General features: G+C 36.6%; 2 protein-coding genes across 2 annotated transcripts; one reads left to right on the top strand and one right to left on the bottom strand.

The window, feature by feature from the left end:
• The first annotated feature begins 26,243 nt into the window (after window positions 1-26,243).
• On the top strand, window positions 26,244-30,830 carry LOC112711038 (uncharacterized). Its single transcript, XM_025763572.2, has 8 exons — window positions 26,244-26,408; window positions 26,554-26,577; window positions 27,158-27,263; window positions 27,349-27,417; window positions 28,115-28,608; window positions 29,332-29,593; window positions 30,184-30,392; window positions 30,520-30,830. The coding sequence occupies exons 1-8, from the start codon at window positions 26,404-26,406 to the stop codon at window positions 30,584-30,586; spliced, it is 1,236 nt and encodes a 411-aa protein (XP_025619357.1). The 5' UTR covers window positions 26,244-26,403; the 3' UTR covers window positions 30,587-30,830.
• Window positions 30,831-31,232: 402 nt separating this feature from the next.
• Window positions 31,233-53,180, bottom strand: LOC112711037 (serine carboxypeptidase-like 20). The gene is made up of 14 exons (XM_025763571.3): window positions 52,772-53,180; window positions 52,405-52,556; window positions 51,198-51,274; window positions 50,486-50,608; window positions 50,237-50,339; window positions 50,036-50,073; window positions 49,699-49,800; window positions 49,315-49,389; window positions 35,406-35,630; window positions 32,921-32,986; window positions 32,311-32,432; window positions 32,130-32,243; window positions 31,972-32,017; window positions 31,233-31,591 (listed from the first exon to the last, which is right to left on the bottom strand). The coding sequence occupies exons 1-14, from the start codon at window positions 52,936-52,938 to the stop codon at window positions 31,508-31,510; spliced, it is 1,494 nt and encodes a 497-aa protein (XP_025619356.1). The 5' UTR covers window positions 52,939-53,180; the 3' UTR covers window positions 31,233-31,507.
• Between the last annotated feature and the right edge of the window lie 18,909 nt (window positions 53,181-72,089).

Here is a 72,089-nt window from a genome sequence, read left to right on the forward strand (position 1 = left end):
TGGCACATATGGGTGCGCCTATTTTTCGAACTGCTCAGGGTATCCCGATTCATGCTACGAATTCCTTCATGGAAGAGGCTAAATCGGAGTTTGATCGGATCAAAGGTCTGAAGGAGGAGTTGGAGGTGAAGTTGGCGAAGGTGGAAAAGGAATTAAAGGGTGAGAAGGCTAGTTCTATCGCCTTGGAGGCTTCCTTGAAGTTGGCTGAGGACATGGCATTGAAGCACAAGGATAGCTATGTCTCAGCTTATAGGGAGTCGGTGCATCTTCGAGATGACTTGAAAACTGCTCGGGTTGATTATACCGAGCTCTAGGGTCACCTTGTAGGTAGCGTGACTGCCGTCTATGAGAACCTGAGGGAGCAAGTCTGGATTATTGCCCCTGATGCCGACGTGACTCTCTTTAGTCTTGATAATGTAGTAAAGGATGGCAAGATTGTCCCGGATGATCCTGATGACGACGTTGAGCCTCCTCCTGCGCCTTCTCTTAAAGCTTCTGCTATGCCGGTCTCTTCAGCCCCCTCGACCGTAGTTGAGCCAGATCCTGATTGTCAGATGTTGAGTCGAGGCGATGGGACGGTAGATGCGGTGCCTCTCCAGACTCGTCCTCCTTCACCTCATGTTGATGCCGCCAATGGGGAACTTCCGAATTCTCTTTAATTATCCTTGGTATATTTTGACGTAGCCCGGCCTGTGGGCTTTTGAACTTTTTGTTTTGTAAAGCATGCTTCTGACTTTGGTACTTCTTTAGTTGCTTTGTTTAGCAACTTTATTTTCGTTAAACAAAATAGTCTCCGAACTCTTGGGGCTAACTCTTGGACCTTGTTCAAGTCTCTTTCAGGGATTACTTTATAACTCTTTGTTGTTTGTGCCGATTTCGTCATGTCGGGCTCTTCTGGGTTATTTCTGTAGCTTTATCTTTCCGGGCCGACTTTGTCATGTCGAGCACTGTCGAGTTGCTTTGATAATCCTCTCTTTCGAACCCTGTTTTAGGTCTTTTTCAGGGATTACCTTTTTGTAGCTTTTTCTTTCCGGGCCGACTTTGTCACGTAGGGCCTTGTCGAGTTACTTGATAATCCTCTTTTTTTGGACCTTGTTTTAGGTCTCTTTCAGGGATTTACCTTTTTGTAGCTTTTTCTTTCCGGGCCGACTTTGTCACGTCGGGCCCTGTCGAGTTACTTGATAATCCTATTTTTTGGACCATGTTTTAGGTCTCTTTCAGGGATTTACCTTTTTGTAACTTTTTGTTTCTGGGCCGATTTTGTCACGTCGGGCCCTGTCGAGTTACTTGATAATCCTCTTTTTTGGACCTTGTTTTAGGTCTCTTTCAGGGATTTACCTTTTTATAACTTTTTGTTTCTGGACCGATTTTGTCATGTTGGGCCCTGTCGAGTTACTTGATAATCCTCTTTCTTGGACCTTGTTTTAGGTCTCTTTCAGGGATTATCTTTTGTAACTTTTTGTAGGAGTCCGACTTCATCATGTCGGGCTCTTTGAAGTTATAGTAATCCTCTTTTATAGGGTTGGCCAGACCTCTTTCCAGGGCTTTACTTATAACTTGGGTTGTTGTGACTGGTCCGACTTTTTGTGCCGGCCAGTCTTTAAGTTATTTTATAGCAATCCATTTTATTAGGACCTCGTCAGGTCCTTTCTATGGATCACTTTCTATAACTTCTTGCATTATTCTGTTTTCATCTTTGCCGATTTTATAGAATTTGGGTTTTTAGCCCTCGTTTTTATCATGATCGCGTAGTGAATTTGGTTTTCACTTTCTATCGATCCATAGCTTTACAATCGGGTGATGAATGTTTTCAGAATAATACGACTTGAGCGTTTGTAGAGAATCTGAACAAATTTTATTAAAAAAGAATGCAAATATACATGAAGAGTTAATTTCCTAAGTTGGGCGATTTGTAGGTCTTGGCGGGGCGCCTCGTTAAAAAACCTTTTTCAGGAAAAAGAGTGCGCCTTGTCCAAGATCTTTTTATCATCCCTAGCTATAGTACCTTCTTAGGTTGCAGGCGTGCCATGATCTAGGAAGCTCTCGCCTGTCGAGTTCGGAAAGCTTGTAGTAGCCCTTTTCCCAATACTTCTATGACTCGGAAGGGTCCTTTCCAGTTTGCTGCCAGCTTTCCTTCTCCAGGTCAAGTTGTTCCTATGTCGTTTCGGATTAGGATGAGGTCATTTTCAGCAAAGGCCCGTTGTATTACTTTTCGGTTGTATCTGGAGGCCATTCGTCTTTTCAGCGCCTCTTCCCTTATCCGATCTTTCTCTCGGATTTCTGGAACTAAGTCGAGCTCTTCCTTTGAAGTTGGGAATTGGCTTTTTCGCTAAAATGGATTACTCTGGGTGATCCTTCTTCGACCTCTACTGGGATCATTGCCTCCATTCCGTAGGCTAATCGGAAAGGTAACTCCTTTGTCGTGGAATGTGGAGTCGTTCGATATGCCCATAGGACTTGCGGGAGCTCTTCAGCCCAGGCTCCCTTTGCAGCCTGTAATCTCTGTTTTAACCCTGCTAGTATAACTTTATTAGCAGCTTCGGCTTGCCCATTGGCTTGGGGGTGCTCAACAGAGGTGAATTGTTGTTTTATATTCAGGTCGGCCGCTAGTTTTCTGAAGCCCGCGTCTATGAACTGGGTACCATTGTCTTTAGTGATGGAGTATGGAACTCCGAACCTTGTGACGATGTTTCTGTATAGAAACTTCCGACTTCTTTGAGCTGTGGCATTGGCTAGGGGTTCTGCCTCAATCCATTTTGTGAAGTATTCTATTCCTACTACGAGGAATTTGACTTGTCCCGATCCTTGAGGAAAAGGTCTGAGGAGATCGAGTCCCCATTTTGCGAATGGCCAAGGTGAGGTTATACTGATGAGTTCTTCTGGCGGAGCGGTATGGAAGTTGGCATGCTTTTGACATGGCGAACATGTCCTTACAAATTATGTGGCTTCTTTTTGTAGAGTTGGCCAATAGAATCCTACTCGAAGTACTTTTTTGGTGAGTACTTGCGCTCTGAGGTGATTGCCACAAGTGCCACTGTGTACTTCTTCTAGGATATCCTTAGTGTTGGAAGTCGGCACACATTTTAGCAATGGTGTTGAAATCCCTATTTTGTATAAAGTATTATTTATGATGGTGTAGTATTGTGCTTCCCATTTTAACCTCTTTGCCTCTTTCTCGTCTGTAGGGAGGGCTTCTATTGTAAGGTAATAAATTATGGGGGTCATCCATCCCTGATCGCGACCTGTTATGGCTAGGACCTTTTCTTCTTCTGAGATTGATGGCTTCTGTAGAATTTCTTGGATAAGGCTTCTATTGTTGCCTCCTGGTTTGGTGCTAGCTAGTTTTGAGAGTGCATCGGCCTGGGCATTCTGTTCTCGGGGTATGTGTTGAATCTCATGCTCTCCGAGTTGTCCGAGCTGTTCCCTGGTTTTGTCCAAGTATTTTTTCATAGTGGGATCTTTGGCTTGGTAGCTTCCTGTTATTTGTGAAGTGACTACTTGTGAGTCGCTGAAGATGATAAGTTTTTTAGCTCCAACCTCCCTAGCCAGCTTCAAACCAGCTAGTAGTGCCTCATATTCCGCTTGATTGTTTGAGGCAGGGAATCCAAATTTAAGGGAGAGTTCGATTTGGGTCCCCTGGTCGCTTTCAATTATTACGCCTACGCCACTTCCCGTTTTATTTGAGGAGCCATCCACATATAGGTTCCATTCTGCGCGGATTTCCGGTGTGTCCGTAAATTCCGCAATGAAGTCGGCCAGATATTGAGATTTGATGGACGTCCGGTCTTTGTATTGAAGGTCGAATTTGGACAACTCGACTGCCCATTGTAAGATTCTGCCTGCCAAGTCTATTTTCCGTAGGATTCCTTTTATGGGATGGTTGGTCCGAACTTTAATGGTGTGAGACTGGAAATATGAGCGAAGTCGTCGAGATGTTATTATGAGAGCGTAAGCGAACTTTTCTATTTTCTGGTAGTTTTGCTCGGATCCTTGTAATGCTTTGCTAATAAAGTATATGGGTTGTTCCCCACCGTTATCTTCTCAGACCAGTGCTGAGGCTATTGCCCGATTTCCCACTGCGAGGTAAAAGATGAGTGGTTCTCCTTCCCGTGGTTGACTTAATATAGGTGGCCATCCCAGAAATTTTTTGAAGTCTTAGAAGGCTTGCTCGCATTCAGCTGTCCATTCAAACTCCTTTCCCTTCCTTAGAGTGGCGTAGAAGGGGAGAGATCTTATTGCTGATCGCGCCAGGAATCTGGACAAGGCTGCCAACCGCCCGTTGAGTTGTTGTACCTCTTTGATATAAGTCAAACTTTTCATGTCGAGTACGGCCCTGCACTTGTCCAGGTTTGCCTCAATTCCTCTCTGTGTGATCATAAAACCCAAGAATTTACCAGCTTCTACTGCGAAGGTACATTTCGTGGGATTGAGTCGCATGCCGTGTCGTCGTATGGTGTTGAATACTTGTGTCAGGTCGGATAATAACATCTCTTCGTTTTGCGTCTTCACTAGCATGTCGTCTACGTAAACCCCCATGATATTTCCGATGTGATTCAAAAAAACTTTGTTCATTAATCTTTGGTAAGTGGCTCCCGCGTTTTTGAGACCGAAGGGCATAACAATATAGCAGTAATTTGCCTTTGGGGTTAAGAAAGAGGTTTTTTCTTGGTCGGGTGGGTACATTGGGATTTGGTTATATCCCGAGTATGCGTCCATAAAGGAGAGGTATTTGTATCCGGAGGAGGCATCTACCAGTGCGTCGATGTTTGGGAGCGGATAAGGATCCTTCGGGCAAGCTTTGTTGAGATCGGTATAGTCGGTGCACATTCTCCACTTCCCATTTGACTTTTTTACCAAAACGACATTAGCAAGCCATAGCGGGTATTTGACTTCTCTTATGAAGCCTGCCTCCAGTAGAGCTCGTACCTGTTCTTCCACTACTTGAGAGCGTTCTGGTTCTAGCTTTCTGCGCCTTTATTGTACCAGCCGAGATCCTGGATAGACTGCTAGCTTGTGGCACATTAGTTTGGGATCTATGCCTGGCATGTCTACGGCCTTCCACGCAAAGAGGTCGGTGTTGTCGCGTAGGAACTGTATGAGTGATTCTTTTATGTCCCCTTTTAGGAGTGTGCCGCTGTTGGTTGTTTGGACCGGGGTGTTCCCGATCTGGATTTTCTCTATTTCTCCTTCAGGTTCTGGTCGGAGCTCCTTCCGCCTCCAAACTCCACCGAGCTCGATTGTGTGGAATTCTTCTCCTCTGCCTCTGAGGTTTAGACTTTTGTTGTAACAGCGGCGCGCCATCTTCTAATCCGCCTTTACTATGGCTATTCCTCCTGCAGTTGGAAACTTCATGCATAAATGCGGAGTCGAGACTATTGCGCCGAGCTGATTTAACGTTGCCCGACCTATTAGGGCATTGTAGGCTGAGCTTACGTCGACAACGATATAATCTATTTTGAGCGTTCTTGACTGACTTCTTTTTCCAAAAGTTGTGTGGAGCGAGATGTATCCCATTGGTTGAACTGGGGTATCTCCTAGCCTAAACAGGCTGTCCGGATATGCTCTGAGTTCTTTTTCTTCCAAGCCGAGTTTGTCGAAAGCGATTTTGAATAAGATATCGGTAGAGCTCCCCTGGTCTATCAATGTGCGGTGAAGGTTTGCGTTTGCCAATATACTAGTGATGACCATGGGATCGTCATGCCCTGACACGACGCCGGATGCGTCTTCCTTGGTAAAAGTGATCGCTGGGATGTTGGGTGCTTCCTCCTTTTCTCCGACGTGGTATACGTCTTTGAGATGTCTTTTGCGGGATGATTTGGAGATTCCTCCCCCAGCGAATCCACCGTGTATCATGTGGACATGTCTTTCTAGCGTCCGGGATGATCGCGCGGTTGGTCCGACATCTTCTGATCTTTTTCTTTTCCTTTGTCCATCATCATGGGTGGCCAGGTATCGATCTAGCTTTCCTTCTCATACGAGTTTTTCTATCACATTTTTTTAAGTCAAAACACTCATTGGTGGAGTGCCCGCAGATCTGATGGTATTCACAATATTCAGCCCGATTTCCTCCTCCATTTTTGCCTTTGAATGGTCAAGCTGGTGGTATTTTTTCTGTGTTGCAAACCTCTCTGTAGACATCCACAAGAGACACCCGAAAAGGGGTGTAATTGTGGTATTTTTTGATTTTCTCTCCATGGCGATCTTCCTTCTTTCTGGAATCTTTGTCTTTATCCCGAGAGGTGAACCCGGCCTTTGAGGTCTCTCCTAATCGGGAGTTTTCTTCCATGTTGATGTACTTTTCTGCTTGTTCTTGCACCTCGTTCAGAGACGTGGGGTACTTCTTTGATATAGATTGACTAAAAGGCCCTTCTCGCAGGCCATTATTGAGGCCCATGATTACGGCTTCTGTTGGCAGGTTTTGTATATCCAGGCATGTCTTGTTGAATCTTTCCATGTAGTTGCGCAAAGGTTTCCCTTTCTCCTTGTCTGATTCCTAGTAAGCTCGGTGCATGTTTAGCTTTGTTCTTTTGGATGGAGAATCTGGCCAAGAATTTCTTGGCCATGTCATCGAAACTCGAGATGGATCTAGGAGGGAGGTTGTCGAACCATCTAATTGCTGTTTTTGTTAAAGTAGTTGGAAAGGCTTTGCAACGAACTGCATCTGAAGCGTCGGTGAGATACATTCTGCTCCTGAAGTTACTGAGATGATGGCTGAGATCCGTAGTGCCGTCATACAAGGTCATGTCTGGGAGTTTAAAGTCTTTTGGGATTCTTGTCTTCATGATCTCCTTGGTGAATGGATCTTGCTCCTTGCAGGTGCTATCTTCGGGAGTGGATCGGCTGGCTTTAGTCTTGACATCGGCTTCAAGTTTTAGGAGTTTGTTCTCTAATTCCTAGTGTCGCCTTATTTCTCTTTGCAGGTCCTTCTCAGCCTTTCGTTGACGTAGAGCTTCTTCCTCAAGTTGTTTTAACCGTTCTTGAAACGCATCCAGGGCTCCCTCGTTTGGGGAGTTCTTTTTGTTGATTTGGGGAGTATCTTTTGGTGTAGTGTCCACGTTTTTGTGCGGTGTTCTATCCTCTAGATCTGAGTCGTGGTTGTTGTCATGGTTGTCCGCCATGGTGCTGGGATGACTTCCAAGTCCTCGGCAACGGCACCAATGTTCTGGGGGTTACCTGAAACTGTGGGTCGATCTCAGACGAGATCTTCTGTACTGGTCGGGGCTATTGTGTCCGACTTGGTGATGGTGCTGATCCTTTATTCCCGGAGGGTGGGGGGTACCTGCAAGGGACTCCGATGCTTAAGTTAGCAAGGATATTAAGCAGGTATTGAGTAAAATCAGAGTATGAGTTATACCTGGGTGCTCCAGTGTATTTATAATGGTGTAGAGTGACCTTTGCAGATAAGATAAGTTGGTTATCTTATCTTTATCTTTTATCTTTATCTTTCATGGGAACCGCCCTTATCTCTATAGGCTCGGGCTGCCTTTGAATTGGGATCGTGTTCCTCTATTTGGGCCCTTTATTGGGCTTTCCTGTGACTTGGCCGAGCTCTTTGAGAAGAGGTCGGGTCATCCTGACCCAAAGAGGTCGGTCGCTTTGTCTGAAGAATATCCCGGGTCGAACAGCTCGACCCAGGGTATGAACAGGTGGTAATACTAGAAAACAAAGTGCTTAGGGCCACGGCCAAGACTCATAAAAGTAGCTGTGTTCAAGAATCAACGTACTTAACTAGGAGAATTAATAACACTATCTGAACTCTGAGTTCCTATGGATGCCAATCATTCTAAACTTCAAAGGATAAAGTGAGATGCCAAAACTGTTCAGAAGCAAAAACCTTCATTGATATTTTGGGATTTATAGTATATTCTATTCTTTTTATTCTATTTGATTTCCAGTTGCTTGGGAACAAGCAACAATTTAAGTTTGGTGTTGTGATGAGCGGATAATTTATACGCTTTTTGGCATTATTTTTAGGTAGTTTTTAGTAAGATCTAGCTACTTTTAGGGATGTTTTTATTAGTTTTTATGCAAAATTCACATTTTTAGACTTTACTCTGAGTTTGTGTATTTTTTTGTAATTTCAGATATTTTCTGGCTGAAATTGAGGGACCTGAGCAAAAATCGTATTCAGGTTGAAAAAGGACTGTTGATGCTGTTGGATTCTGACCTCCCTGCACACGAAATGGATTTTCTGGAGCTACAAAACTACAAATGGCACGCTTTTAATTGCGTTGGAAAGTAGACATCCAGGGCTTTCTAGCAATATATAATAGTCCAAACTTTATTCGAGTTTAGATGATGCAAACTGGCATTCAACGCCAGTTCCATGGTGCATTCTGGAGTAAAACGCCAGAAACACGTCACAAACCAGAGTTAAACGCCAAAAACACGTTACAACTTGGCGTTTAACCCCAAGAGAAGCCTCTACATGTGTAAAGCTCAAGTTCAGCCCAAGCACACACCAAAGTGGGTCCCGGAAGTGGATTTCTGCACTAAGACTTATTTCTGTAAACCCTAGTAACTAGTCTAGTATAAATAAGACTTTTTATTATTGTATTTTCATCTTTGGACGTCTAGTCCTTAGACCTACATCTTTGGATTATCTTTTAATCCTTTGATAACGTTTTGGGGGCTGGCCATTCGGCCATGCCTGGACCTTGTTCTTATGTATTTTCAATGGTGGAGTTTCTACACACCATAGATTAAGGTGTGGAGCTCTGCTGTACCTCGAGTATTAATGCAATTACTATTATTCTTCAATTCAATTCAGCTTATTCTTATTCTAAGATATTCGTTGCACTTCAACATGATGAATGTGATGATCCGTGACACTCATCATCATTCTCACCTATGAACGCGTGCCTGACAACCACTTCTGTTCTACCTTAGATCGAGCGCGTATCTCTTAGCCTTCATTCCAAAAGTTTGGAGTCTTCGTGGTATAAGCTAGAATTATTGGCGGCCATTCCTAAGATCCGGAAAGTCTAAACCTTGTCTGTGGTATTCCGAGTATGATCTGAGATGGGATGACTATGACGAGCTTCAAACTCGCGAGTGTTGGGCGTAGTGACAGACGCAAAAGAATCACTGGATTCTATTCCGGCATGATCGAGAACCGACAGATGATTAGCCGTGCTGTGACAAAGCATTTGGACCATTTTCACTGAGAGGACGGGAGGTAGCCATTGACGCCGGTGAAACCCGAACATACAGCTTGCCATGGAAAGGAGTAAGAATGATTGGATGAGAGCAGTAGGAAACCAGAGATTCAGAAGGAACACAGTATCTTCATCCGCTTATCTGAAATTCCCACCAATGAATTACATAAGTATATCTATCTTTATTTTATGCTTTATTTATCTTTATATTCGAAAATTATTATAACCATTAGAATCCGCCTGACTGAGATTTACAAGATGACCATAGCTTGCTTCATACCAACAATCTCCGTGGGATCGACCCTTACTCACGTAAGGTTTATTACTTGGACAACCCAGTGCACTTACTGGTTAGTTGTGCGAAGTTGTGAAAAAGAGTGATATTACAATTATGCGTACCAAGTTGTTGTTGCCATTGAGATCACAATTTCATGCACCACATGCATACACATATCAAGAGGTCTTTTCATTGGTTGTAATGGGACTAGGGTTAAGGTAGGATGCATATTTGGTCAAGTGAGCTTGAAATTTGAATCTTTGATAAGCTTAGTCTTCCTACCTAACCTATGACATCCTATACAATTAAGTTCTAACCTAACTACCCATTTTTCACTTTTTCACATACTCATGTATTACCTTTTCATGTCACAACACTTATGCATTGACCCTATTGAGCTTTGCTTGGGGCATTTTGTCCCTTTTTTATTTCTTTCTTTTTCTTCTTTTTCTTTCTTTTTCTATTTTTTCTTTTCTTTTCCATATTATTTTTTTCTTTTCATTTTCTTTTATTTTTCTCATTTTTTTTCTATATACAGGAGCATCAATGCATAAGGTCTACACATTTTAATTAAAACATGAGTAGATTTTTGACGGTTTAGAATTTCACCAATGAAGTCTCGTTGTAAAGTATAGTCTCTAAACTAACAATAATCCTTTCATACAAAAATTTGTTTGTCACAAGTACAAACCCCTAAAATCTATAAACCAAATTATTTAAACCTCGGGTCGTTCTCCCTAGGAATTACAATAAAGTGTCTCATTATTGGTTATGAGTTATTTTGGGGTTTTTGAGATTTTAGGCAAGAAATATAAATGGCAAAGAAAATAAACTAAGAACTAACAAAGCTCTTGGCAAGATATGAGAACTAGAAATCCTATCCTAGTTATCCTCCTCAATTATGACCACAAATTGTTCATTGCTCCTACTTAGTTAACCTCTAACCATGGAGGAAAGTCAAGTGGATGAATCAATTTGATTCCTCAAGTCCTAATCAACTCCTAAAGGAAAGACTAGCTTTAGAGGCATTCAAATTAATTAGCAACTTCTAATTATCAATCAACAAAGAAATTAGATAACTCAAGAGTCACTAATTACTCAACCAAAGCCAAGAGGAACAAAACCTACACTAAAACCCAACCAAGCATTTCATCAAACACTTGGAATGTACAAAAGAAAAGCAAAGCAAATTGACAACAAGAATAGAATCTAACAACAATTATTGAAAGGAATTAACAACAACAATCAAAAGGAACACAATTATTATGAATTACCTTGAATTGAATGGGAAGAAAATGGAAGGAACAATAGTAGATCTACAACAAAATATAGAAGCAACATAAAAGAGATTACAATAAAAGAATAGAAGAAGAATGAATGTAACAATAAGGAATTGAGAATCAAAAGTAGAAGAAAGCATGAATCTAAATCTAGATCTAAGAACTAAACCTAATCCTAATCCTAATCCTAGAGAGAAGTGAGAGCTTCTCTCTCTAAAACTAACTCTAAACTAATCCTAATGAGTGTGAATGATTCGAATCTCCTTGCTCTTCAATCCTTGGCTTTAAATAGCATTTTTGGCACCAAAGTTGGTTGGGATTGGGCCCCACAACCCTTTTAAATTCGATGGCCTCGTTTTCATTAAAAAAAATCATATTCCAGCATCGACGCATACGCGCACAGCACGCGTACGCGTCCATGGGGTAATTCGCAAGGTGCACGTAAGCGCCAGATGCGTGCGTGCGTCCATGGGCGAGTTCAATTCTTTGACTTTTCATGATTTCTCCACTTTACATGCTCTCCTCTTCACTCCTTTGATCCATTCCTAGCCTTTTCAATCTGAAATCACTAACAAACACATCAAGGCATCTAGTGGAATCAAAAGGAGATTAAAATCATCAAGTTAAAGGCCTAAAAAGCATGTTTTCACATCTAAGCACAAATAAGGAGACAATCACAAAACCATGCTATTTCATTGAATAAATGTGGGTAAAAGGTATTAAAATCTCCTAAAATTAATACAAGATAAACCCTACAAATGGTGTTTACCAACCTCCCCACACTTAAACCAAGTATGTCCTCATGCTTAAACTAAGAATGAAGCAAGGGTATGGCATTTATTAAATGGAAACTAACTAAATGGAATCTACCTATATGCACTATCTAAATGAATGCAATTGCTTGGTCAAAATAAATCAATTACCAAGATGCATATATACACAAGGGTTAAGGACTAGCAAGTCTAATCCACAATTGATTGAGTTATTAAATATTTTTACAAACTTGCATGAAAAGTGATACTTATAGATGGAAACATGTAATTGAGCAATCGAACCCTCACTGGATGTGTTTGCACTCTATTCGCTCAAGTGTTTAGCATCGATTCACTCAATTCTCTCCTAATCATGCTTTCCAAGATTTGTTTTCCATCGAACAATCAACATACATTTCATGCATGCATACATATATCATGAGGTCATTTCATTGGTTGTAATGGGGCTAGGGTTAAGGTAGGATGCATATTTGGTCAAATGAGCTTGAAATTTGAATCTTTGCTAAGCTTAGACTTCCCACCTAGCTTATGACATCCTATACAATTAAGTTCTAACCTAACTACCAATTTTTCACTTTTTCACATACTCATGTATTTCCTTTTCATTTCACAACACTTATGCATTGACCCTTATTGAGCTTTGCTTGGGGCATTTTGTCCCCTTTTTATTTCTTTCTTTTTCTTCTTTTTCTTCTTTTTCTTTCTTTTTCTATTTTTTTCCATATTATTTTTTTTCTTTTTCTTTTGTTTTTCTCATTTTTTTCTATATACAAGAGCATCAATGCATAAGGTCTATACATTTTAATTAATACATGAGTAGATTTTTGACGGTTTAGAATTTCACCAATGAAGTCTCGTTGTAAAGTATAGTCTCTAAACCAACAATAATCCTTTCATACAAAAATTTGTTTGTCACAAGTACAAACCCCTAAAATCTATAAACCGAAGTATTTAAACCTCGGGTCGTTCTCCCTAGGAATTACAATAAAGTGTCTCATTATTGGTTATGAGTTATTTCGGGGTTTTTGAGATTTTAGACAAGAAATATAAATGGCAAAGAAAATAAACTAACAATTAACAAAGCTCTTGGCAAGATATGAGAACTAGAAATCCTATCCTAGTTATCCTCCTCAATTATGACCACAAATTGTTCATTGCTCCCACTTAGTTAACCTCTAACCAAGGAGGAAAGTCAAGTGGTTGATCAATTTGATTCCTCAAGTCCTAATCAACTCCTAAAGGAAAGACTATCTTTAGAGGCATTCAAATCAATTAGCAACTTCTAATTATCAATCAACAAAGGAATTAGATAACTCAAGAGTCACTAATTACTCAACCAAAGCCAAGAGGAACAAAACCTACACTAAAACCCAACCAAGCATTTCATCAAACACTTGGAAGGTACAAAAGAAAAGCAAAGCAAATTGACAACAAGAATAGAATCTAACAACAATTATTGAAAGGAATTAACAACAACAATAAAAAGGAACACAATTATTATGAATTACCTTGAATTGAATGGGAAGAAAATGGAAGAAACAATAGTAGATCTACAACAAAATATAGAAGCAACATAAAAGAGATTACAACAAAAGAATAGAAGAAGAATGAATGTAACAACAAGGAATTGAGAATCAAAAGTAGAAGAAAGCATGAATCTAAATCTAGATCTAAGAACTAAACATAATCCTAATCCTAATCCTAGAGAGAAGTGAGAGCTTCTCTCTCTAAAACTAACTCTAAACTAATCCTAATGAGTGTGAATGATTCGAATCTCCTTGCTCTTCAATCCTTGGCTTTAAATAGCATTTTTGGCTCCAAAGTTGGTTGGGATTGGGCCCCACAACCCTTCTGAATTCACTGGCCTCGTTTTCATTAAAAAAAAATCATATTCCAGCATTGACGCGTACGCGCACAGCATGTGTACCTGTCCATGGGGTAATTCGCAAGGTGCGCGTAAGCGCCAGATGCGTGCGCGCGTCCATGGGCGAGTTCAATTCTTTTGCTTTTCATGATTTCTCCACTTTGCATGCTCTCCTCTTCACTCCTTTGATCCATTCCTAGCGTTTTCAATCTGAAATCACTAACAAACATGGTGGACAAAATTGTGATCATCACTAATGGCTCTTTGGTATGTGCATCTATTAACTCAGCACTTCCTTTCCACAACTCCGTTCAACTAACCAGCAAGTGTACTGGGTCGTCCAAGTAATAAACCTTACGTGAGTAAGGGTCGATCCCACAGAGATTGTTGGTATGAAGCAAGCTATGGTCATCTTGTAAATCCCAGTCAGGCGGATTCAAATGTGATTGGATTAGATAATTAAAATATAAATAAAATAAACAGGAAATAAAGATCAAGTTACTCATGTAACCCAATGGTGGGAATTTCATATAGGTGCATGGAGGTGCTGTGTTCCTTCCGAATCTCTACTTTCTTATTACATTCATCCAATCCTTCTTACTCCTTTCTATGGCAAGCTATATGTAGGGCATCACCGTTGTCAATGGCTACATCCCATCCTCTCAGTGAAAAAGGTCCAAATGCTCTGTCACAGCACGACTAATCATCTATCGGTTCTCAATCGGGTTGGAATAGAATCCAGTGATTCTTTTGCTTCTGTCACTAACGCCTAGCCTTCAGAAGTTTGAAGCTCATCACAGTCATTCAATCCCGGAATCCTACTCGGAATACCACAGACAAGGTTAAAATTTCCGGATTCCCATGAATGCCGCCATCAATTCTAGCTTATAACACGAAGATTCTGATTAAGGAATCCAAAAGATATGCGCCCAGTCTAAGGTAGAACGGAAGTGGTTGTCAATCACGCGCGTTCATAGGTGAGAATGATGATGAGTGTCACGGATCATCACATTCATCAAGTTGAAGTGCAACAAATATCTTAGAATAGGAATAAATCGAATTGGATAGAAAATAATAGTAATTGCATTAAAACTTGAGGTACAGCAGAGCTCCACACCCTAAATCTATGGTGTGTAGAAACTTCACCGTTGAAAATACATAAGTGAAAGGTCCAGGCATGACCGAATGGCCAGCCCCCATGATCTGAGAACTAAACGTCCCAAGATGTCTAATACAATAGTAAACTATCCTATTTATACTAGACTAGCTACTAGGGTTTACAGGAGTAAGTAATTGATGCATAAATCCACTTCCAGGGCCCACTTGGTGTATATTTGGGCTGAGCTTGATCTATCCATGAGCTGAGGCTTCTTTTGGAGTTGAACGCCAAGTTGTAACGTGTTTTGGGCGTTCAACTCCGGTTCGTGACGTGTTTCTGGCGTTTGACTCCAGACAGCAACATGGAACTGGCATTGAGCGCCAATTCACATCGTCAATTCTCAAACAAGGTATGGACTATTACATATTGATGGAAAGCTCTGGATGTCTACTTTCCAACGCTATTAAGAGAGCGGCATTTGGAGTTCTGTAGCTCTAGAAAATCCATTTCGAGTGCAGGGAGGTCAGATTCCAACAACATCAGCAGTCCTTTGTCAGCCTCCTTATCAGAGTTTTGCTCAGGTCTCTCAATTTCAGCCAGAAAATACCTGAAATCACAGAAAAACACAAAAACTCATAGTAAAGTCCAGAAATGTGAATTTAGCATAAAAACTAATGAAAACATCCCTAAAAGTAACTAGATCATACTAAAAACTACCTAAAAATAATGCCAAAAAGCGTATAAATTATCCGCTCATCACAACACCAAACTTAAATAGTTGCTTGTCCCCAAGAAACTGAAAATCAATTAGGATAAAAAGAAGAGAATATACTATAAATCTCAGAATATCAACGAATGTTAATTCTAATTAGATGAGCGGGACTTGTAGCTTTTTGCTTCTGAACAGTTTTGGCATCTCATTTTTTTCTTTGAAGTTTAGAATGATTGGCTTCTCTAGGAACTTAGAATTTCGGATAGTGTTATTGATTTTCCTAGTTAAGTATGTTGATTCTTGAACGCAGCTACTTTTATGAGTCTTGGTCATGGCCCTAAGCACTTTGTTTTCCAGTATTACCATCGGATACATAAATGCCACAGACACATGACTGGGTGAACCTTTTCAGATTGTGACTCAGCTTTACTAGAGTCCCCAGTTAGAGGTGTCCAGAGCTCTTAAGCACACTCTTTTTGCTTTGGATCACGACTTTAACCACTCAGTCTCAAGGTTTTCACTTGGGCCTTCATGACACAAGCACATGGTTAGGGACAGCTTGATTTAGCCGCTTAGGCCTGTATTTTATTTCTTTGGGCCCTCCTATCCATTGATGCTCAAAGCCTTGGATCCTTTTTACCCTTGCCTTTTGGTTTTAAGGGGCTATTGGCTTTTCTACTTGCTTTTTCTTTTTCTTTCTAAATTTTTTTTTTCACAAGCCTTTGCTTTTTCACTACTTTTTCTTGCTTCAAGAATCAATTTCATGATTTTTCAGATTATCAATAACATTTCTCTTTATTCATCATTCTTTCAAGAGCCAACAATTTTAACATTCATAAACAACAAGATCAAAAATATGCACTGTTCAAGCATTCATTCAGAAAACAAAAAGTATTGTCACCACATCAATATAATTAAATTAAATTCAAGGATAAATTCGAAATTCATGTACTTCTTGTTCTTTTGAATTAAAACATTTTTCATTTAAGAGAGGTGAATGATTCATGGAATTATTCATAGCCTTAAGACATAATTACTAAATACTAATGATCATGAAGTAGAGACACAAAACATAGATGAACACATAACATAAAAACCGAAAAGCAGAAAAATAAGAACAAGGAATGAATCCACCTTAGTGGCATCTTCTTCTTGAAGGACCAACAATGTCCTTAAGCTCCTCTATGTCCCTTCCTTGCCTTTGTTGCTCCTCCCTCATTGCTCTTTGGTCTTCTCTAATTTCATGGAGAATGATGGAGTGCTCTTGATGTTCCACCCTTAATTGTTCCACATTGTAACTCAAATCTTCTAAGGAAGTGTTGAGTTGTTCCCAATAGTTGTTGGGAGGAAAGTGCATCCCCTGAGGTATCTCAGGGATTTCTTGATGATGAGCTTCCTCATGCATCTCTTGAGATCCGTGGAGGGTCTCTCTTGTTTGCTCCATTCACTTCTTGGTGATGGGCTTATCCTCTTCAATGAGGATGTCTCCTTTTATGATAACTCCGGCTGAGTAACATAGATGGCAAATAAGATGAGAAAAAGCTAGCCTTGCCGTGGTGGAGGACTTTTCGGCTATTTTGTAGAATTCAAGAGAGATGACTTCATGAACTTCTAGTTCCTCTCCAATCTTGATGCTATGAATCATGATTGCCCGATCCACAGTAACTTTAGATCGGTTGCTAGTAGGGATGTTGGAGCGTTGGATGAACTCCAACCATCCTCTAGCTACAGGCTTGAGGTCCAGTCTTCTTAGCTGAACTGGCTTGCCTTTGGAGTCTCTTTTCCATTGAGCTCCTTCCACACATATGTCCGTAAGGACTTGGTCCAACCTTTGATCAAAGTTGACCCTTCTAGTGTAGGGGCGTTCATCTCCTTGCATCATGGGCAAGTTGAATGCCAACCTCACTTTTTCCAGACTAAAATCTAAGTATTTCCCCTGAACCATTGTAAGATAGTTCTTTGGATTCGGGCTCATACTTTGATCATGGTTCTTAGTGATCCATGCATTGGCATAGAACTCTTGAACCATTAAAATTCTGACTTGTTGCATGGGATTGGTTAGGACTTCCCAACCTCTTCTTCGGATTTCATGTCGGATCTCCGGATACTCATTTTTCTTGAGCTTGAAAGGGACCTCAGGGATCACCTTCTTCTTTGCCACAACATCATAGAAGTGGTCTTGATGGGCTTTGGAGATGAATCTTTCCATCTCCCATGACTCGGAGGTGGAAGCTTTTGTCTTCCCTTTCCCTTTTCTAGAGGATTCTCTGGCCTTAGGTGCCATTAATGGTAATGGAAAAACAAAAAGCTTATGCTTTTACCATACCAAACTTAAAATATTGCTCGCCCTCGAGCAAGAGAAGAAAGAAGAGAAGAAGAAGAAGAATAAAATATGGAGGAAAAGGGGAGGTGTAAGTTCGGCTAAGGTATAGAAGAGGGGGTTGTGTTGTGTGAAAATGAAGTAGAATGGAGGGGTATATATAGGGAGGGGGGAGAGGGTAGGTTCAGCCATTTAGGGTGGGTTTGGGTGGGAAAGATTTTTGAATTTTGAAGGTAGGTGGGGTTTATGGGGAAGAGTGGATGGATGTGAGTGGTGAAGGGGGTAATTGGGAAGAGAGGTTGAGGTGATTGGTGAAGGGTTTTTGGGAAAGTGTGTTATAGGATTATTAGGAGGTAAAGTGAGAATATGTTAGGTGGGGACCCTGTGGGGTCCATAGATCCTGAGATGATCCTGTAGGGTCCACAGATCCTGAGGTGTCAAGCATTTACATCCCTGCACCAATTAGGCATGTAAAATGCCTTAGCATACCATTCTGGCATTTAAACGCCGAAGGGATGCACGTTCTGGGCGTTCAACACCCATGTGCAGCATGTTTCTGGCATTGAACGCCAGTTCCATGCTTGTTGCTGGCGTTCAGCGCCAGCTTTCCTCAGGGCATATTCCTGGCGTCCAAATGCCATGATGTTGCTTGTTTCTGGCGTTCAGCGCCAGATCCATGCTCTGTTCTGGCGTTGAACGCCAGCCAGATGCACCTTACTGGCGTTTAAACGCCAGTAAGTCCTTCCTCCAGGGTGTGATTTTTCTTCTGCTATTTTTTTGATTCTGTTTTTAATTTTAATAATTTTTTTCGTGACTCCACATGATCATGAACCTAATAAGACACAAAATAACAATAAAATAAAATTAAAATTAGATAAATAAAAATTGGGTTACCTCCCAATAAGCGCTCTTTTAATGTCATTAGCTTGACAGTGGGCTCTCATGGAGCCTCACAGATATTCAGAGCATGATGAGGGCCTCCCAACACCAAACTTAGAGTTTGAATGTGGAGGCTTCTCAACACCAAACTTAGAGTTTGGTTGTGGCCTCCCAACACCAAACTTAGAATTTGACTGTGGGGGCTCTTTTTGACTTTGTACTGAGAGAAGCTTTTCATGCTTCCTCTCCATGGTTGCAGAGGAAGATCCTTGAGCTTTAAACACAAGGTAGTTCCCATTCAATTGAAGGACTAATTCTCCTCTGTTAACATCAATCACAGCTTCTGCTGTGGCTAGGAAGGGTCTTCCAAGGATAATGCATTCATCTTCTTCCTTCCTAGTGTCTAAGATTATGAAATCAGCAGGGATGTAAAGGCCTTCAACCTTTACTAATACGTCCTCTACTAATCCATAAGCTTGTCTTACTGACTTGTCTGCCAATTGTAATGAGAATAAGGCAGGTCGTACCTTAATGATCCCTAGTTTCTCCATTACAGAGAGTGGCATAAGATTTATGCCTGACCCCAGGTCACACAGAGCCTTGTTAAAGGTCATGGTGCCTATGGTACAGGGTATTAAGAATTTGCTAGGATCTTGTCTCTTTTGAGGTAAGATTTTCTGAACCCATGTATCTAGTTCACTAATGAGCAAGGGAGGTTCACCTTCCCAAGTCTCATTACCAAACAACTTGGCATTCAGCTTCATGATAGCTCCTAGATATTGAGCAACTTGCTCTCCAATCACATCTTCATCCTCTTCTGAGGAAGAATAGTCTTCAGAGCTCATGAATGGCAGAAGGAGATTTAGTGGAATCTCTATGGTCTCTATATGAGCCTCAGATTCCTTTAGGTCCTCAATAGAGAACTCCTTCTTGTTTGAGAGACGTCCCAGGAGGTCTTCCTCACTAGGATTTTTGTCCTTCTCCTCCCTTGTGCATTCGGCCATATTGATTACATCAATGGCCTTGCACTCTCCTTTTGGATTTTCTTCTGTATTGCTTGGGAGAATACTGGGAGGAGTTTCAATGACTTTCTTACTCAGCAGGCCCACTTGTGCCTCCAAATTTCTGATGGAGGACCTTGTTTCACTCATGAAACTTAAGGTGGCTTTTGACAGATCAGAGACTAAATTTGCTAAATTAGAGGGGCTCTGCTCAGAATTCTCTGTCTGTTGTTGAGAAGATGATGGAAAAGGCTTGTTATTACTGAGCCTATTTCTTCCACCATTATTAAAGCCTTGTTGAGGCTTTTGTTGATCCTTCCATGAGAAATTTGGATGATTTCTCCATGATGAATTATAGGTGTTTCCATAAGGTTCACCCATGTAATTAACTTCTGCCATTGCAGGGTTTTCAGGATCATAAGCTTCTTCAGAAGCTGACTCTTTAGTACTGTTGGATGCATTTTGCCATCCATTCAGACTTTGAGGGATCATGTTGACTTGCTGAGTCAACACTTTGTTCTGAGCCAATATGGCATTCAGAGCATCAATCTCAAGAAATTGTTGGTATGAAGCAAGCTATGGTCATCTTGTAAATCCCAGTCAGGCGGATTCAAATGTGATTGGATTAGATAATAAAAAGATAAATAAAATAAACAGGAAATAAAGATAAAGTTACTCATGTAACCCGATGGTGGGAATTTCATATAAGTGCATGGAGGTGCTGTGTTCCTTCCGAATCTCTACTTTCTTATTACATTCATCCAATCCTTCTTACTCCTTTCCATGACAAGCTGTATGTAGGGCATCACTGTTGTCAATGGCTACATCCTATCCTCTCAGTGAAAAAGGTCCAAATGCTCTGTCACAGTACGGCTAATCATCCGTCGGTTCTCAATCGGGTTGGAATAAAATCCAGTGATTCTTTTGCGTCTGTCACTAACGCCCAGCCTTCAGGAGTTTGAAGCTCATCACAGTCATTCAATCCCGGAATCCTACTCGGAATACCACAGACAATGTTAGACTTTCCGAATTCCCATGAATGCCGCCATCAATTCTAGCTTATACCACGAAGATTCTGATTAAGGAATCCAAGAGATATGCGCCCGGTCTAAGGTAGAACGGAAGTGGTTGTCAATCACGCGCGTTCATAGGTGAGAATGATGATGAGTGTCACGGATCATCACATTCATCAAGTTGAAGTGCAACGAATATCTTAGAACAGGAATAAATCGAATTGGATAGAAAATAATAGTAATTGCATTAAAACTTGAGGTACAGCAGAGCTCCACACCCTTAATCTATGGTGTGTAGAAACTCCACCGTTGAAAATACGTAAGTGAAAGGTCCAGGCATGGCCGAATGGCCAGCCCCCATGATCTGAGAACTAAACGTCCCAAGATGTCTAATACAATAGTAAACTATCCTATTTATACTAGACTAGCTACTAGGGTTTACAGGAGTAAGTAATTAATGCATAAATCCACTTCCAGGGCCCACTTGGTGTATGTTTGGGCTGAGCTTGATCTATCCACGAGCTGAGGCTTCTTTTGGAGTTGAACACCAAGTTGTAACGTGTTTTGGGCGTTCAACTCCGGTTCGTGACGTGTTTCTGGCGTTTGACTCCAGACAGCAACATGGAACTGGCGTTGAGCGCCAGTTCACGTCGTCAATTCTCGAACAAGGTATGGACTATTATATATTGATGAAAAGCTCTAGATGTCTACTTTTCAACGCCGTTGAGAGAGCACCATTTGGAGGTCTGTAGCTCCAGAAAATCCATTTCGAGTGCAGGGAGGTCAGATTCCAACAGCATCAGCAGTCCTTTGTCAGCCTCCTTATCAGAGTTTTGCTCAGGTCTCTTAATTTCAGCCAGAAAATACCTGAAATCACAGAAAAATACACAAACTCATAGTAAAGTCCAGAAATGTGAATTTAGCATAAAAACTAATGAAAAATATCCCTAAAAGTAACTAGATCATACTAAAAACTACCTAAAAATAATGCCAAAAAGCGTATAAATTATCCGCTCATCAAAACACATCAAGGCATCTAGTGGAATCAAAAGGAGATTAAAATCATCAAGTTAAATGCCTAAAAATCATGTTTTCACATCTAAGCACAAATAAGGAGACAATCACAAAACCATGCTATTTCATTGAATAAATGTGAGTAAAAGATATTAAAATCTCCTAAAATCAATACAAGATAAACCCTACAAATGGGGTTTATCACAGAGTTTCTTGGATTAGGCTTCTGTTGTTCCCTCTTGGTTTGGTACTTGCAAGTTTGGAGAGGGCGTCTGCCCTACTGTTGAGGTCCCGAGTTATATGCTTGATCTCGGTCTCTTCAAAGCACCTAAGATGCTCCAAGGTTTTGTCTAAGTACCTTTTCATATTGGGGTCTTTGGTCTGATACTCTTCGTTTATTTGGGAAGTCACCACCTGAGAGTCGTTGAATAGAATTACTTTGGTTACACCAACTTCTTCTGCCAGTTTTAACCCTGCAATCAAGGCTTCATATTTTGTCTGATTGTTGGAAGCTGGGATCTCAAACTTGAGGGAGTCTTCTATTTGCATTCCCCCTTCATTAACCAGTATTATGCTTGCACCGCTTCCAAACTTGTTGGTGGATCCATCTACATATAACTCCCATTTTGTGGATTTTTCCTCTTGGTCTCCTGCGTATTCTGCTATGAAGTCGGTGAGGCATTGGGCTTTTATTGCCGTCCGAGTTTCGTACTTCAGGTCGAACTCGGAGAGCTCTATTGCCCATTGAACCATTCTGCCCACAATATCCGTCTTCTGAAGGATCTGCTTCATGGGCTGGTTCGTTCGCACCTTTATTGTGTGTGCTTGAAAATAAGGTTGTAGCCGTCGTGAGGCTACTACTAAGGAGTATACAAACTTTTCAAGTTTTTGATACTTTTGTTTAGGGCCTTGTAGAACTTTGCTGGTGAAGTACACAGGATGCTGCCTGACCTCATCTTCCCGTATTAGAGCTGATGCTACAGCTTTGTCTGCTACGAACAGATATAGGACGAGTTCTTCCCCGACTACAGGTCGGGTCAAAATCGGAGGTTGGCTCAAAAACCTTTTGAACTCCTGGAATGCTTCTTCACATTCTGGAGTCCATTCGAACTGGCATTTTTTGCTTAGTAAAGAGAACAGTGGAAGGGATCTCAGTGCTGATCCCGCCAGAAACCTGGAGAGGGCAGCAAGTCAGCCGTTCAATTGTTGAACCTCTCTTAGACAAGTCGGGCTTTTCATTTCTAGAACAGCTTTGCACTTTTCGGAATTTGCTTCGATTCCCCTTTGTGTTAGCATGAACCCTAGAAATTTTCCAGCCTCCACCGCGAAGGTACATTTTTTAGGATTTAGTCTCATCCCATGTAACCTTACGGTGTTGAAGACTTGCGAGAGATCTGTCAAGAGGTCGGTCTCCTCCTTGGTTTTTACCAGCATGTCGTCCACGTAGACCTCCATTAAGTTTCCGAGGTGGGGAGCGAACACCTTATTCATCAACCTTTGGTATGTGGCCCTAGCATTTTTTAATCCAAAAGGCATGACCACATAGCAATAATTCACTCTGGGTGTAATGAATGAGGTTTTTCTTCATCCGGCTTATACATCGAAATTTGATTGTATCCTGAGTATGCATCCATAAACAACAAATATTGATACCCTGAGCTCGCATCTACTAGAGTATCAATACTGGGAAGTGGATATGAGTCTTTGGGGAATGCCTTGTTCAGGTCAGTGTAATCGACGCACGTCCTCCACTTGCCCTTTTGCTTTTTGACCAGCACTACATTTGCTAGCCATGCCGAATACTTGACCTCCTGATGAAGTCGGCCTCTAAGAGGGCTTGTACTTGCTCCTCCACCACTTGAGCTCATTCTGGTCCGAGCTTACACCTGCGCTGCTGTACGGGTCATGATCCGGGGTGTATTGAAAGCTTGTGGGACATGAGTTGAGGGTCTATCCCTGGCATGTCAGAAGCTTTCCAGGCGAAGAGGTCAAAATTATCTCGTAGGAGCTTTATCAGCCTCTGTTTTAAATCTCCACCTAGACTGGCTCCTATGTTGGTATTTTTCCCTTCCTCTTCTCCGATTTGAACCTCTTCAATTTTCCCCCCGGTTGCTGTCGTAGCTCTTCTTTAGCTTTTACCCCACTGAGTTCTCTGGTGTGAACTTCCTTGCCCTTTCCTCTGAGGTTCAAGCTTTCATTGTAGCACTTTCTCGCCAATTTTTGGTCTCTTTGCACGGTCGCTATTCCCTTAGGCTTTGGAAATTTCATGCAAAGGTGAGGGGTTGACAGCACTGCTCCAAGCCGGTTTAGGGTAGTCCTGCCAATTAAGGCATTATACGCCGACCCAACATCGACGACTATAAAGTCGATGCTCAAAGTTTTGGATTTTTTCCCCTTTCCAAAGGTCGTGTGGAGGGGTATGTATCCTAGTGGCTTTATTAGCATGTCTCCTAGTCCATACAGGGTGTCCGGGTAAGCTTTTAACTCCTTTTCATCCAACCCTAGTTTGTCAAATGCTGGCTTGAAGAGGATGTCAACTGAGCTCCCTTGATCCACTAAGGTTCTGTGGAGATTGGCATTTGCCAGGATCATGGTTATCACCACCGGGACGTCATGCCCGGGGATAATCCCTTGCCCATCCTCTTTGGTGAATGAGACGGTTGGGAGATTGAGAGTCTTGCTCCCGACCTGGTAGACCCACTTTAGATGTCTCTTGCGAGATGATTTAGTGAGCCCTCCTCCCCCAAATCCCCCTGAGATCATGTGTATATGTCTCTCTGGGGTCTGTGGTGGTGGGTCTCTTCGGTCACTGTCATCTCACTTCCTTTTTCCATGATTGTCCGACCTTTCTACGAGATATCTATCGAGCCGACCTTCCCTGGCCAGTTTTTCTATCACGTTTTTGAGGTCGTAACAGTCATTTGTAGGGTGATCATACATCTTATGGTATTCGCAGTAGTCGTCACGACTCCCCCCCTTTTTGTTCTTGATGGGCCTAGGGGGTGGAAGCCTTTCAGTATGGCAAATTTCCCTATACACATCGACTAGGGAAACTTTCAAAAGAGTATAAGAGTGATATCTCCTCGACTTCTCTACGCCGATCTCCTCCTTCTTCTTGGGCTCTCTTTCTTTCTCTTTCGACGGGTGAGAGTGCCCAGGCCACCAATTCGGCTCTCGTAGTCTAGCGTTTTCCTCCATGTTGATGTACTTTTCGGATCTTTCCTGTACATCATTCAAGGAGGTAGGGTGCCTTTTTGATATGGACTGGGAGAAAGAGCCTTCCCTGAGTCCATTTACTAGGCCCATGATTACTGCCTCCGTGGTCAGGTCTTGAATCTCCAAGCACGCTTTGTTGAACCTTTCCATGTAGTTTCTTAAAGGTTCTCCGACCTCCTGTTTCACACCCAGGAGGCTCGGTGCGTGTTTTACCTTGTCTTTTTTAATGGAGAACTGCATTAGGAATTTCCGCGAGAGGTCGTCGAAGCTCGTGACCGATCTTGGAGGGAGGCTGTCGAACCACTTCATCGCTGCTTTCGTCAAGGTGGTCGGGAAAGCTTTGCAGCGAGTGACATCAGAAGCGTCGGCCAGGTACATCCGACTTTTGAAGTTGCTCAGATGATGCTTTGGATCCGTGGTCCCGTCATAGAGGTCCATATCAGGGCTTTTGAAGTTCCTTGGAACTTTTGCCCTCATTATGTCCTCACTGAATGGGTCATCTCGTTGTCGTTCTAATTCTTGTTCTAGCTGCTTCAAACGTCCTTGGTGGCCGTGGACCAATCTCATTAGTTCGACTGCATGGGGCGGTCCTTCCTTTCCTAATTCGTGTCCTTCCAAAGAATTTACCTTTGGGTTTTTTAACCCAGAGGTACCATCTTTGTGTTGCTTCCTGGTGGAGGGCCATGTCCGCATCATTGTTTCCTGTGTTCAGATTTTTCTGTTCTGAATCGGTCGTGGCGTGGCCATCTTCGGGTGAGTTGTCCGCCATCGAAGGATGATCTCTCGGGTCTCCGGCAACGGCGCCAATGTTACGTTGTGTAACCGGAGATTGATGGACTGGACTCGCGAGGTTGGCCTAATCGTCTTGGGAAGAAGGCCTTCAGGCTTGGTCCTGGGTTTGAGACCTTCGTCCAACTGGTATTCGAAGGAAGGAGAAGGGGGTGGTACTTGCAAAGACACTCCGATGCCTAAGTCAGCAAGGGTCTAAGCAAGTTTAGAGAGTATGAAAACTTAGAGATACCTGAGGGTTGTTAGTGTACTTATAGTGGTGAACCCATAACCACCGTTGGAGTACTTCCACCTTTTAAGGAGGATAACCGTCCCTTTATCTTAGGGAGGTTGAGATTTGACTCCTGGAGGTGTGTTGAGAGATTTCAGGGGCAGTTATTTATTTGAATAAGTGTTATTGCCAGCTAATCTGACTCCCGACTTCCTTTTAGTGGAATTTGCGTAAAATCCAACCTCTTGGATGGAGGTCGGTTGCGAGAGGAGGCCAATTTATGAATTGAGCATCTTTGTCTTATTTGGTCCTGTACCTCAGTATTAGATCAAAGTATGATCAATTATATAAATTAGTTTTTTAATAATTTTTTATATTAAAAATCTTTTTTAATAATTAAAATTTTTTAATAGCCTTTTAAAATGAATTTTTTTAATATTTAACTTTTTTTTACTAAATTACAGAAAAAAAACTAAAATTTAAAAAGATATATATCATTTAATTAATAATTTCTAAATTGTTAAAAATAAGATTATATTGAATAATTTTTAAAATATTTAAAATACAAATAAGACAGAAAATATTAAAAATTATTTTAATATTTAAAACATAAATAATACTTTATTCGTTTTTTATTAGGCACTAATATCAAAACAAAAATTGTTTAATATATATATTCTCTCTCTCCCTCATAATTTTCCTTCTCATCCCCAGCATCAGCTAACGTCGTAGACTCACAGAGCCGACCCACCCACTCATTCATTCGTTGGTTCTTTCATTCTTCATCGTCTTGGTTTATGAGGTAACCTACCAACCCCCTTATCCCTCAATACGGTGTCGTTTTTGTTCTCCTTCACCTCTTTTCCACTTTTCCAATTTCCCCCTTCTCCTCTCCGATTTCATTATTTATTTAATTTCGTTTAATTTTCCCCCTCTTCTTATTGCAGCTCCAAGGAGAAACCCACTCTCGGGTAAGTTATTTCTCCAATCCCTAATTTCACATTCTTCTATATATTTATCTATTTTTTATACATCTAGGTTTTAACTTAGAATTATATATTTTAGTAATAGCAATAGCTAGGTTTGTATTCAGCGGCATCCGTCAAATTATTATTATTATTATTATTATTATTATTATTATTATTATTATTATTATTATTATTATTAGCAGATGTTGCATGTACAAAACTGCAATTATTTATTTTTTATTATTCAAAAAAATTGCACTTGGTAGTGATGGGACTTATGTTCTATTGTATTGAAGGCTTCTTATTGGGTAGAAACAAACAATCAGTTGTTTTCATGTGATGTGAAGATGATAATTGAGAACAGTTAGATGATACTCAATTATTATTCAATTAATTATTAACTTCACATGAAAAAAACACAAACATGAAGATAACTGCTTTTGAGTGTCTACGTTTTTATTGCTATGAATTGGTAATACTGAAGATATCTTATGATTTCTGATTTTTATTGTGTATATACTGAGCAATATTTTTTGAGAGTTTTGCCAAAATGCCTATTGAATTTCTTCTTCTCTAACTTCAGTGGCACGCGGATTAAGACCCGCAAGCGGAATATTGCGGCGCCTTTGGACCCTGAAGCATTCTCGGATGCAGTGGTCCAGATTTATTTGGATAATGCTGGTGATCTGGTAATATAACATCCTACATTGTATTTTCAGTTCAATTATTGATATCTTAATGATACATACTGATTTAGGTAGTTTATGTGTATAGGAACTTGTTGCTAAGAGCATTGAGTCTTCAGAACTTGACTTCTCAAGATACGGTGACACCTTTTTCGAGGCAAGCTTTCTGAACCAGTCGAGATAATTTATTTGTTTTTGTTAGTTAGTTCATGTTATGTGGATTGATTGTGCATATTTCATGATATCATGACTTTTACATCTAAAACTGTTAGGATGTGCAGTAAACTTTGGTGGTGTCTGATATATGCAGAGCATTCCTCTGTGTATCTTTAGATTGAATAAATAACATTTATTTTGTTTTAGTAATGGTTATGTCACCAGTTATTTTATCAGTGTTTTTAGACCTAGTGATAGCTGTAGATGCCAGATACCATGGTCAAGATTTCCTTCTCCATGCACACCCACCCACCCACCCACCTACACCTCTATTAGTCTACCCTTCTTTTAGTCTGAGATGCAACTCCCCTTGACACTGACATCTCTATTTGTATTATGATGCTGTTCATGTAAGTAGTGCAAATAGAAGAGTATGCAAATTTGCATAACTGTCAAATAAACCACTAATTGATATGCATCATTTGTATAGATTGAATTGATGTTGAGTAGCAATATATTTCAATTGTTTCTTCCATTTATTTGGGTCAATCAGGTCATTCAAGTTGACATTGTCTTTCAGTCTTTTGCTATAGTTAGATATGTCAGGACTTGTCAATCAGTGGGAAGTCCTTGATTCTTCCATGTAGTTTATTCTTCTTTGAATGTTTATCTGATATATGCTTTTTACATTATTGTAGGTTGTTTTCATTGGTTGTCGTACACAACCTGGAACAACCAAGCCTGATGAAGGGGATCGCCATCCTTACTCTATAATAGAGTGTGAGCCGAAGCGGGAAGTCATTTTGCCATCGGTGATCTACACACAAAAGATTTTGCGAAGGAAGCCATTCCTCATAAAGAATCTTGAAAATGTCATGCGAAGATTCCTACAATCCTTGGAGTTTTTTGAAGAAAATGAAAGGAAAAAGTTGGCAATCTTCACGGCACTTGCATTCTCTCAGAAGCTATCCGGTCTTCCTCCAGAGACTGTCTTCCAACCACTTCTTAAAGATAATCTTGTGGGCAAAGGGCTAGTTCTGTCCTTCGTAACTGAGTTCTTTAAGGAGTATCTGGTTGACAACAGCCTTGATGATCTTATTTCAATTCTGAAACGGGGAAAAGTGGAGGATAATCTTTTGGACTTTTTCCCCCCTTCAAAAAGATCAAATGAGTCTTTTGCTGAGCATTTCAAGTAAGACTTAGTTGTTATAGTCACGTCCTTATATATACAGTTCTAATTCCTTTGTGACCTTATTTTGGAATGCTCTTGGTTTGTTATATGCTAAGACCTGAGATTTATGATTGTGATATTTGGTAACATACTTAGAGTGAAAGATGACGTGGCACCTATCTTAACAAAGATAGTAGAATCTTGCCTAAGATGATTTGTTCATGTGTGAAGACTCCTGTATAAGCCCTGCTAGGAAGAGTAGATTTGATTAAGAGCAGTACAATAGGTAAAAGTAAGAGTCCAAGAAAAACTATTGCTCAAACCAGTAAAAAATATTTAAATTTCTACCTGTTGACTGTAGATATGCTTTGCAATAGGAGACTAAGTCGTAAACTTATCTATATAGCTGACTCTGCCTAGTTTCATGAGGCTTAGGCATTATTGTTATATATATGACAGGTGTTCTGTACTTCTGTTTAGTATTGCGTTGCAGACTTCACTCCCGTTCTTACTTCTTTCATAAAATGGTTATATACTGACGAGAATTTGGTTTAGTTTGATCAATTTAAAATTTGGAATTTCGACTAAGGAATCTTGACTTTATTTCCATAAATAATTGAATTTATTTATGTAGTTCACTGAGGTGGATCATTTAGTAGACTATATTTTTGTTGTTTTTATCATTCCTAATGTTTTGCTCGCGAAGTTGTAACTTAAAAGATATTAATCACGATAACATTTTAGGAAGGAAGGACTGATAACCTTGGTGGAGTATAATGAGAAGAAAATATTCGAAGTTAAACTTAAGGAAATGAAGTCTACTTTGACGACACTGATAACGGAGGAAGCTGATATATCTGAAGTCATAGAAACAGTGAAGCTGCAAGTTAAAGATGCTAAATTGCCAGATATTGAGGTTGTGCGGGTGTTGTGGGATGTTTTAATGGATGCTGTTCAGTGGTCAGGAAAAAATCAGCAACAGAATTCAAATTCAGCCCTGCGCCAGGTACCTTTAAAATGTTTTCCATCTATGGCTATTTCACTATTTGTATTTGATTGGAAACTTATCAGCTCTGTAGTCTTAAACTAGTGTTCTTGGGAATTGGGATAATTATTAATAACGTGGCTAGTATTTTAAAAATTTGTTATGCAATTTGAGTCTAGTTAGCTTGCCCATGGCTGGAAGTGGTCCAGTGGTTTTTGCATTTTGGAATGGCATTAGTGTTTTACTCTCTTTATCTACTCTGTATTTGAATGTGCAATTTCAATTGTTGAACCTGTGTCTATAAATAAGAAGTATTTAGTTTATGAATATTATGTATTCATAGGCTTGCTGAGTAGTGCATAACTTCTGAGAGCCTAATCATGGATTATGTATTCATAGGCTTGCTGAGTAGTGCATGACTTCTGAGAGCCTAATCATGGATTAGGTGTTCTTATATGGTGTTAAAACATGTTTGTGTTTGCTTGTTTCGATGGTTGCTTTTACATGCATATAGGGAAACATAATTTCTCATAAAGTCATAATTTTCTATTTTTCTTATAATGCATGTTCTATATTGCAAGTATTGACGACATCACTCTGTGATGATAAAGGTAAAAACTTGGGCACCATTGTTGAATACGTTCTGCACCAGTGGGAAGCTTGAGCTTGAACTGATGTACAAAGTACAGATGCAATGCTACGAGGATGCGAAACTCATGAAGCTGTTCCCTGAGATTATAAGGTCCCTTTATGAGCAGGATGTGCTGGCTGAAGACACGATTCTTCACTGGTTCCGCAGAGGAACGAACACCAAGGGCAGGTATATAATAATTATGGGCATTCACCAACTCATAAAAGTGGTTTTTCAAGTTTCCCATTTTTCTTGTGCCATTTATTTCCTAAGGTTGTAGCTGTTACTTAAAGTTTATTATTTGGAAATACTTCAGGCAAAGCTTTGTGAAGGCACTTGAACCCTTCGTCAATTGGCTTGAGGAGGCGGAAGAGGAAGAATGAGAGTGGCAGAGGGTCAGGGCTGAGATATTGCATTCTCTCTTTAGCATGCCCCATCACCTATCTACTTTGTGAGATTGGCTCATAATTTCCTAAGTTATAATTACTTTTTGTCTTCTTTATTTGACTTTGCATATGACTCTCTTATCTGCATCATGTCCGTTTCCTGCACGCCAGTGATTATGTTGTATTATGCATTTCTGTGCTTTGAGATTTAACTTGAATAATCTATTTTCTTTTAACAAAACCATTGTGCATTGAATTTATTGATTTCAACTGCTTTGCTAGGTTTATTGATTGGTTCTAGATTTTTGAACGGGTCAACGAGTTTATAATATGTGGGTTCAAAAGATATTTTTAATATTTTAAAGTCTTCCATTTCTCCTTAACGAGGTTTCTGAAAGAAAAGAAAAAAAAAAGTAAGAAATGTTAGAAACAACACTTTTTTTTTCAATATTAGCCAATTTTTTGGACTAACACTTTATTTTTATACTATTAGGATTTAAGGGATTTAAAGTTTAATATTTAGGGTTTAAAAGTTTAGGGTTTAGGGTTTAGCCAACACCTTATTCTTTGGATATTGCGTTTAAAAATACGTTTGTTGGCTAAGTATTGACCCAAAATGATAAATTTTGTTGGTCTCTAAGCATTGCTAAAAGACAAATTATCCTATTTATTTTGACATGTGTAACTTATCAGGACCTTGTATTGTCCTTAAAATGATATATACTTAAATTGGAATTGGCCTTGTGTGTCAAACTTAGTCACGAAGCCTTCTATTTGGTTTTGAACAACTGACGAGAAATCTGCCAATTTTACATTGGCAGTAAATGTGTAATGGCTACACTATATAGTTTGCTTATTATACATAACCGAATAATAACAAATTAGTACTCGGACATAGTTGAGGTATGGCCTATGATTTTATATGGATTTCCCTTCCAACCATCTGCTGTAAAAATCCAGTGCCTCGCGTGGCTTGTATTCAGGGACTGTGTGTCCAGCTCCCTGTTCCATGTCAGTTAGGACCGATCCCAAATTAGTCACAATGATAACTATGGTGACTTAAAATACGAGTAAATGTCCTTTCTAGTTCTAGGCTATTTGTCCTTCGACAAATCGATCCTCTACAATTCAAAAATTCCTAATTAGTTTCCAACCATCCAAGTAATTGGTCTAAGCAGTCTTCGGCATATCAATAGGTCACTGTTTACAAGGGTCGTTTAGACTAGTTATTTACATGGTCAGGGATCGATTAGAGATTTTCGAATTGTAGAGGGTTGCTTTGTCTTTGGACAAATGGTGAGGCGCCAAAAGAGCTTTTACTACTTTAAGATACGATATTTAAGTTGAAAATTAATGTTAGTGTGGTGTGTTTTATGAGGTACCTTGACAGTGAGGAAGATGAGGTTGTGATTGTATGCTTGCAAGTATCTGCAACAAACGAAGTGATCTTTATTGTATATTTGTGTAAATTTTGATATATAAGTTTGAGTGGGAACGTGATTAGAAAATTGATCAAGTAGCTAGCTATAAAGAAAGGTACCCAGCAACTTGGTCATTAGAGGTCCATGGCCTCCATTCATCTATGATCTTATATCCAAGAGATCGTGTCCATGCCTCAGTTCCAGTAAATGGCACACACATATCATGGTCACCACTGTCATCAATATCATCATTCAATTAAGGGATTCATATATTGGTTTAACAAAAATATTCGGGGATACCTGAAAATTAGTGCTCGATAGCCCATGATCGTTAGTTTCTTGTGGTATGGAATCATGCTTCCAGCATCGTGATTGTAATATATCCTTCCAGTGCATAATTCCCACGGACCCGAAACACTTTCCTGTGATTAAAATTCATCATTGTTTTAACTTTTAAGTCAGTCTTAAACATAACAAGAATAAGAACAGATTTTATTTAAAGGTTTCCAAGAGTTTGGATAGATCAAAGAGAAGATATGTAAATGTTCAACATAATGTCTCTCCATTTTTGCAAACAACAAAATTCTGGTTCTTCACGTCTTCCCAACGATAATAATTTGGATTTGATATTAATGTAATGTAAATGTAAAGATGTTTTATCTGAATATTCAATCCTGTATTTTTTTTTATACTGTGTTTAAACTGGAATCCAAGACTTCTTTTAATTAGAGTGTAAGGTATTATAACTGATCCTATTATTATTATTATTATTATTATTATTATTATTATTATTATTATTATTATTATTTAATAAATAAAAAGGTATCCTAAATTAATATTCATAAAAGTAATTGCTTTTTATATTCACTGATTGAATGGTGATCATAAAATAAATAAACTTGTTACTTACTGGTTTAGCATGAATGGCTTGTCTGACTTCTTGGTTATTCAGCCATGAAGTTGCTACCTCATCACTCTGCTCTTTGCCAAATCAAACATACGTGATCAAATGCTAATTATTACTTTCCAAGTTTGCTCATCATGCCATTACTATGTCATGCTCATGCATTCAAATAAGACCGACACATTAGGCACACCATGTAAATATAGGATTTTTTTTAATAAATAAATTAAATTCATTATTCAGTGATATATATTTTAAAATTATTTATATTTTTGTGTATCGTTATTTATCTGAAATACATGTTTAAACAAGATAATAAAAAAACTCGTTATACCGCAAATAAAATATATGTAAATATATGTAAATATGATTTTTCTCATATATTTCTTTTACAATATAAAAGAGATTATAGTACAATTTAGATTTTTTTTTTTACGATTTGGACTGTATTGCTTTGATTTTTATTTTTTAATCTAATTCAATCTAACTCAGAAGATTGTGATTTAATTATGTGACATCTATTTGTGTTTATTTTTAAATTTTAATCTTATTCAAACTATTATAATTTATATTAGATTAATTTATATCCCATCCAAATTTTATAATCCTTTCAAATCGAATTATAATGAAAAAATTTTATTCTCCTCTTTTGAGAGATGTTAAAATAATATTTTTCTCTCTTCTATTTGTAAAATATACATTTTCCTTTCTTATAACTTTTAAAACATCTCTTCTTTAATGCATTTCAAATTTTGTGTGTTAACTTTATTCATTTTTTAAGAAAAAATGTTATTTTTTATAAAAAAATTCTTTAGCAAAAATTTTATTTTTTTAATTAAATTTTGCTTATCAAAATATCCTATAATAAATTATCTTTTTATTGATTAAAGAGAAAATTTCACTCTCATCTCTTTAAAAGATGCTGAAATGACATTCTTTTTTTTCTCTATTTGTAAAATGTATATTCTCCTCCTCTATAACCTTTAGAAAACCTCATCTTTAATCTATTTTAAATTTTTTGTGTTAACTAATGTTAACTTTATCCATTTTTCAAGAAAAATAAATTATTATTTTACAAAAATATCCTTTAGTAAGAAATTTTTTTTTGTCATTAAATTTTACTTACCAAAATACCCTTTAATAAATTATTTTTTATTAATTAAATTGTATTTTTACTAAAATATTTTTTTAAAAAAATTAATAATTAAATTTTTTTTCTAAGATACCCTTCATTACCAAAATTTTCGTTAACAATTATTTTTATATTTTACTATTAATTTTTCAATATCATTATATATTATTTTAACATTAAATAAAAAAATCTTACTACTATTCATATGTATAACAATTAATATATATTGATATTGGAAAATAATCTTAATTACCAAGATTTTTTCATTTAATGTTAAAATAATAATATTGATATCAAAAAATTAATAGTAAAATATAACTATAATTGTTTATAAAAATTTTGGTAAAATCATAATTTAATAATTAAAAAATTATTGAAATGTATCTTAGAAAAAAATTTAATTATTAATTTTTTTAAAAATATTTTGGTAAAAATAAAATTTAATCAATAAAAAAATAATTTATTAAAAGGTATTTTGGTAAGCAAAATTTAATAACAAAAAAATAAAATTTTTGTTAAAGAGTATTTTTATAAAAAACAAATTTATTTTTTTTAAAAATGGATAAAGTTAACACAAAAAATTTAAAAATAATTAAAGAGGAGATTTTTTAAAAATTAAAAAGGAGAAAAATATATATTTTACAAATAAAAGAGAGAAACATGTCATTTTAGCATCTTTCATGGAAGGAAGTGAAATTTTCTCAATTATAATTTATTCTAATTTGAATTTTTAATTTAAAAAAATTTGTAATTTAAATTATTTCCTTTCTTTAAAATCTAAATTAGATATAATTTAGTTTTTCAAAAATATAATAATTAAAAATTTAATTTATAAAATTATAAACAAGATAAAATATAAACCGATTGAATTTAAATCACAATATTTTGAATCATATTGGATTATAAAATAAATTCAAATTAATATCATACAATCACAATCATTTGAATAAAATTGGATCAAATTGAAAAATAAAAATCAAACTATTATAATCCAAGTAGTAACAATTTATATTTATTTTACGTTCTAAATCAAATCAAATCATAATGCACACCTTCTTTTTACTTGTTCAATGATTTTATTTCCTTGTTACTGAAAATGAGATAGATACACATTAAATAATAAATGTATTATCTCATTTATACTACTATTGTAAATGAAATATATGTATATCTATTGTATTTATAATGATAATGAGATAAGTAATAAAATTAAAAAATATAAATATTTTTTAAAAAAGTACATATATAAATAAATAATAAATTCTATTTATTCATTTATTAAAAAGAATCTGTAAATATAAACATATGCAATGAACAGGATTGAATTGATTAATATTATTATTAGAAGTGATTACTTACGACACAAGGAATGTGGCCATCTTCAGCCAACTGGGGCCACAATGTAACTGGGCCATCTTTGACTGTGGCTTTAAGGGGCCATGCCCTACCAAACATCCTCTTCCTCACAGGGTGTGGCTTCTCACTTTTCCCTAATTGCTTGAAACTCGTTGGCAAACTCACATTCCCTGTTGAACCATGATAGCATGGCTCTAGTATGTTGTACACATTAAGATCTTCAATGGCCTGGGACATATATATTCATAGCACACAGATTAGTCATTCTCCAATGATTCCTAATGATATATTAACACATGAATTTAATTTGAATATACTCTTGTATATTAGAAATATACAAAAAATTAGTTATCATATATTTATATATAATACATGTGTTGTTAATTTATTTTTAATATATATTTTATATTGGTAACTAATTAATTATTTATATATATATATAGTATCATTATATGAATAGTCATTTAAGAGAACGGTTGTAATTATAAAAATAATTAGGATATTCAATTAAAGCACTACAAATGGATAATGGTGGTGAATACCTCTCGAATTCTTTTAAACAATTTTTGGTCAATGAAGGCATTGGACACCGACTTACATGCCTACATACCCCTCAGCGAAATGGAATTTTGCTGAAAGAAAACATAGACACATTGTTAAAACTGGTTTGAGTCTTTTAGCTTCTGCTCATCTTCCTCTACATTTTTGGGATAAGTCTTTTTCTATTTCTAATTTATTTGATTAACCGAATGCCTACATCCATTCTTAATAATTTATCTCCTCTTGAATTTTTGTTTGGAACTATAGATGATTATAGTTTTATGAAGATATTTGGTTGTTTATGCTATTTGAATTTAAGAACTTATAATAAAAATAAACTATAATTTAGATCACATCCATAATTTTTATTGGTTATTCAATGGAACAAAAAGTGTATAAATGTCTTATTAAAGAAGATAGAATTATAATATCAAGAGATGTAATTTTTGATGAATCATAATTTTTTGCACCAACATTTTATACATCACACAATAATTTTGGTATATAATCTATATCAAATAATGAAATGTCACCCAGAATTTTTACCATTCTCCCCTCTTCCCTTAAGCCTACACAATTTATTTCACTTCCCTTGGAGACTGCTTCTGTGTTTATTGAAGCAGGTACAATAGTTGCTAGACTACAACCTTTAACCTCAGATCAGAACACTACACACCATCATAGCACAGCTAGTACCATTCCTCCCTTAGGTATCCAAATTGAACTTCAGGGTGATTCTACTTCCTCTCTACCCACATCACACAAAGGTAATTCTCATCATATGGTTACTAGATCAAAAACAGGTAAGCTCACAACTAAAATTTATCAGGTTAGTTACTTATCACCTAAGCTATCTCAATCTGATGTTCTTAAAAATGCAAAGATTGCACTACATTCTTTAGTTTGGAGAGAAGCTGTGTTAACTGAATATAAGGCTTTGTTACATCATAATACATGCATACTAGTTGAATTACCAAAGAATGAAAAACTTATGACATGTAGAAGGGTGTCTGCTGTTAAGAAAAACTCAAAAGGGAAAGTAATTAGGCATAAAGCTAGGCTAGTAGTTAAAGGATATCTTCAAACAGCAGGAATAGATTTTGATCAAGTCTTCTCTCCTATCATTAAGACAGTAACCATTATTAGGATAATATCAAAGGGATGGAGAATTAAGCAATATGATTTTCATAATGCTTTTCTCAATGGACACTCCAACCACAAGATTTTGAACACTCCAATCTTGATGACACGTCATCTTAAGCAGTTTTTAGAGTTTTCTTTAAATAATTTTAATCAAATTTCTTATATTTTCTAGTAGAATTTCATAACTAATCAAATATTTGAACTTGTATTAGTATTATTATGTTTTTAGGTATTTTTGTCTTAAAATAATAAAAAAATAAAGCCTTTTTAGCAAGAAAATACAAAATCAATTCAAGAACGATCCAACCATGCACAAAAGGAAGAAAACCCGACGCCCAAGCCTTCAAGCAAGGACGCCCGGCGGCTGCTCCACAAGCCCGACGTCCTCCCATCCCCTTACACACTTCCAGCAGAAGACTCCACAAGCCCGTCGTCCCTCCTTGCCTCCAAGCCTAAGCCCGGTGTGCAATTATCCCTAGAGGTGCAATTGGGCTTACATCCAAAGTTGAAGACCTTAAGCCCAGCGTGCAATATTCTTCAATTCACAGGATGCAACAATTAAGGCCTAAGTCCAATTATACAAATCATAAAAAATCTTAATCTCATCCGAAGATTTAAGATTTAAGAAATTAGTTACCATTAATTCCTCTAGAAATATAAAGATTTAGTTGTTAGAATTTGTTTCTAGATTAGATTTGAATTACTGTTTTGATTTGAATTTGAATTTGAAGTAGAAAGTTAACTATTTTATCTTTCCAAAAGATAAAGATTAGGGTTAGTTTTGAATTTTAATTTTAGATAGAATTTAGGATATAAATATGTGAACCTTGATCACAGAGAAAAATCATCCATCGGAGGATCACTTTCTCATAATTAGAATTAGTTTCTTTTCTATCATGAGTTACTAAACCTCTTCGTTGAAGGTTAAGAGCTCTGTTTGGTTTTAGGATTGATAATGTAAGTATTTTCTTTATTTTAATTCATGTTTTTTTTTTTTTACTTTTTCAAGATTAAGTTTTGTTCTTCATCAATAAGGGTTAGAACTATTGAAAAATATTCTATATCAGTCTTGGATTCTGATTTTATATTTGAAAAAATTAATTTTAGAATTAACTTAAAACTTATCTCATAATCTTCACGTATTTAGATCTAGTTCAAATATGTGACATATATAATTCGGCTAGTGATAGTTCTTGAAGATTGTGTGGCTTAAGAATCGAAACTGTTCTTCACCTCTTCTCTCGATTAGTTGACCAAGAAATTGGTGATTAATTGGGTTTAGAGAAATTAAATCATTAAGGGATTGTGGTTTAGTTATAAATGATTTGTTGTGAAAAGATTTTTGCATCAATTAAATAAGAAAGCAAAAGCATCATTCTTTCAAGAATCAAACATCTCCAAAGCTTTCAACGCTCTCATCTATTGATTTTTTTCTCAAATTCAATCATTATCCCAATTCTCTTCCTTTGTTTCTTCTATTCTTTAGGATCCACAGTCCAATTTCTAAGGTTTGATTGATTTAATTATATATTTAATTAGACATTTCTTGCCTTAATTCGCTAATCCTCGCGAGAACGATATCCTCTCACCGTTGTATTACTTGAATGATTTGGTGCACTTGCTGACATCCATGAATTTTAATTTTCGCTCATCAAATTTTTGACACTGTTGCCAAAAATTAATTGATCGAGATTAACAACATACGTTCAGTTAAATCGCTAAGTTAGATCTTATTTAATTTAATTTTCTTTATTTTGTTTAAATTCTTCTTTTCTTCTTTTTTCTCTTCTTTATTCTTCTTTATTCTATAAGGTGCATTTGATTTTTCTTTGTTTCTGTATCTAAAGAACAATCGAGTCGAATATTTTGGAGGTATGTGAGGCAATTAATATAAAGGGTGCATATCTTAGTACATCAGAAGAAACCATAAAGAATGACTTGTCTAATCCATTAAGCCAACAAGTCCGTAATAAAAAGGCTCTAACTAATTCCCAACCTCTAACCTAAAAGACTCAACATCAAGCTAATAACGTTAAAGAAGTGCTTGTTGAAAGACAACCCAACTATGATTAATTTTTCTTTTCTTTTCTTTGTTTTCATTTACATTCTTCTTTTTTTCTTTCTTCTACATGCATCATGTTATAAAAAAAGGGGTCTTTTTCTTTTCTTTTTCATTTAAACATCATATAGTTGCATTTTTCTTTTTTTGTTTTTCTATATTTTTTCTATTCTCCTTTTTTTGTTTATGTTGTTTTTAAAAAATTTTCAAATATATATATATATATATATATATATATATATATATTAATTAGATTCTGGTCTCTATTCATAATTTTTTATTGATTTTAATTTTTAAAATTAGTTTTCAAAAGATTTTGCTTTATAACTATCATCATTGTTTATTTTCTAAAAGACCACTCTGCATGCATGCATATCATCCTTCTCAATATCATTCTCTATTATCGTACTTCACATACAAACACACATTCAAATACTACACAGATTCCACATTTACTTTATATTCACGTTTATCTTCTCTTCTTCTTTACCCACTTTTCACATCACAACATATTTCACCTTTTCCTCACTTATATGCCCACACTTAGAAACTTAACCAAACTCTAAGTTTAGTATTGAAAATGGTTAGAAAAATTTATTTTACATCTTTTGAGGTATTTTTTCAGGAACTAATAGGCCTCTATTCAAAAAGAGGACAAGTAAACATGTAGTAAATTTGAATTATATTTCTCTGATAGTTAGTTAGATATTTCTATTCTTTCTTTTATGCATTTCAAATTAATTTTCAAAAAAAAAACATCCAGGGATGTTTTAATTGAAAAATTAGTTTTTAAAATTTGAGCATGCATTATTCATCTTTCTCTTTTTCTTTCCTTTTATTTTCTTTTTACATCATCTTCTCTTTAAGATTTCTATCCCTATTTTCCTTTTCTTTTCTTTAATGTTGCATCAAAATTTTTTTTTGCTTGTTTCTCTAGCGATCAGTTTATAAGAAGGATATCTTAATGAAAAAATTGAATAATAAATTCAAAACAAAAGTGGTGGTGCACAAAATATGTAGTTATATTTGAGAAATTTAATAAGATAATTGAATCTTGGGGAAATGAAAAGACAAGATTCAAAAACAGAAATTCAAAGAAGTATTATGAGAATTCAACCATCAATTCCTTGGAGCAGTGAAAACAGAAAAACAGTCAAAAGCCTCAAAGATCTTTTCCAAAATTAAAAGTGAAGTAACTGCCTTGGAGTCATATATGACCAAAGGAATTCTCATAATATAATGAGGATCTAAGTTTTTGGAAATTCTCAAATCTTAAGTATGCAAGATTCATCAAAGATAAGAGAAGCCGAATGAAACCATAAGGATTATCATAAATCCCACTTTTGTTTTTAAAATTAATTTTGCAAACTCTTCAAATCTTTTCACTTAAGATAAACTCTATTTACTCTTTCTTTTGTTTGAGGATAAGCAAAGTTTTAAGTTTGGTGTTGTGATGACATGACATCTTAAACAATTTTTAGGGTTCTTTTTAAATTGATTTCTTAGGTTCTCTTAGAATTTTAATCAAATTTTTCATATTTTCTAGTGAAATTTCATAACTAATCAAATATTTGGAATTATGTTAGTATTATTGTGTTTTCAGGTGCTTTTGTCTCAAAATAATAAAAAATTAAAGCCTTTTTAGCAAGAAAATACCAAACCAATTCAAGAACGGTCCAACCAGGTCTAAAAGGAAGAGAACCGGACACCCAAGCCTTCAAGCAAGGACGCCCGACAGCTGCTACACAAGCTCCGCATCCTCCCATCCTTGCACACATGCTCGGTGGAAGACTCCACAGGCTCGGCGTCCTTCCTTGCCTCCAAGCCCAAGCCCAACATGCAATTGTGCCTGGAGGTGCAATTGGGATTACGCCCAAAGTAGAAGACCTCAAGTCCGGCGTACAACACTCCACAACTCCCAGGATGCAACAATTAAGGCCAAAGTCCAATTACACAAATCATAAGAAATCTTAATCTCATCCGAAGATTCAAGATTCAAGAGATTAGTTATCATTAATTTCTTCTAAAAATATAAAGATTTTGTTGTTAGGATTTGTTTTTAGATTAGATTTGAATTGCTGTTTTCAGTTGAATTTGAAGTAAAAAGTTAGCTATCTTATCTTTCCGAAGGATAAAGATTAGGGTTAGTTTTGAATTTGAATTTTAGATAGAACTTAGGATATAAATAAGTGAACCTTGTTCACAGAGATTAATCATCAACTAGAGGATCACTCTCTCATAATTAGGATTAGTTTCTTTTATATCGTGAGTCCCTAAACCTCCCCGTTGAAGGTTAGAGGTTCTGTTTGGGTTTAAGATTGATAATGTAAGAGTTTTCTTTATTTTAATTCATACTTCTTTACTTTTTCAAGATTGAGTTTTGTTCTTTATCAATAAGGGTTAGAACTATTGGAAAATATTCTATATATGTCTTAGATTCTGATTTTATATTTGAGAAAATTAATTTCAAAATTAACTTAAAACTCATCTCATAATCTTCACTTATCTAGATCTAGTTCGAATACGTGACATATAATTTGGCTAGTGATAGTTCTTGAAGATTGTGTGGCCTAAGAATCGAAACTGTTCTTTACCTCTTTTCTCAATTAGTTGACTAAGGGATTGACGATTAATTGGGTTTAGAGAAATTAAATCACCAACGGATTGAGGTTTAGTTATAAATGATTTGATATGAAAATATTTTTCCATGAATTAAATAAGAAAGTACAAGCATTGTTCTTCCAAATCAAGCATCTCCGGAGTCTTCAATGCTCTCATCTATTGATTTTCTCTCAAATTCAAGCATTCTCTCAATTCTCTTATTCTGTTTCTTCTTTTCTTCAAGATTCACAATCAAATTTCTAAGGTTTGTTCGATCTAATTAGATATTTAATTAGAGTTGCTTGCCTTAATCCGTTAATCCTCGTAGAAATGGTATCAACTTACTGTGGTATTACTTTAACGATCTGATGCACTTGCCGACATCCGTGAGCTTTAATTTTCACTCATCAAATCCTCATTTAGTTTGTAAATTAAATAAGGCTATTTATGGATTAAAACAAGCTCTTCGAGCTTGGTACTTAACTACCACTACAGCTTTAAAAACCATATGTTTCAATAACACTACATCTTATCCATCTCTATTCACTAGACATATTGCTCATTCTGTTATGTATATTTTAATCTATGTTGATGATATGCTGGTTACTGATAGTGATGAGAACGAAATGCATTCTATTCTTACAAAACTACATTCTAGTTTTTTACTTAAAGACCTTGGTGACTTCAATTACTTCTTAGGTATTGAAGCTGTTAAACATTCTGATAATCTTACTATGTTAAATCAGACTATATATACATTTGAATTATTATTGAGAGCTGGTATGCAAGACTCTAGACCTATGAATACTCCAATGATATCTTCTTCTTGATTAACAGCTCAATCAGGTGCTCCCTTTGAGGATCCAACCCTGTTTAGAAGCATTCTTGGGGGTCTCCAATATGCTACTATAACTAGACCTTACATTATTTTTTCAATCAATAAAGTAAACCAATTTATGGCCAAACCTTGTCAAGATCACTGGTGTGCAGTTAGGAGTGGCAATACTACCCGAACACATGGGTACCAACCCTACCTTACCCGTTTGAGGCGGATAATTATCCGCTCCCGCATGGGGACGGGTTCTTGGGCAGGGCGGGATGGAGTCGGATTTAGGTTAAACAGCCCCTACCCATCCCGATATATATAATATATATCAATATATATACTTTTAATATATAATATATGTAATATATATAAAATAATTAGTAAAATGATTAATAATATTGTATCATACTTAAATTTTTACTTTAATTTATGTTGTGTATATAATGAAGGTTATATAAATTTTAAAATTTAATTTAATTTATTGAATTTTAATAATTATAGGGGCGGGGCGGGTTAGGTTTAACTTTTACTCCCGCGGGTAGAAGCAAAACGGGTTTGATAGGGTTATTGTAGGGCAAGGCAGGGTCGGGTAGGGTAAAAATCCGTCCCTACCTGTCCTATTTCTACCTCTATGTGCAGTCAAGAAAATTTTAAGATATCTTGCTGGCAATAGTGATCTAGCTTTGCATTTTTATAAGTCAATTGATTTGAGAATTACTACTTTTTCAAATTTTTGATAGGGCTTCGGTCCTTGATGATAGGGGGTCTACAACAGGTTATTGCATCTAGTATGGTCTTAATCTAGTTTCATGAAAATGTACTAAGCAAGATTAAGTGAGTAGAAGTTCTACAGAAGTTGAGTTTAGAGCACTAGCAACATCTTTTGCAGAATTAACTTGGGTTCAAAATATACTCCTTGAAATGCAGCAGTCCTATCTCACCTCACCAAGTGTTTTCTGTGACAATATGTCATCAGTATTGCTTTCATATAATCCTATTCTACATTAGCAAACAAAGTACTTTGAGATGGACTTATATTTTGTTAGAGAACGTGTAATGAAGGGTCTAATCTCAGTCACTCATGTCCCCCCCAATGAACAAGTAGCTAACATCTTGACTAAACCATTATTCACTATGCTGTTTGACAAATTCAAGAGCAAACTCAGATTACACAATAAATCACCATGAGTTTGTGGTGGATATAAAGGGTATATTAGTCAATTATTCCTAGTTAGTAAATATCTCTAAATAAATTTCTGTAAGTAACTAATAGTTTAGTACTTTTTTTAGTTATCTTGGAGTGCTATGTTTAGTATAAATAGTGATAGTATAGCTAACAATAGTGTGGTTGGCATAGTATGTGAGAAGATCCCAGAAGATCATTAGAAGAATCCAGAAGACCATCAAGCTCTAGAGGAGCTGAGGTGAGTCAGTAGAGGAGTTAGTTACAAGTGGGTTAGCACACTTCTACTCTCATTCATTTTTCGCTCTCTTTTTCTCCTAGTTTCTTTCTTCTTCTTTAATTTGAACCTAGATCTAATACCTTTCATGGTATCAGAGCTTTGGTTCAATCACAGCAATGACAGATCCAGGTTCTGCAGCTCAAATGCAATTAAGCTTCATGTCTACTCCAATCTCAATGAAACTTGACAATGAGAATTATCTACAATGGAAGGTTCAAGCTGAATGAACCATTGAAGGCAATGATATGCTGAATCATCTTACCAGTGAAAAAATTTTGAAAAAATACCTTACAATAGCAGATGCAGCTACAAGATCAATAAATCTTGAGTACAAGGCGTGGAAAAAGCAAGATGCATTGTTGAAATCATGGCTCCTTGCATCTATGTCAAAACCATTCACCACAAGGATGGTTGGATGTGTGTTTACTCATGAAGTATGGTAGAGACTCGAGAATCATTTCACGTCACAGATAAAGGCAAAGGTGATGCAATTGAGAAATAGATTGAGCAGTATTCAAATTGGATCCTTTGTAAGTGTCTGTTTACTTGCAATCAAGAGTACGATAGATGTGCTAGCGTCAGTGGAAGAACCTGTTCGTGAAAGCGATCATGTAAACACTATTTCTTCATGAATTAATTGAATAATATGCTTATCTGATTACATCTCTGATGACACGACCTCGGAGTATCAGTGTTGGTAAGCTAGAAGCAGTTTTAATGGCACATGAAAGTATGTTAGAAAGATTTAGAAAATCGGATCAGTTTATTCAAGCAAATATAGCACAACATGCACAAGGAAATTTCAGAGGAGATTATCACAATAGAGGAGGAAGAATAGGACGTGCTGGAAGAACTCAGTCAAGCTATGACAGATCTGCAATGTTTGACAACAGATCTAGTATTGAAGGCACTGATAGAGAAATTTTTGGTGAAGGCTCTGGTAGAGGAGGCTTCAATGCAAGAAGAGGCTTCAATGCAAGAAGAGGCAACTTCAGTGCAAGTAGAGGTAACTTTCATGAGGATAATAATTTTAGTGGAGGCAGAGATGTTCTTGACTCTCGATTTCAATTCAGAGGAAGAGGAAATGGATCACGTGAGAGGATTCAGTGTCAGGTCTATGGAAAATATGGCCACAGTGCTCTAAACTGCTGGCATAGATTTGACGACAATTTTAGAAGTACTAAGAGCAATAGTTATAACAATTACCACAACAGCAGCAATAATCGTAGAGCTGTGCCGCAAGTAAGTACGAATCTGAATAATGTGATTACTACATTAGCAACACTTGATGATCCTAGTTGGTATCCAGATAGTGGTGCAACACATCACATGACATCAAACTCTCAGAATCTCTTGGAATAGCAAGAGTATGGAGGCTCAGAGAAAGTCATAGTCGGTGATGGTTCAGGTGTGCATATTCATTATGTAGGAAAATCTGTTTTAAAATCTAATTTGAGTGCTCAAACTTTCTTGCTAAGCAAACTGTTACATGTTCCTAATATCACTAAGAATCTCTTAAGTGTGTTGTGATAATGGAGTTTATTTTGAATTTCATGCTGATAGCTGCTATGTGAAATCACAGGAAAACAGTGATTTACTCAACCAAGGAAAATTGGAAAATGGCCTTTATATGTTTCTCAATATGTCAACTACTCACAAAAATTCTCAATCATTGATTTCAGTAGTTATTGCAGATAAGTTCTTGTTGTGGCATGCAAGACTAGGACATGTCAATAATTATGTAATAACTATTGTTCTTAGGAGTTGTAATGTTCCTTTTGTTGTAAATAAGACAGTGTGTGATGCTTGCTGTATTGGCAAATCACATCAACTGCTATTTGCTAGTTCTAAGTCAATATATAAAGAACCTTTAGAGCTTTTTTATTCAGATATATGGGGCCCAACTCCTATCCCTGATAGTTGTGGTAATAGGTACTTTGTTAATTTCATTGATGCTTGTACCAGGTATACATGGTTGTACTTAATTCGAGCCCGAAGTCAACTCAAATAAGTTTTTAATCACGTTCTTGCTATGGTTGAATTGCAATTCAATAAAAAGCTGAAAGGTTTCCAAAGTGATAATGCTACTGAATATTTATCTTTATCTAGAGATCTATAGGCTAAGGGTATTATTCACAGGTTTTCGTGTCCTCATGTGCATCAGCAGAATGGGAATGCTGAGCGGAAGCATATGCAGGTTGTTGAAATGGGCCTAACCTTGGTAGCTGCAGCAGGTATGCCCATCCAATTTTGAGGAGAGACATTCGCTTCATCTACAAGAATCATTAACTATCTTCCAACGCTAACTCTATAACATTGTTCTCCTCATCAGAAGGCTTATGGCACAAAGCCTCAGTATGATAGTTTGTGTGTGTTTGGGTGTTTATGTTTTCCACACCTGAGGGCTTATAACAAACACAAGTTGGATTTTCGCTCAGCTCCTTATTTGTTTTTTGGCTACAAGTCTCAACATAAAGGCTACAACTGTCTTACCACGGCTGGTATGGTTGTTATCAGTAGACATGTGATTTTTAGAAACTATTTTTCCCTTCAAAGATAGTAGTTCTCCCTTTGCCAAGTTACAGGTTCCTAATTCTACTTCAGAGGCTGCACCTACAATGCCAACAATTCCACATGTTCCAAAGAGTCCCAATTCATCATGCTCACACCTCTACACTACCTTATTCTATTCCAATGGATCCTCCTTGCTCCTCACCTTCTTCTCATTCCTCTCATCCTTCTCCTTTACACTTAGTGTCTTCCACTTTTGTCCCTATTCCTACCAGCTGTTGATACTCAGTGTGCTCAATCCCATAACTCTTACCCGATAGTGACTCGTGCCAAAGCTGGCATTCACAAACCTCTAGCTCTTCATGCCAAACTTGAACCTCAAACTGTTAGATAGGCCCTCAGCAATCCTAAGTAGAAGGCAGCTATGGATGCTGAGTACAATACGCTTATGCTGAATAATACCTAGAAACTAGTGACACTACTAGAGAGCAGGGAGGCTATTGACAGCAAGTGGGTCTTTTGTACCAAGTTCAATTCAGATGGCTCCTTGCAAAAGTATAAAGCAAGGCCTGTTGCTCAGGGTTTTGCTCAGCGGCCTGGATTTGACTTTACTAAAACCTTCTGTCTAGTGGTTAAGCCAACTTCCATTCGAGTTGTTTTAACTTTAGCACTTGCCAATGCTTGGCCCATATGGCAACTTGATGTGAACAATGTGTTTCTACACGGTGATCTCGGAGAAGATCTCTATATGCAGCAGCCTCCAGGGTATACTCAGGGTGATGAAACTATGCTTTGTAAGCTAACCAAGGCCCTTTATGGCCTCAAACAAGCTCCTCGAGCTTGGTATCGTAAGCTGGCAGGTGGTCTCAGGGAGCTCGATTTTGTAGCCACCAAATCTGATGTCTTTGTTTTCATCGATTTCTCAAATGGGGTCGATTATTTATTCTTGTCTATGGTGATGATATTATTCTAATTGGTGAAAGTGCTAGTGTCATTACAGATGTGATTCAAAAATTAAACATGCATTTTTTTCTTAAGGATCTTGGTGAGCTGCAGTACTTTTTTGGGCTACAGGTCACAAGAATAAGAACGGGTGGCTTATTGCTGTCTCAACAAAAGTGCATTGGAGATGATGAAAAAGGCTGGTATGGAGGGATGCAAACCATGCCAAACCCCTTTGCCTTCCACCATGAAGCTTATGGAAATTAGTGGTGCTTTATTTATGAATTCCAGGCTCTACCACTCTATTGTGGGGAGTCTGCAATATATAGCTATCACTAGACCTGAATTGGCATACAGTATCACCAAGGTTTTCCAGTATATGAAAAATCCGTTAGAAGCTCATTGGCTGGTTGTAAAATGTATTTTGAGGTACCTGGCTAGTACTCTTACTTCAACCCATCTCTAGAGATTGTTGCTTACTATTATTTGGACTGGGGAGGTGATCCCGACGATCGAAAGTCTCAGGGGGGATATTGTGTTTTTCTTGGGAAGAATCTCGTCTCCTGGTCGTCCAAAAAGCAATCTGTCGTCGCTCGCTCCAGTACCAAGACAGAGTATCGGAGCATGGCTGACCTTGTTGCAAAGCTCATTTTGGTCAAGAATTTGATTGGTGAGCTCAGGTTTCCTCTTGCTACTCCTCCTCTGATCTATTGCGACAATTTAAATGATGTGCTGCTTGTTGCCAACTCGATTCTGCACTCCAAATCAAAATATTTTGAGATGGACATGCACTTTGTCCGTGATTTGGTCACAGCTGGGTTTGTTCGGGTTAGTCATATTTTAGAAAAGGTGCAAGCTGCCGATGTTCTTACTAAACCTCTTCTTTCTGATTCTTTCTTGCACTTTAGGGACAAGTTGCAAGGTGCAAACTCTTTCCACCTTGAGTTTGAGGGAGAATGATAGTGTAGCTAGTAATAATGTGGTTGGCATAGTATGTGAGAAGAGTCCAGAAGATTATCAGAAGAATTCAGAAGACCATCAAGTTCTAGAAGAACTAAGCTGAGTCAGTAGATGAGTTAGTTGCATGTGCGTTAGCACACTTCTATTAGTGATTCTGTTAGAGAGTGTGATATGGCATGTTAGTAAGGTCTATAAAAATATAAGGGAGACTCATGCAGTGTGTGATTTTGATAGTGATGAATACAATGCCTTCATATCTCTCTTTCTACTCTCGTTTATTCTTCGTTCTCTTCTTCTCCTAGTTCTTTTCTTCTTTAATTTGAACCTGGACCTGATACCTTTTAAATAGCTCTCATTTCTATTCTGTAATATACATTTTAAATATACAAAAATTACTTTATTCTTTTTTATTTTTAGAATTATTCTTCTTTATAAATTTTATAATAATTATATAATAATATAAAATATTATATTATTAGTATATCAAAATTAAATTTATCCATGATTGGAAGTCCTTCATAGTAAGTGTTATTTCTGTTCTGATTAAACTCATTATTAATATATATATACATCTTTTGTTTATTTTTTAGTATAATTTTTATGCATTGACTCATCATTGTCATATGATAATGTATTATTAGTGTTGCATAAGCAAAGGCAATTAAATTTTATATCTGATATCTAAAGGAAAAAAAAATATATATCATTTTTATTTATGTGGCAATATATAATTAGAAATTAGTGTAAATTTTTTGGTACTAACACTGCATAACAAAAAATTTCTTTACTTTCATTCTTTTTATTTATTTAAATATTTAATGAAAGATATTTGGAAAGCCATGCGATGCATGCTGCGATTCATCTTACCCTGTCAACTTTTAGGTAACTCTTTGAGCACATATCACTTTCGTCATCATTTCCTTTGCAATAAGCTTTTACTTCCTGCAATCAAGTAATAAAATACGCAAATTATTATGAACTTAAATTGCACTTAGGAAAAAAAAAATACAAAACTAAAGTATGACTTTTTTATTTAATTTTTGTAATATTTTTCAAAATAATTTTACTGTTTTTTATTCAATTATATTCGTAGTGTCTTTTATTTATGTCAAAATTATTCCTGAATATTATTACTCTATCTAAAATATTAGAAAAATAATTAAAATATTTAAAAATAATTTTGACAAAAATAAAAAATATAACTTATCCAAAAAAATTAAAAAGAAAATCCAAATTGTCTAATATTACAACCTCGTAGATACTGTCGGATATGAGGCCCATCCCATGCACAAATGGGATAAAAGCGTTGCCATCGAAGGTGTTGTCCGTGACACCATTTCCAATCATATAACCCTAAACACACCAAAGAACAAAGTGTTAGGTTTAAATTTCTATCATTAGTTAACAATATTTTGCCAATTAATTTAATTTTGATATATTGATATTATAAAACGTTTTGTATAGTTGTCTAATAACATCTCTTTCTTTGCTAATGCAGTGAAATATAACTGGATATACAGTGCATTGAAATTGAACTAATAATTTAATTTAATTTAATCAAATCAAATTTCATAGCTTCTTTACGTACCTTGAAATTGATCACGGGCTTAATACCACCCTTGATTCCTGGAATAATAGCAGTACATGTAAATAATTTATGTTATAATTTCATCTAAGGAAATATTTTCTATCTTATATGAACAAACAATCTTGAATTGTCTGAATAAATTATAGTGCAAGTTGGAAAAAAGAAATCAAAATTCTACAGACGTGTGTGTATGTGTGATACCTTTGATCACTTCATAAGCCAACGTGGGAACATATATTCCAGCATAAGACTCCCCGGAAATATAAAATGGATTTTCAAGAAATTCAGGGAATTCCTCAAACCACTGCCAAGAAATCATATACATATAATTAATAGGAACTCATCATGGATTAATTTGATCTTATTATTGTTAGAATTTTAACAATAAAATATTTATTTTGTGTATTGTGAACAGAATTTATATATTATTGTTCCTATAAGCGGAATTACCTTTAGGAGAAAAGCATGAGTATCAGATGCAGTTTGTAAGTCCCCAGTGTTGTATTTGCTGGAATTCTTGGAGTAAGAGAGACCCACCCCAGCAGGTGAATCCAAATAAATAATACTGGAAACCTGAAATAACGTTTTATTAATTATTTTAATTCAAGAGCAATCTTATTCATTTTAAATTTCATGCAAATTAAACTTCATCAAAAATTAAAATTTTCTTCATTTTTATTCCATATACCCTACGTTAATAAGGAAAAGGTAGGTTGTTAATTAAATAATTGAGAGAATGTCTAACACATGCAATGTTTTCTATAAATTAAATATTCCCCCGTCATTGTGCTAATCACAGGTGATATATAGATATAGTATTAGTATACAAATCTAAACAATTCTTTTTTTTTTTTTGGTGTAATATATAGAACAATTCTATATATGTAAGACAAAACAATGATGAGCTCCACTTGTCAGTAAAGTCCATTTGCATATTGGAGTGTTGGACCCACCATTTTTATATAAATCCTCTAAATCTTCCAAAATATAACAATCCTATATAACATGCAGCACTTTTCATTATTTGTACACAATGACATAATCTTCAAATCACATGGAATTCAATACCTAAAAACACATAAAATTCAGACAGATCTTGATGTAATCTAAAAAACAACAAAATTAAAACATACAAAAATGATAATAAAATTCAACTCCTAACCTTAGACCAGCTGTATGGATTGATATGCAAGGTGGGAAGATTCCCTTCCGTTTTTGAAGCCTCAAAGTTGAATGGCCCTGCATGCATGATTTCATATATCACATATACATCATCACAAAGTTTTATTATATATCATGAAGCCCAGACCCTCGTTGAATTCTCGTGTCACGTGTCGAATATATTTCGAACACGATATTTATTAAAAATTATTTGATATACGTGTTTTTTCTGTTCAATCGTGTGTTTTAATAAAAAATAAAAAAATTCTCTAAACACACTTAAATATCATCACGTATTAGCATATTCAAGATTATTTTTAATTTATATTCTTGAAATGAGTTTAGAAATAATATATATTATTATTCATTAAAACAAAAAGTAAATATTTTATGTAATTAAAAATACAACAAAAATAGTTAAAAAAAATTAATTTATATTTTAATATCAATAAAATATTAAAATATTATTATAATTTATCAAAAATACTTGATATTATATATATATATATTGTGGCTCGATGTCTTCTAAAAATTTAAAAGTCATGAGTCTATGTGTTCCGTACGTATATCGTATTGTATTCTGGTTTGTGTCAGTCTATATATATATATATATATATATATATATTAATAGTATGATATCGAATACTACTGTCTCAAAAATTTGATGTGCACACCAAAAATCAGTTATTAATAAATAAATAATTATATATTTATGTATAAATATATATTGTTTAATTTATTTTTAATGTATATTTTATATTTGATAGCTAGTTTTTGGTATACATATATAAACTCATGTTTTATTTATCATAAGATAAAATATAAATGTACATATATAGTAGATAACATATATCGATGCGACATAACATCTAGACATACATGACATTTTTTTTGTAACCCTATCAATAATAATTGTATGTTTTCATTGTTCATAATAAGTTGATATAGATAGCACCTGTCATGAAAACGAATAAGAATATGAGACTATAACACATGGATAAGGAAATATAATCAACAATAAGAAATGTGTGGTTAGACTTGGATTGGCTATAATAATACCCATGCCCACCATTTCTGAAACTTATTTTAAATGAGTGCGAGTGTGAGACATTTATTAAACACTAAGAATGGTACGTATATATTATTATACAGCATAATATTTAGCAGCTTAATTAATTATTAAGTAGTTAATTAATAATTATAATTACCATGCTCATAAACGAAGCCATCGAAGCTAGAACAACCTGGTCCACCATTCAACCATAGAACAACTGGATCCTTTGCTGGATTTCTTTCGGAACTTACAAAGTAGTAGAACAGGTTCTTCCCACTCTCAACATTTCCATCAACAGTTATATATCTAAACTCCATATAATAATAATAATAATAATAATAATAATAAGATATATTCAAAGTAATTAATAATTGTGGAATCAAAATCATATATAATATCTTATAAATTTAATGATAGTGGATGGAATATGTCTAAATAAAAGGTGCAACATTACAGGCGTCAATTAGGATAAATTTCATCATAATCATGAAAAATAAATAAATAATAATGTGTGTATATACCCGGAATAATGCTTGGATGGGAAAGAAGTTTTGAAGCCAGGGAGTTGTGTGATAAGAGAGGATGGAGGGGCAGCTTCAATAGAGATCCAAGGAGCAAAAGCAATGCAAAGTGATGATAAAGCTACGCAAAGTACCAAGTTGTGTTGCTCTATCATCCTCATCATCATTCTCTCCTCTTAATTATACTTTTAATTTTGTCTCCTTTTTGGGTGAGACGATAAAATATATACTATAGTTGATCCAGGATGGAGCAATGAAATGTGTTGAAGCTAGTTTTTAAGATGTGGAAGAACCTAATAAGATTTCATAGTTACTAAATAGTTGTAGTAGTCAAGCATCTGTTTATTAATATATATATATATATATATAGCAGTCACTAGTCAAGTATTTAATTGATTAATACTAGTTGAAAAAGAGATCGATGAATAGAGGATTGAATTGTATCGTTGAATATAATCAATAAGGACAAATTGCAAGATAAATCTTAAATTAGTTTTTGAAGTTACACTCAAGTTTTAATCTGTCTCTTAAAATTTTAATCTATTCAAGTTATTCTTTGAACTTTACATCTGTTTAGGATAAAATTTTGATTCTTACCTAATCTTTTCCATTCTATTGCACTCTTTTAGGATAAAATTTTAATAATGTTTGTGGGAAGATGAAATCCTAAATTCTAAACTCTCAAAAAAGTTACGAGAATAATTATAAAAAATAAAATGAAATTTAATGGTCACATTATATTTAGCCTAACAGTCATCAGTTTAAATCAATATATCGTTAATGTTATTCTATAGTAAAAATAGAGTTAGAGACTAACGTGAATTACAGACATCAAATTTAATAATTAAATTGAGAAAATTAAATTTTATAGACCAGATTGAACTAGAAGTACAACTTCAAAAATCAATATAAAGTTTAACTCTTAAATTAGATTTAACACGCACACTACACACAAAGATATTAAAATTACGACATCGACTACTTTTGTAAATGTTTTACACAAACCTCTATGATGTAGAAAATGTGCTAAAATGAGCTCAAACTAATTTGGTAGATATTAAATGCTTTATTTTTATAAACTATTAGATTTTATTAGATAAAACTTAAATAATGTAATAAAAGACAAATATTGATAAAATTTAATAAATATAAAACATATATTAGCTTTGTATTAAATTAAATAAATAAATATAGAATATATTAATAAAAAATTATGCATATTTTAAAATAAATTCAAGTTAAAATGGTTTTCTAATTACAACATATAAACTATCAAATAATTAACTTTTATTTGTATTAATTGATAGATAATTAGATTATTTTATATTAAAACTAAAAATATCCTAAATAATTATTTTTGTTAAAATATTATTACGTAGTATATAAATTTATGCAAATATTATTGAAAACTATATTTTTATTTATAATATTACATATATAATTACATAGAATAAAAATGAACAAATTTTTTTAAATAATAAAAATGAACAATTTTTTTTTATTTTTTGGTTAGAAACAAAAAATAAATAATATTATTGGTTCTTTAATATTTTTTAAATAACGTAAAAATTATCCTACGAGATTGGATGGGCCGGGTACCTGAGGGGTTTTAGCTATGTCATGCTGTCAGTTCTAATTTTTACTTTTAGAAAAAGTAAAATTTTAATTGCTTATTTTTGTGATTAGTATTTTATTTTATATTTAAAGAAATTGATAGAAGTTTGAAACATAATTAGATTTATGCATGGGTACCGGTTCTTCGTCTCAACTTGATTATCGCAGGTTAATATAACATAAGATTAGAAATGATATAAATCATCTCAATTATGTTCTTAAGTCATCATGTTTTGGGTTAGTACCAGTTGGGTCTCAATAGTTTAGATCATCAAGTCATCATTTTTAATTTTTACTTTATTTAGAAAAGTATTTATCTATATTTAGAAAAAGTAAAAAAAGAATAATGTTGTTTGTTTCTTATTTGTCTATTTTTTCAAATTATAATAATACCATCCAAAAAGTTTCCTTTAAAAGAAAGTGAAAAAAACTAACGGAAAAACAACTCAACCTTTTAGATATATATATAAGAAAAATTATTTGTGAAGTTGATATAGTTAAATTATTAAATAATTTGATATATTTGACTTTATATAATAAAGACATACTACATGTGAGTTTCTTTATATATATACACACATATTTGGATAGCATATTTATTTTATATAATAATATGTTTAATAATTGAAAGTAATCACTTAATATATTTTTATTTTATAATAAAAAAATAATTATTTGTCAATTAATATAAAACAAAATTTAATTGTTCTATATTTTATAGGTTGTAATTAAAAACGAAATTTTAATATGATCAATTTTTTAATATCATTAAAATTTTACTACATAATAATTTATTTTAATGAATAAGACATATTTATGTTTTTATGTATTTATAGTTTTTTTATTTATTTAAAGAAAAGTTATATTTTTCATTTTAAAAATTGTAAAAAATATTTATTTATTTATTAATATGTTCTATATTTATTAAAATTCATTCACATTATTCTTTAATTTTTATTTCACAAAAATTTAATGAATCATAAAAATAACACATTTAATAAATACAAAGTTGTTGAAGCTTACTTTGAACACACTCCGCTCATCACCTACATGGATCAAGATAACAATGATAAACAAAGTTGAATGATGATTAATTTTTCGGAATATAATAAATTAAAAAGTAATGTAAAAATTAATAAACCACTTACATGTAAAAATCTAGGCTAGTCTCATTCAAGTGTCCTGGGTTCACTCTCAACGTACCAAAAAGTATAAACCATTTTGCAAAATCTTTACGCTAACCATGCATAGTATAAAATTCAATGAATATAGTACTATAATATTTTCAATAATAAGTATTCATATTCAAATTAATTATTTCTTACTTTTAAATAACATGATTTAGTAATAATATTAATTTTTTTTGTTATAAACTTTAGTGATATTTTAAAAAATTTAGTTTTTTTTTTAAATAATGTTTTGGTGCCAAAGTTTGGAAAACAAAATAGCCATAACTTTTTTTTCCCATAGTGTCCTAAATAGTAACTACCAAAGTCAAAAGGATGAACTCAATGCATTTAATGGGTTATACTCAGTGTCATCAGCCAAAGTTTGGAGAAAGCGCCCCAAAATACGTAGGTCGATCTATCAGGCCAACCAAGAGCTCAGGTACTAAGACCCAAGTCCGACTGGACTTGGGGAGCAAGTAACAGCTCTCCTCTTCCAATACTTCAATTATTATTCTCAGAGGAATAACTAACTTAGTGTACGCATAGGGATGGCAATTTTTTCGGCGGAGCGAGTGTCCGCGAGAATTTATCTGTGAGGGAGCAGATATGGGAGACGTTTTTTTCCAGCAGGTGACGAGTATGGATACTCGCCTAATAAATGAAGTGGAGACAGGAAAAGAGGTATTCGTCCTGTAGGTACACGTATAATACTCGTGAATATAAAATTACATGTATATCCTTATATATATTAATTTAAAAACCCTAATCTTTTATCCTAAATCTCAGCCTCACTTTCTCACTCAGCAGGTTCACTATTTCCTTCACCCATCTGCCTCACCTAGTAACCTCCTTCTTCTTTTGCCTCCTGATACGTGAAAAATTAGTTCCGCGCAATAACTACCGGCAAGTGCATTGGGTCGCATCAAGTAATAAAACTCACTAAAGAGTGAGGTCGATCCCACGATGATTAACGAATTAAGCAAACAATAGTTGATTAATTAGCCTAGTTAGACGATTCAGTTTAAAGTGATAAGTAGCTAGCAGAGAAGTAAATTGCATCAAAGTAAATAAAAGCAGTAAAGTGCAGAAAGTAAATGATAGAAAGTAAAAGAAGGAAAATAAAATGAACATTGGGATAAAGAGATATTGCAATTTTCTAGATCAAGTTCATCCTCATCTCTTCCTCAATCAATGCATTCATTGATCGTCTTGGCAATCTTAGATGATTGGATCCCAATGTCTTGGCTCACCAATCTCTCTAAGCATGAACAATTGCCCAATGTCTTGGTTTAATTGTTCATGGGAAGAGGTGAAGTTCGGTCACTGACTATACCACACACATTCATAGATCAAAGTATTGGGAGGATTACATGTCACTATATCCGTCCAACCCCCAACCTAATCCAATGTGAGAAAGCATTTCTAGCATGATTTCCTCGTTCCTTTGTCAAGGCTCCGAGGAAATCCAATTATGAACAATTTCTCCGTCGAGACAATTGTTCAATTGAATTAGGATCGAAAGCTTTCTAGTACGACCAAGAGAAAAGACAGAAAAAGCATGATGAAAATTACAATTGATCCATTAAATAATAATAAAGCTCTCTAACCAAATGAAAAGAGTTAGTTAAATTCATTGCTCTAAATTTAACAGAGAAGAAAGAAAGTGCAGAATAAAGTAGAAGATGAAGAACTAAAACTGGAATTGAAACTTCAAATTCAAAATGGAAATTACAAAATAAAATAGAAAAGAAAATAAAAGAAAGAGAAGTGCATAAAAGGTGTGTGCCAAGGGATGTGATGCATGATTCTGGACTCCACTCCAATCCAGAATGATTTCTCCAATCCAGCTACTGCCTATATATAGGCTTACAGAAAATGAAAGAGAAAATTACAATTGAATTAAAATTCCTAATCTAGATCCTTCTTGTGCCTTGGATGAGTGATAATACATGTGCTCAGCTTGCTTGCATGGTTCAGGGGTGTATTGGGGCCTTTAGTAATGTCGTAGTGTAAAAATTTTCCCCCAGGTTCTGTCATCCACGTTTGTATCAACGTTGGCATGTAAACGTCCGGTCTAACATTTTCCAATCCACGCGTACGCATCCTCCACGTGTACGCGTGAATTACTGCTTTTTGCCAATCGACGCGTATGCGTCACCCACGCGTACACGTCATATCAGATTTTTGCCCAGGGATGATATCGCAGACGTTGGACCCAGCGTTTGCCCCCCAACGTTATCTCCAACGTCAGCCTTTTCACGCGTGCGCGCAGGTGACGCGCACGCGTGGCTTGTCATTTTTCACTACTCACGCGTACGCGTGGGTTACGCATACACGTGGTTTGCCATTTCTTCATCAAGCACGGGTACGCGTGAAGGATGCATATGCATGGCTGCAATTTTTTCCAGGCTTCCTTTGCGCTCACGTTGGGGTTGAGGTTGGACCCCTAACGTTCTCTCCAACGTTCCCTCTTCAATTCTTCATCACAGTGTTGGTTCATTGTCAAAGTTTATTCAAACTTTTCCATCAACTTTGGCTCTCTAACTCTGCTTTCTCTGCTTTTCTGCTTCTATTTAGCCTGTCATCAAACAAACAAGTGTATCAAAGTAACACACAGGATAATCTTTACTTTACTGAGTGTGGTAATGATGTTTAAAATTTTGACTTCTCTTATTGTGATCTATTCCATCATATTTACCCTTTATATTAACAAAAATTCACCTGTGCTTGAGATTTTCTTAATGTAGAGATTTTTCATGCTTTTGCTGCTTTATTAATAAAATTTGTATGAAAACTAAACCAAATTCTAGTGAAAAAGCATAGAAAAATAGCAATGATGTCTTGGCATCACAACACCAAACTTAAATCTTGCTTGTTCCAAGCAAGGAGAGAATCATGCAATAAGGTCTAACAAACCAAGGTGAGAGGAGTAGCAGTGTAATATTCATGGTTAGCTCGTTTTTTTATACATACAGCAATTACAAAAGAAATCAGATGATTGATGCTTCCCACTTTATGAAATTCTTTCTTTATGTTTCTTCCTTGAAACAAGCTTCTCATTCTTTCCTTAGCTTCTTGGGTGCTTTGCACCATGAGTTACAAGCAAAGCTACGACTCTAAATGTTTTGTTTTCAAGTATTACCATTTGATACATAAGCACCACAAGCATTTAATCATAGGACTCTTTTAGCTCATTTTGTTTCTTATCTTCTTGATTCTCTAATCATTGATGCTCAGAGCCTTGAGCTTTGAGGGAATGCTTTTGCACTTGAGCCTAACCTTGACTCTAAGTGTTTTGTCTTCAAGCTTTTTGGTTGATACATAAACACCACAAGTACTTAAAAATTGAATTGTCATTGGTACTCAGAGCCTTCAGCTTTCTCATTGTTTCCTTTTTATTGCCTTAATTGTATTTGCTTGTTCAAGGTTTTTATGATTTCAAAAATTTCATAAAATGTCCTCAATGAAAACTTCAATCAAATAATTTCCAATGTAATTGTGCAACAAATCAATCATGCTAGCTTCCCAATACTTATATGCTCAGACCTTGTTTGTTTATGATTATGAAACTCAATTGCTTTGGATTTACAAAACTCAAGATGGCACTCATGATATCACATCAACATGTTACAGTCAAACTTCAAACTATTCTTATTCACAAGGAGCAATCACACATACATACAAAGAGAATAGAAGACAATCATGCAATTTAAACTACTGGAAACAAATAAGAGAAAGAAGGAGCTTTACCACCTTGTATTTCTTCTTCATTATTGTTGTCCTTCACCTCCTATTCTTCCCCTTCCCATACCAATTTAAGATGATTTCTTATCCTCAAGAAACAATTAAAACAGTGGTGATGAGGTTCATGATGGGTCATGAATGTCTTAAACACTGAAATATGAGTAATGTATGTGGTTAAGCAAGCAAAAATTAAAGGTAACACTGCAGGCCTAAGAAGCAAAGGCATTATGATTAAACAACAAGTGATGTTGCTGGATACATTGCACAAAAAATATAAGTGGCACACCAAACTTAGTGTGACACTTTCTCTTAGAATTGAAGTAAGTATCCGAAAAGATTGGAAAACGGGTTGTTGCAGGGCAACACCAAACTTAGAATGTAACCATATATGCCAATTTTATTTGAAAGAAAGCTAAATAAAAGAAACTATTCTATGTGTTAATAACACAATCACCAAGAGCTAGAAGTGTCACAAACAGGGGCTTCTTGGCGAGTGGTGCACGAAATTGCAATCACACTTTGCAATCCCGCACAACTAACCAGCAAGTGCACTGGGTCGTCCAAGTAATACCTTACGTGAGTAAGGGTCGATCCCACGGAGATTGTCGGCTTGAAGCAAGCTATGGTTATCTTGTAACTCTTAGTCAGGATATCAGAGATTATCAGGATTGATTGTGAAAAGCAAAAGAACATGAAATAAGTACTTGTTTTGCAGTAATGGAGAATAGGTTGAGGTTTTGGAGATGCTCCATCTTCTGAATCTTTGCTTTCCTACTGTCTTCTTCTTCAAGCACGCAAGGCTCCTTCCATGGCAAGCTGTATGCAAGGGTTTCACCATTGTCAATGGCTACCTCCCATCCTCTCAGTGGAAATGTTCAACGCACCCTGTCACGGCACGACTATCCATCTGTCGGTTCTCAATCAGGCCGGAATAGAATCCAGTGATTCTTTTGCGTCTGTCACTAACGCCCCGCCTTCAGGAGTTTGAAGCTCGTCATAGTCATTCAATCATTGAATCCTACTCAGAATACCACAGACAAGGTTTAGACCTTCCGGATTCTCTTGAATGCTGCCATCAGTTCTAGCTTATACCACGAAGATTCCGATTAAAGAATCCAAGAGATATCTACTTAATCTAAGGTAGAATGGAGGTGGTTGTCAGGCACACGTTCATAGTTGAGAATGATGATGATTGTCACGGATCATCACATTCATCCAGTTTAAGAACAAGTAATATCTTAGAATGGAAGCAAGCATGATTGAATGAAGAACAGTAGTAATTGCATTAATCCATCAAGACACAGCAGAGCTCCTCACCCCCAACCATGGGGTTTAGAGACTCATGCCGTGGAAAGTACACAAAGAAACGTGTAAAGTGTCATGAGGTACAGATACAATGTCAAAAGATCCTATTAATAGTAAACTAGTAACCTAGGGTATACAGAAATGAGTAAATGACGTAAAAATCCACTTCTAGGTCCACTTAGTGTGTGCTTGGGCTGAGCAATGAAGCATTTTCGTGTAGAGACCTTTTCTGGAGTTAAACGCTAGCTTTTATGCCAGTTTGGGCGTTTAACTCCAAGTTTTATGCCAGTTCCAGCGTTAAACGCTGGAAATTCTGAGGCTGAATTGCCACGCCGGTTTGGGCCATCAAATCTTGGGCAAAGTATGGACTATTATACATTGCTGGAAAGCCCAGGATGTCTACTTTCCAAAGCCGTTGAGATCGCGCCAATTGGGCTTCTGTAGCTCCAGAAAATCCACTTTGAGTGCAGGGAGGTCAGAATCCAACAGCATCTGCAGTCCTTTTCAGTCTCTGAATCAGATTTTTGCTCAGGACCCTCAATTTCAGCCAGAAAATACCTGAAATCACAGAAAAACACACAAACTCATAGTAAAGTCCAGAAAAGTGAATTTTAACTAAAAACTAATAAAAATATACTAAAAACTAACTAGATCATACCAAAAACATACTAAAAATAATGCCAAAAAGCGTATAAATTATCCGCTCATCACAACACCAAACTTAAATTGTTGCTTGTCCCCAAGCAACTGAAAATCAAAATAAGATAAAAAGAAGAGAATATACTATAGACTCCAAAATATCAAGGAAACTTAGTTCCAATTAGATGAGCGGGACTAGTAGCTTTTTGCTTCCGAACAGTTTTGGCATCTCACTTTATCCTCTGAAGCTCAGAATGATTAGCATCTATAGGAACTCAGAACTCAGATAGTGTTATTGATTCTCCTAGTTAAGCATAATGATTCTTGAACATAGCTAGTGTATGAGTCTTGGCTGTGGCCCAAAGCACTCTGTCTTCCAGTATTACCACCGGATACATACATGCCACAGACACATAATTGGGTGAACCCTTTCAGATTGTGACTCAGCTTTGCTTGAGTCCCCAATTAGAGGTGTCCAGGGTTCTTAAGCACACTCTTTTTGCCTTGGATCACAACTATATTTCTTTCTTTTTCTTTTTCTTTCTTTCTTCTCTCTTTTTATTTTTTCGAAATTTTTTTTTGTATTCACTGCTTTTTCTTGCTTCAAGAATCAATCTGATGATTTTTTTAGATCCTCAATAACAGTTCTCTTTTTTCCTCATTCTTTCAAGAACCAACAATTTTAACATTCTCAAAACAACAAATTCAAAAGACATATGCACTGTTCAAGCATTCATTCGGAAAACAAAAATTATTGTCACCACATCAAACTAATTCAACTAGTTTCAAGGATAAATTTCGAAATCCTGTACTTCTTGTTCTTTTGTGATTAAAGCATTTTTCATTTAAGAGAGGTGATGGATTCATAGGACATTCATAGCTTTAAGACATGAATTTTAAATTTTATTAATTATGAATTAAAAAACAAGACTCAAAAATAGATATAAGATGAGACTAGAAAATAAAAATAGAAAACAAAAAAAAAATTTAAATAGGCTCCTAATGATAGAGGTTTTCACAGAGTTAGGACTCAACAACCTTGATTTTGAGAAGTGGATGCTCCCTCAACTTGAGATGCGAGCTTTTGGCGTTTCAACTCTTGGAGTTCACGCCCCTGCTTTTCTTGTTCCTTTAGCAATTTGCAGAGCATGCAGTTCTGATTCTGCTGTTCTTCCTTCAGTTGCTCCATAGTTTCTTGTAACTTGATGATAGATGCTTCTAGGCTGGTCCAGTAGTCAATTTTAGGAAATTCAGGGAGGAACTCCTGCGCCCTCCTTTTGATAGAGTTGTCTTGCATTTGTCCTTCCATTGACTTCTTGGTGATTGGATGTTCAATGGGTATGAATTCATCTACTCCCATCTTTACCCCAGCCTCTTTACAGAGCAAGGAGATCAAGATTGGGTAAGCCAATTTGGCTTCAGTGGAATTTTTATTTGCAATTGTGTAGATCTCACAAGCAATCACATGATGAACCTCCACTTCTTTTCCAAGCATAATGCAATGAATCATCACTGCTCTCTTGATAGTGACCTCAGAACGGTTGCTAGTGGGCAATATGGAACGCCCAATAAAGTCTAGCCAACCTCTTGCAATTGGTTTGAGGTCTCCCCTCTTGAGTTGGTTTGGGACACCCTTTGAATTGGTTATCCACTTAGTTCCAGGGAGGCATATGTCCTCTAGAACTTGATCTATCCCTTTATCTGCTCTCACCATTCTCCTATTGAAGGATTCAGGATCATCCTGCAGTTGAGGCAATTTAAAGATTTCTCTTATTTTGTCCAGATGGAAGTACATAACTTTCCCTCTGACCATGGTTCTGTAGGTATGGTAAGCAGTTCCAGTCATTCTCTGCTTATCTGTTAGCCACAGATTTGAGTAGAATTCCTGAACCATATTCCTTCCAACCTTTATCTCAGGATTGGTTAGAACTTCCCATCCTCTATTTCGAATTTGCTCTTGGATCCCCGGATATTCATCTTCTTTCAGATCAAATTTAACTTCCGGGATCACTGACCTCAGACCCATTATCTTGTGATAATGGTCTTCATGTTCTTTGGTTAAGAACTTCTCTTGATTCCAAAGATTTTTTGGATTATTCTCTTTCTTTCCTCTTAAATTGGTTTGTTTTCCCTTAGGAGCCATGATCTTGATGAATCTTGGTTTAGTGATCACGGAAAAGCACACCAAACTTAGAGGTTTGATTGTCCTCAAGCAAAAGAAAGGAAAGAAGAGAGAGAGAGGAGAAGAGCAAATTCGAATGGTGTGGGGAATGGTGAGGCCGAACAGGCTTTTATAAGGGGGGGGGGGAGAAGAGATTTCGAAAAATTGAAAGGGGATTTGAGAAGATATGGAGAGAATTTGAGAGAAGGGTGAGTTTTTGAACAAGATTTGGGATTGATTTGAGAGATTTGAAGAATGATTTTTGATTTTTGAAGATTTAAAAGTGAATGATGAAAGGTTGAGATGTATTTATGTAGAAAAGTATGGGTAAGAAAAGGAAAGTTTAAAAAAAAATTGATTGGAAATCAAAATCTTGGTCCCCCACCTTTCTGGCGTTAAACGCCCAGAATGGCACCCATTCTGGCGTTTAACGCCCATTTGTTGCCCATTGTGGGCGTTTAACGCCCAGTCAGGTGCCCTGGCTGGCGTTAAACGCCAGAATTCCCTTTATCACTGGGCGTTTTGCTAAACGCCAGGATACTGCACACCTGGCGTTAAACGCCCAGAATGGTGCCCATTCTGGCGTTTAACGCCCAGAATGGTGCCCATTCTGGCGTTTAACGCCCAAAATGGCACCTTTACTGGCGTTAAACGCCCAGAATGGTGCCCATTCTGGCGTTTAACGCCCAAAATGCCCCTTACTGGCGTTTTTTCGCCAGTAAGCTCTTTTTCTCTGCTTTTTGCGCTGAATCCTTCTGTAACTCTGTGAATTCCTTCATTTTTGATACTTGCCTTTGTAAAAACAAAACATATAACCTGCTAATGACTGGGTTGCCTCCCAGCAAGCGCTTCTTTACTGTCTTTAGCTGGACCTTTTACTGAGGATCATTCCAGCCTCAGTTTTGAGCATTCCTGCTCAAAATTGCTCTCAAGATAATGCTTGATTCTCTGTCCATTAACAATGAACTTTTTGTCAGAATCAATATCCTGAAGCTCAACATATCCATATGGTGACACTCCTATAATCACATACGGACCCCTCCACCAGGATTTGAGTTTTCCTGGAAACAATCTGAGCCTAGAGTTGAAGAGCAGGACTTTTTGTCCCGACTCAAAGACTCTGGATGACAGCTTCTTGTCATGCCACTTCTTTGCCTTTTCCTTATAAATTTTTGCATTTTCAAAGGCATTGAGTCTGAACTCTTCTAGCTCATTTAGCTGGAGCAATCTTTTTTCACCAGCTAACTGAGCATCCATGTTTAGGAATCTGGTTGCCCAGTAGGCTTTATGTTCCAGTTCCACGAGCAAATGACAAGCCTTCCCATACACCAGTTGGTATGGAGAGGTTCCTATAGGAGTCTTGAATGCTGTTCTGTATGCCCACAGAGCATCATCCAAGCTCTTTGCCCAATCCTTTCTTCGGGCTATCACAGTCCGTTCCAGGATTCTTTTTAACTCTCTGTTAGAGACTTCAGCTTGCCCATTTGTCTGTGGATAATACGGAGTTGCCACTTTGTGGCTAATCCCATATCTAACCATAGCAGAGTATAGCTGTCTATTGCAGAAATGAGTGCCCCCGTCACTGATTAGTACTCTCGGAACACCAAATATGCTGAAGATGTGTTTCTGGAGGAATTTCAGCACAGTCTTGGTATCATTAGTGGGTGTAGCAATTGCTTCTACCCACTTAGATACATAGTCCACTGCCACCAGAATGTAAGTGTTTGAGTATGATGGTGGGAATGGACCCATGAAGTCAATTCCCCATACATCAAACAATTCTATCTCTAATATCCCTTGTTGAGGCATGGCATATCCGTGAGGCAAGTTACCAGCTCTCTGGCAACTGTCACAATTACGCACAAACTCTCGGGCATCTTTATAGAGAGTAGGCCAGTAGAAGCCACATTGGAGGACTTTAGTGGCTGTTCGCTCACTTCCAAAATGTCCTCCATACTGTGATCCATGGCAGTGCCATAGGATTCTTTGTGCTTCTTCTCTGGGTACACATCTGCGGATCATTCCGTCTGCACATCTCTTAAAGAGATATGGTTCATCCCAGAGGTAGTACTTGGCATCTGAAATTAATTTCTTTCTTTGCACTCTGCTGTACTCCTGGGGTATGAACCTCACAGCTTTATAATTTGCAATATCTGCAAACCATGGAGCTTTCTGAATGGCAAAGAGTTGCTCATCTGGGAAAGTCTCTGAGATCTCAGTAGAAGGGAGGGACGCCCCAGCTACTGGTTCTATTCGGGACAGATGATCAGCTACTTGGTTCTCTGTCCCTTTTCTGTCTCTTATTTCTATATCAAACTCTTGCAGAAGCAACACCCATCTGATAAGCCTGGGTTTTGAATCCTGCTTTGTGAGTAAGTATTTAAGAGCAGCATGGTCAGTGTACACAACCACTTTGGACCCCACTAGATAGGATCTAAACTTGTCAATGGCATAGACCACTGCAAGTAACTCTTTTTCTGTGGTTGTGTAATTCTTCTGTGCGTCATTTAGAACACGGCTGGCATAATAAATGACGTGCAGAAGCTTGTTATGCCTCTGTCCCAACACTGCACCAATGGCATGGTCACTGGCATCACACATTAGTTCAAATGGCAATGTCCAATCTGGTGCAGAGATGACTGGTGCTGTGACCAGCTTAGCTTTCAGGGTCTCAAATGCCTACAGACACTGTGTGTCAAACACAAATGGTGTGTCAGCAGCTAGCAGGTTACTCAAAGGTTTTGCAATTTTCGAAAAATCCTTTATAAACCTTCTATAGAATCCTGCATGCCCCAGAAAGCTTCTGATTGCCTTAACATTGGCAGGTGGTGGTAATTTTTCAATTACCTCTACCTTTGCCTTATCCACCTCTATTCCCCTGCTTGAAATTTTGTGCCCAAGGACAATTCCTTCAGTCACCATAAAGTGACATTTCTCCCAGTTCAAAACCAGGTTAGTCTCTTGGCACCTTCTCAGGACAAGTGATAGGTGGTTAAGACAGGAGCTGAATGAGTCTCCATATACTGAGAAGTCATCCATGAAGACTTCAAGAAATTTCTCCACCATATCAGAGAAGATGGATAGCATGCATCTCTGAAAGGTTGCAGGAGTATTACACAGACCAAAAGGCATCCTTCTGTAGGCAAACACGCCAGAAGGGCAAGTAAATGTTGTTTTCTCTTGGTCCTGAGGATCTACTGCAATTTGGTTGTAACCTGAATAGCCATCCAAAAAGCAGTAATAATCATGACCAGCTAGTCTTTCTAGCATTTGGTCTATGAATGGTAAAGGAAAATGATCCTTTCTGGTGGCTGTATTGAGCCTTCTGTAGTCAATACACATACGCCACCCTGTGACTGTTCTTGTAGGAACCAGTTCATTTTTTTCATTATGAACCACTGTCATGCCTCCCTTTTTGGGGACAACTTGGACAGGGCTCACCCAGGGGCTATCAGAAATAGGATAAATAATCCCAGCCTCTAGTAATTTAGTGACCTCTTTCTGCACCACTTCCTTTATGGCTGGATTTAGCCTCCTTTGTGGTTGGACCACTGGTTTGGCATTATCCTCCAACAGGATCTTGTGCATGCATCTAGCTGGGCTAATGCCCTTAAGATCACTTATGGACCACCCAAGAGCTGTCTTGTGTGTCCTTAGCACTTGAATCAGTGCTTCCTCTTCCTGTGGATTTAAAGCAGAGCTTATAATCACTGGAAAAGTTTCACCCTCTCCCAGAAATGCATATTTCAGGGATGGTGGTAGTGGTTTGAGTTCAGGTTTGGGAGGCTTATCCTCCTCCTGAGGAATTTTCAAAAATTCCTTTGTTTCCTCTGGTTCTTCTTGATCAGGTTGAGCATCTTTGAAGATGTCCTCAAGCTCTGATTCTAGGCTTTCAGTCATATTGATCTCTTCTACCAGAGAGTCAATAATGTCAGCGCCCATGCAGTCATTTGGTGTGTCTGGATGCTGCATAGCTTTTACAGCATTCAACTTGAACTCATCTTCATTGACTCTCAGGGTTACTTCCCCTTTTTGTACATCAATGAGAGTTCATCCAGTTGCTATGAAAGGTCTTCCTAGAATGAGAGTTGCACTCTTGTGCTCCTCCATTTCCAGCATCACAAAGTCAGTTGGAAAGGCGAATGGCCCAACCTTGACAATCATATCCTCTATTATGCCTGATGGATATTTAATGGAGCCATCAGCAAGTTGGAGGCATATCCGGGTTGGTTTGACTTCTCCAGTCAACCCAAGCTTTCTGATAGTGGATGCAGGTATTAGATTGATGCTTGCTCCAAGATCACATAGGGCCGTCTTGGTGCAAGCACCTTCTAATGTGCATGGTATCATAAAGCTTCCTGGATCCTGAAGCTTTTCTGGTAAGCTTTTCAGAATGACTGCACTGCATTCTTCAGTGAGAAATACTTTTTCAGTTTCTCTCCAATCCTTCTTATGACTTAAGATTTCTTTCATGAACTTAGCATAAGAAGGTATTTGCTCAAGTGCCTCTGCAAACGGAATCTTTATTTCAAGAGTCCTTAGATAGACTGCAAAGCGGGCAAATTGCTTATCCTGTTCCACTTGGCAGAGTTTTTGAGGATAATGCATCTTGGCTTTATAGTCTTCAACCTTAGATGCTGCAGGTTTATTCCTTACAGAAGTGGTTGAAGAAGCCTTGTTAGAGGGATTACTGTCAGCACTCTCAGGTGTCTGATCCTCCCTTGGCGTCTGAACGCCAGGATTGGGTGGAAAATGGGCGTTTAACGCCAACTTTTCCCCCTTTTCTGGCGTTTGAACGCCAGAACTGGGTAGGGAATGGGCGTTTAACGCCAGCTTTCCTTCCCTCTCTGGCGTTTGAACGCCAATAACATTCCTCTCTGGGCTCTTACTGTCCTCAGAGGGATTTTGAACAGTGGTTTGGTTATCCCCTGTCAATTGTTCCTTGTTTGGCTTTTTGCTACTTTGAGCAGTGTTATTCAATGTTTTCCCACTCCTCAGTTGAACTGCTTGGCATTTCTCTGTTATCTGTTTAGATATCTGCTGTTTTGCTTTATTCAACTGCAGTTCTATGTTCTTGTTAGCAACTTTAGTTTCATGGAGCATCTCTTTAAATTCTGCTAACTGTTCTGTCATCAGGAGCAATTGTTGATTAAGCTCAATCATCTGTTCTTGAGGATTAGGATCAGTGGCTAGTGCCATGACTTCCTCCTTAGGAGAGAACTCATTGCTAGAGTACAAATATTTGTTTCTAGCAATAGTGTCTATAAGCTCTTGAGCTTCTTCAATTGTCTTCCTCATGTGTATAGATCCACCAGCTGAGTGGTCTAAAGACATCTGAGCTTTTTCTGTAAGCCCATAGTAGAAGATGTCTAATTGTACCCACTCTGAAAACATTTCAGAGGGGCATTTTCTTAGCATACCTCTATACCTCTCCCAGGCATTGTAAAGGGATTCATTATCCTCTTGTTTAAAGCCTTGGATGTCCAGCCTTAGCTGTGTCATCCTCTTTGGGGGGTAAAAGTGATTCAGGAATTTGTCTGATAACTGTTTCCATGTCTTTATGCTTGCTGTAGGTTGGTTATTCAACCACCTTTTAGCTTGATCTTTTACAGCAAATGAAAACAGTAATAGTCTGTAGACATCCTGATCCACCTCTTTATCATGTACTGTGTCAGCAATTTGTAAGAACTGTGCCAGAAACTCAGTAGGCTCTTCTTGTGGAAGACCGGAATACTGGCAATTTTGCTGCACTATGATAATGAGTTGAGGATTTAGCTCAAAGCTGCTTGCTTTGATGGAAGGTGTACAGATGCTACTCCCATATGCAGCTGTAATGGGGTTAGCATATGACCCCAGAGTCCTTTTGGACTGATCAATCCCACTTATGTCCATAATGGATAAAGGGAAATGATATGGATTGCAAATAGATAAATTTTATTTTGTTTTTTTTTTTAAAAAATGACCGAAAATAATAAAATAAAACAAAAGGAAAATAAAATAAAATTTCGAAAACTAAAAGAAAAATAAAATCAAAGCAAATTGGAAACTAAATCAATCAACTAATTAAAAAGATTTTGGAATTGGCAATTAAAAAGATATGATTGAAAATTATTATGAAAAAGATTTGATTTTTGAAATGAGGAAAGAGAAAAACAACAAAATGACACCAAACTTAAAATTTTTAGAAAATCAAACACTAATTTTTCGAAACTTTTAAGGGAAAAACACAAAGAGGACACCAAACTTAGAATTTTTAAAGATCAAAAAGAGACTAAGGTCATGCAAATTCGAAAATTAAAAGAAAAGCAAAAGCATGCAATTGACACCAAACTTAAAATATGAAACTAGACTCAACTAAGACTCTAAACCAACAAAAATAAAACAGTCCTAATCTAAGCAACAAGATAAGCTGTCAATTGTCCAAACTCGAACAATCCCTGGCAATGGTGCCAAAAACTTGGTGCACGAAATTGCAATCACACTTTGCAATCCCGCACAACTAACCAGCAAGTGCACTGGGTCGTCCAAGTAATACCTTATGTGAGTAAGGGTCGATCCCACGGAGATTGTCGGCTTGAAACAAGCTATAGTTATCTTGTAACTCTTAGTCAGGATATCAGAGATTATCAGGATTGATTGTGAAAAGCAAAAGAACATGAAATAAGTACTTGTTTTGCAGTAATGGAGAATAGGTTGAGGTTTTGGAGATGCTCCATCTTCTGAATCTTTGCTTTCCTACTGTCTTCTTCTTCAAGCACGCAAGGCTCCTTCCATGGCAAGCTGTATGCAAGGGTTTCACCGTTGTCAATGGCTACCTCCCATCCTCTCAGTGGAAATGTTCAACGCACCCTGTCACGGCACGGCTATCCATCTGTCGGTTCTCAATCAGGTTGGAATATAATCCAGTGATTCTTTTGCGTCTGTCACTAACGCCCCGCCTTCAGGAGTTTGAAGCTCGTCACAGTCATTCAATCATTGAATCCTACTCAGAATACCACAGACAAGGTTTAGACCTTCCGGATTCTCTTGAATGCCGCCATCAGTTCTAGCTTATACCACGAAGATTCTGATTAAAGAATCCAAGAGATATCTACTTAATCTAAGGTAGAACGGAGGTGGTTGTCAGGCACACGTTCATAGTTGAGAATGATGATGATTGTCACGGATCATCACATTCATCCGGTTTAAGAACAAGTAATATCTTAGAATGGAAGCAAGCATGATTGAATGAAGAACAGTAGTAATTGCATTAATCCATCAAGACACAGCAGAGCTCCTCACCCCCAACCATGGGGTTTAGAGACTCATGCCGTGGAAAGTACACAAAGAAACGTGTAAAGTGTCATGAGGTACAGATACAATGTCAAAAGATCCTATTAATAGTAAACTAGTAACCTAGGGTATACAGAAATGAGTAAATGACATAAAAATCCACTTCTGGGTCCACTTAGTGTGTGCTTGGGCTGAGCAATGAAGCATTTTCGTGTAGAGACCTTTTTTGGAGTTAAACGCCAGCTTTTATGCCAGTTTGGGCGTTTAACTCCAAGTTTTATGCCAGTTCCAGCGTTAAACGCTGGAAATTCTGAGGCTGAATTGCCACGCCGGTTTGGGCCATCAAATCTTGGGCAAAGTATAGACTATTATACATTTCTGGAAAGCCCAAGATGTCTACTTTCCAACGCCGTTGAGATCGCGCCAATTGGGCTTCTGTAGCTCCAGAAAATCCACTTTGAGTGCAGGGAGGTCAGAATCCAACAGCATCTGCAGTCCTTTTCAGTCTCTGAATCAGATTTTTGCTCAGGACCCTCAATTTCAGCCAGAAAATACCTGAAATCACAGAAAAATACACAAACTCATAGTAAAGTCCAGAAAAGTGAATTTTAACTAAAAACTAATAAAAATATACTAAAAACTAACTAGATCATACCAAAAACATACTAAAAACAATGCCAAAAAGCGTATAAATTATCCGCTCATCAGCGAGGCATTAACACAAACAGTCAAAGGGCATAAAAATAAAAGATGAAAGCAAGTAATGAACAGAAAAACAAATGTCAAATCTAGGTAACCAACCAACCGGTAGTTTGTTAATCACGATTAATCCCCGGCAACGGCACCAAAAACTTGATACGCGAAAAATTAGTTCCACGCAATAACTACCGGCAAGTGCACCGGGTCGCATCAAGTAATAAAACTCACTAAAGAGTGAGGTCGATCCCACAAGGATTAACGGATTAAGCAAACAATGGTTGATTAATTAGCCTAGTTAGACGGTTCAGTTTAAAGTGATAAGCAGCAGAGAAGTAAATTGCATCAAAGTAAATAAAAGCAGTAAATTGCAGAAAGTAAATGATAAAAAGTAAAAGAAGGAAAATAAAATGAACATTGGGATCAAGAGATATTGCAATTCTTCGGATCAAGTTCATCCTCATCTCTTCCTCAATCAATGCATTCATTGATCGTCTTGGCAATCTTAGATGATTGGATCCCAATGTCTTGGCTCACCAATCTTTTTAAGCATGAACAATTGCCCAATGTCTTGGTTTAAATGTTCATGGGAAGAGGTGAAGTTCGGTCACTGACTATACCACCCACATTCATAGATCAAAGTATTGGGAGGATTACATGTCACTATATCCGTCCAACCCCCAACCTAATCCAATGCGTCAACGTTGCCATGCAAACG

The sequence above is a fragment of the Arachis hypogaea genome, chromosome 9, assembly GCF_003086295.3.
Source record: "Arachis hypogaea cultivar Tifrunner chromosome 9, arahy.Tifrunner.gnm2.J5K5, whole genome shotgun sequence".
NCBI lineage: Eukaryota > Viridiplantae > Streptophyta > Magnoliopsida > Fabales > Fabaceae > Arachis > Arachis hypogaea.

Excerpts from the sequence above, each read along its gene's own strand:
- LOC112711038 (XM_025763572.2), top strand. Across the intron at positions 28,609-29,331 it reads TCTTTTGCTGAGCATTTCAA|GAAGGAAGGACTGATAACCT; the intron begins GTAAGACTTAGT and ends ATAACATTTTAG. Across the intron at positions 30,393-30,519 it reads GGAACGAACACCAAGGGCAG|GCAAAGCTTTGTGAAGGCAC; the intron begins GTATATAATAAT and ends GAAATACTTCAG.
- LOC112711037 (XM_025763571.3), bottom strand. The coding sequence starts at position 52,938 with ATGATGATGAGGATGATAGAGCAACACAACTTGGTACTTTGCGTAGCT. Across the intron at positions 52,557-52,771 it reads CCATCCAAGCATTATTCCGG|ATATATAACTGTTGATGGAA; the intron begins GTATATACACAC and ends TATGGAGTTTAG. Across the intron at positions 50,074-50,236 it reads GGCTTATGAAGTGATCAAAG|GAATCAAGGGTGGTATTAAG; the intron begins GTATCACACATA and ends CTATTATTCCAG.